The sequence below is a fragment of the Daucus carota genome, chromosome 7, assembly GCF_001625215.2.
Source record: "Daucus carota subsp. sativus chromosome 7, DH1 v3.0, whole genome shotgun sequence".
Classification (NCBI taxonomy): domain Eukaryota; kingdom Viridiplantae; phylum Streptophyta; class Magnoliopsida; order Apiales; family Apiaceae; genus Daucus; species Daucus carota.
Window position 1 is genome coordinate 37,607,034 of NC_030387.2, and position 70,195 is coordinate 37,677,228.

General features: G+C 34.0%; 7 protein-coding genes and 1 long non-coding RNA gene across 24 annotated transcripts; 5 read left to right on the top strand and 3 right to left on the bottom strand.

Annotated features, from left to right (window-relative positions):
- The first annotated feature begins 12,058 nt into the window (after positions 1–12,058).
- LOC108196588 (U-box domain-containing protein 5) lies at positions 12,059–17,059 on the top strand. 2 transcript variants are annotated; one of them, XM_064081367.1, is made up of 7 exons: positions 12,059–12,407; positions 12,485–12,540; positions 13,092–13,179; positions 13,440–13,625; positions 13,970–14,077; positions 14,382–15,535; positions 15,918–17,059. In XM_064081367.1, the coding sequence occupies exons 3-7, from the start codon at positions 13,114–13,116 to the stop codon at positions 16,654–16,656; spliced, it is 2,253 nt and encodes a 750-aa protein (XP_063937437.1). In that variant the 5' UTR covers positions 12,059–12,407; positions 12,485–12,540; positions 13,092–13,113; the 3' UTR covers positions 16,657–17,059. The 2 variants fall into 2 exon arrangements, with proteins under 2 accessions (XP_063937437.1, XP_017219419.2); XM_017363930.2 differs by lacking the exon at positions 12,485–12,540.
- Positions 17,060–18,339: 1,280 nt separating this feature from the next.
- LOC108194111 (anaphase-promoting complex subunit 10) lies at positions 18,340–22,921 on the top strand. The gene is made up of 6 exons (XM_017361010.2): positions 18,340–18,672; positions 19,011–19,071; positions 19,169–19,261; positions 19,428–19,498; positions 22,491–22,595; positions 22,687–22,921. Exons 1-6 carry the CDS (start codon positions 18,494–18,496, stop codon positions 22,754–22,756), a joined length of 579 nt encoding a protein of 192 aa, XP_017216499.1. The 5' UTR covers positions 18,340–18,493; the 3' UTR covers positions 22,757–22,921.
- A 1,914-nt stretch (positions 22,922–24,835) lies between these two features.
- LOC108196661 (tubby-like F-box protein 5) lies at positions 24,836–29,234 on the top strand. Of its 3 annotated transcripts, none has more exons than XM_017364056.2 (5): positions 24,836–25,040; positions 25,303–25,733; positions 26,816–26,903; positions 28,119–28,248; positions 28,325–29,234. In XM_017364056.2, exons 2-5 carry the CDS (start codon positions 25,395–25,397, stop codon positions 28,980–28,982), a joined length of 1,215 nt encoding a protein of 404 aa, XP_017219545.1. In that variant the 5' UTR covers positions 24,836–25,040; positions 25,303–25,394; the 3' UTR covers positions 28,983–29,234. The 3 variants fall into 3 exon arrangements, with proteins under 3 accessions (XP_017219545.1, XP_017219546.1, XP_017219547.1); XM_017364057.2 differs by having other exon boundaries at positions 24,866–25,040; positions 25,285–25,733; XM_017364058.2 differs by having other exon boundaries at positions 24,870–25,040; positions 25,273–25,733.
- A 14-nt stretch (positions 29,235–29,248) lies between these two features.
- On the bottom strand, positions 29,249–30,947 carry LOC108196663 (syntaxin-112). The gene is made up of 3 exons (XM_017364059.2): positions 30,874–30,947; positions 30,552–30,609; positions 29,249–30,429 (listed from the first exon to the last, which is right to left on the bottom strand). The coding sequence occupies exon 3, from the start codon at positions 30,399–30,401 to the stop codon at positions 29,499–29,501; it is 903 nt and encodes a 300-aa protein (XP_017219548.1). The 5' UTR covers positions 30,402–30,429; positions 30,552–30,609; positions 30,874–30,947; the 3' UTR covers positions 29,249–29,498.
- A 2,316-nt stretch (positions 30,948–33,263) lies between these two features.
- Positions 33,264–36,125, bottom strand: LOC108193568 (uncharacterized). Its single transcript, XM_017360280.2, has 4 exons — positions 35,432–36,125; positions 35,061–35,163; positions 33,834–34,042; positions 33,264–33,719 (listed from the first exon to the last, which is right to left on the bottom strand). Exons 1-4 carry the CDS (start codon positions 36,031–36,033, stop codon positions 33,455–33,457), a joined length of 1,179 nt encoding a protein of 392 aa, XP_017215769.1. The 5' UTR covers positions 36,034–36,125; the 3' UTR covers positions 33,264–33,454.
- Positions 36,126–38,104: 1,979 nt separating this feature from the next.
- Positions 38,105–55,459, top strand: LOC108195395 (uncharacterized). Of its 2 annotated transcripts, XM_064080862.1 has the most exons (11): positions 38,105–39,887; positions 40,056–40,166; positions 40,256–40,466; positions 40,546–40,727; positions 40,946–41,082; positions 41,164–41,259; positions 41,390–41,459; positions 41,574–41,648; positions 41,719–41,764; positions 41,962–42,060; positions 55,279–55,459. In XM_064080862.1, the coding sequence occupies exons 1-10, from the start codon at positions 38,421–38,423 to the stop codon at positions 42,012–42,014; spliced, it is 2,448 nt and encodes an 815-aa protein (XP_063936932.1). In that variant the 5' UTR covers positions 38,105–38,420; the 3' UTR covers positions 42,015–42,060; positions 55,279–55,459. The 2 variants fall into 2 exon arrangements, with proteins under 2 accessions (XP_063936932.1, XP_017217842.1); XM_017362353.2 differs by lacking the exon at positions 55,279–55,459 and having other exon boundaries at positions 41,962–42,132.
- Positions 55,460–60,566: 5,107 nt separating this feature from the next.
- LOC108195591 (uncharacterized) lies at positions 60,567–61,421 on the top strand. The gene is made up of 3 exons (XR_010285697.1): positions 60,567–60,836; positions 60,961–61,076; positions 61,234–61,421. It is a non-coding gene; the product is annotated as an uncharacterized LOC108195591 (long non-coding RNA).
- A 494-nt stretch (positions 61,422–61,915) lies between these two features.
- On the bottom strand, positions 61,916–69,489 carry LOC108193215 (uncharacterized). Of its 13 annotated transcripts, none has more exons than XR_010285691.1 (7): positions 69,177–69,489; positions 66,972–67,838; positions 66,003–66,088; positions 63,932–64,072; positions 63,256–63,405; positions 63,015–63,116; positions 61,916–62,175 (listed from the first exon to the last, which is right to left on the bottom strand). XR_010285691.1 is itself a non-coding variant. In XM_064081611.1 (6 exons), exons 1-5 carry the CDS (start codon positions 69,426–69,428, stop codon positions 63,261–63,263), a joined length of 1,491 nt encoding a protein of 496 aa, XP_063937681.1. In that variant the 5' UTR covers positions 69,429–69,489; the 3' UTR covers positions 62,815–63,116. The 13 variants fall into 13 exon arrangements, 6 of the variants coding, with proteins under 6 accessions (XP_063937681.1, XP_063937680.1, XP_063937682.1 ...); XR_010285693.1 differs by having other exon boundaries at positions 63,015–63,129; XR_010285696.1 differs by lacking the exon at positions 61,916–62,175 and adding an exon at positions 62,222–62,431 and having other exon boundaries at positions 63,261–63,405.
- Positions 69,490–70,195: the final 706 nt, after the last annotated feature.

A 70,195-nucleotide genomic window follows, 5' to 3' on the forward strand; every position in this document is an offset into this window, starting at 1 on the left:
AAATAAGATTTTATCATACTTTTTAGTTTGTTCTTTTCTAAATAAAAATTTGATATTTAAATTTTTATTAAAAAATAAATTTTAAAAAAATATTATAAAACTATATTTTATAAGAATTTCGAATAACTGCATATGAGTCTATTTCATTGGGACGGGACTGAAGGAGCTATTTTTTTTTGAAAGCGACGGAGGGAGTTATTAGAAGCACATTATAGAGAGACGTCTGCATATATTGTCCTCGAGTTCTGTGGCAAGATCGGGGGAGGAATCAGTGGGGAGCAGCCTCTGAGATCCCATTTCGCGGTAAAAGATCCGTAGAAATTTTTATGACTATCTATCAGGTCTTAGCTTATAGTCTTATACTCCCTCTGATATAGGTATGGGCATTAATCCCGACCCGCCCGATCCCGACCCGATCCCCGCACCGAATGGTGCGGGGATTTGGGGATTTTTTCGGGTACGGGCCGGGGGACGGGGATGACTTTGAAAAAAAATCGGGGATCGGGTCGGGGATCGGTTTTTCACATTCCCCCGGCCCGATCCACGAACCCCGACCCGATTTCCCCCGATTGTCGACCCGATCCCCGACCCGATTATTATATTATATATTATATATTATATATTATATATTATATAAATATATACATATATATTATAATCATTTATTAACATGTTTATATTCCTCTTTAGGTCAACTTCAGTCATGGATTTTCACATGTTTATAATCATTTATTAACATGTTTATATACCTCTTTAATATAATTAAATTTATTGAAATAAATTTTAATATTTATTTCTATTAATATAAGTCTTAAAACTAAAAAGGTCATAATTAAATCATTGAAGATCTGTTTATTAAAATGATTAGGTATTAATTAGACATATTAGAAACTAATCGTAATTATGAATTTAAGTATTTAAATAGAAATTTTAACTTAAATTAAAAATCCCCGAATCACCGCGGGTATCCCCGAATCCCGATCGGGCCGGGGATGGGGATGGAAAAATAATCCCCGATGGGGATCGGTCCGGGGATGGGGATTGAGTTTGGATTCGGGATCGAGGCCGGGTATAGCAATCCCCGACCTGAAGGGTAGGGCTGTAAACTGATACGGACTATCCGGTGTCTCGGCTCATATCCGGCTCGAATAAATGATACATGTCTCATATCCGTTTTGAAAACGATCCAAATCTGGCGGAAAAATTAAGCCCGTATAATATATGATCCCGGATACGAGCACACCTATACCCGCTCAGATTCGGTCTCATATAATTTTTCATAATATGATCCTACCCGAATAACCGAATATGATCCACGGTTCATATTCGATTTAAACTCATATACATATTTTATTTTAACACCATCATATTTGCAAATAAAGTCATCATTTTATAAAATTGTAATATCTTATTTAAGTTTATATCTTCATAAAATATGATTTATCAAATGCGATCATGCTTATTATCTTCATATATATATTTAATAAATGATATATACCAATATATAACTATAGGTTTTAATTTAAAATTATTATACTTTATAATATTATGTTTACTTAGACTAAATGATAATTATTTGAACAACTGAAATAATAATGATATGATGTTAGTGGATCATATCCGGCTCATATTCGATGGATCATAAACTACCCGGTTAAAAAATTGAAAATACGATACTGGATCATATCCGGTTCAGATCCGAATCTCAAATACCCAAGATCGGTTTATATCCGAATAAAACGATCCCGGACCCAAATCTGGACAAGCTAAAAATAATATGATCCGGTACTTGAGCAGAGCGGTACCCGGGATCACCCGGATCATTTTACAGCCCTACTGAAGGGGCCCGATGCCCATCCCTACTCTGATCTCACCCAATTCTTTACGTAGAGATATAAAGTTGGTGAAGTAAATAAAGTTGGTGAAGTGGTAGATTTAACTGATTTTAAGGTGATCAAAACAAATTTTTCACTTTCAAGGGTCCAATCATCTTATTCATTTTTTTAATCATGTTGAGTAATTCAACATATTCAACATACGCTTCTGGTGGGTGAAATTAGGGTTTATGAACTTGAACAATTTTCTTTTTCTTCTTCCCAGTTTATCATACACAACAATCATCAAGAGCATCGGCATGATCCCGACGTGCCGATTGCAGTGCGGCCATCTATAGTTGTAGAGCTTCGGAGCCGTTTCGCACGTCTGTCTATTCATGTTTTTTTAAAAAACAGCTTCGTCAACAGTCCACAGTCATCCATCCATCCGTATTAGAAAGAGTGGTATAACAAACCCTTTTCTCTGTTATGTACCCGGTGAATCTCGTCAACAAACCCTTCAATCCCTTGGAGTTATACCAGGTGATCTTCTCTTTTCTCTGTCAATTAATTTTGTTCTGACCCGATTAAACAGGTATTACAGGGGTTGATGAAAATCTCAATTTCGTTTTATTGTTCAGACTTCTTTTGGCTCTCCCGTCCTTAAACAAGTATTACAGTTATATGCAATTTGTTATGTTAGTTTCTTGATCAATTTCGATGTTATGTACCTGAATTATATTCATGGGGCCCTTGATATGGTTTGATGTACCCTTTGTGGTTTTGTACCTCTATGGCTATTGGTGAATACCAAATTATATGTTGGTGGATACCAAATTATATTTTTCTTCTCCAAAACCTAGTCCACGATGGTTCACGGCGGTCAACGGTGGTGGTAACTCGATGGTGGTAACTCATGATATCTTTGTATAATATTTAGGCTTAATTTACGTTTTAGCTTTATTAATTTTAATTATTCTTTAATGCATGTTGCTTTCAAGATTGGCCGAAAAATATTTTGGACTTATATTGTGCATGATTTATGCTTCAGTTTTATAAAAATTGATTGTTATTTGATGTATTGGGTAACAAATCGTGGTTTTAATGCTGATTTATCTCAATTTATTCCTCCTTTCTTTTGTTATCCATTTTTAGTTAGTATTTTATATGATTTATCAGGATACATTTGTTTGCCAAAATTTTGTCTTGTATTCAAATAGATATGGTTAGATATGTTTTCAGTTTTTAATTATACTTTCTTATTAAAATTTTAATATTTTTTGATTTTATCTGTTGAGATTTAAATTCTATTATGTATTATTTTATTAAGTATCTAACCAAAGAGATCTCACTATCTCTTTGGTGTAGATTTTTAAAGATTTATTTTAAATTAGTTTTATTTTACTTTCCTTATTCTTTAATATTTATATTATATTTTAATTATGAGTTTGTTGATTCTTTTTCTCTTTTGCTTTAGATAGTTTTATTTTCTGTATGAACTTATTATTTTCTTTTTTGTATTGTATTTTTTCAGGGTACGCAAGTGGAAAAATATTGATAGCGGGACCTCTCATGGGTGTTTTATTAAAGAAGACATCTATTTTTAGTCTGTTTTATAATCGATGTAATTTTTGTAGGGCACTCTTTTTCCCCCTTGAGTTTTTTCCCACAGGGTTTTACTCTTGAGGGGTTTTAACGAGGCCCTTTTTTTGTGGGTTATCTCTTCTGACTTGAAAGGCTATGTTATCTAAGCGTCCGGAGTATTTACATACTTTCGGTTAGATGATATACCTTCTTGAACGAAGGAAACTCTGTCCATCCGGATTTGTAACTTTCGATTTGGTTTAATACAACCGTTTTTATGACAAAAAAAAAAACTCATTTTTAACATATATAAGAGAGATAGTAGTGTGAAAAGAGAGAAAAGGTGGGAATGTGATGGGACCCGTTAACTATTTTAGGGAAGTTTTTTTTTTTCCTAATTGATTACACGCACACGTGGGGAGTCAAACTCCCGACCTCCCGCAGGCCGCAAGGAGGTATTTTAGGAAATTTTTGTAATATTAAGAAATGAATAGGACGTCCAAATAAAGAAACCGTAAAGAATCTAGTGGGACAGAAGAAGTATGAGATATAACAATCTCAGCAACACTAAAATAACGGGGGTGAGTCATCAAAATATACGTGATATATCAGGTTGGTCATCGAAATCAAAATGATCTCGAATCATCATTTAAATCGGTTACAGATATCTGTATATATGAGTTTAAAAAATTAAAATATAATTTATAGAGATTTACACATTATTCTTGAATGTCACCGCAATCAAGTACAATGTTATGATTTATAGTATTTATGAAAAGTTATTTAGATTTTGTCAAATTTATTTTTAATTGAAACAAACAAATTATTATGGATTAAAAATAAATAGTAAATAAATTTGATAAGATCTAAATATATCATCATAAATACCAGACCTTGTACTTAGTTATGATAACATTCAGAAATGATGTGTAAATTTTTATAAATAATATTTTTTTTTCTTAAATTCATATTTACACATACCTGTAACTTATTTAAAGTGACCAATTTGAGACCGTTTTGTATTCGGTGACAATATATCGAGCACACTTTGGTGTCACTTGATTATTAATCCTTTGATCAAACTATAATTAAGAGGCGTACTTTAAAAATCCATTCTAAAATTAATATACATCAACAATAAATTAGGGTTTTTTTTTTTATAAATACCTAAGTCCAAAATTGTTTTTATACTACATCTTTTTTAAATGCAAAAATACTATACTTTTAAAAACATTTGCAAAAATATTGTATGCAACTCGTTGCAACCATATTTGCAACCCCTACGGGGCCAATTAACAATAGTTGCATCTGGTTGCAGACCGTATTTGCAAATATTTTTTAAAGTTAGTAATTTTTACATTTTTTTTCAAAAGATAGTAAAATCATAAAAAAATTAGAAAAAATGGTATTTTTGATAAATTTCCTAAATTAAAAGGTGTGTATTCAATTTAGATTTTAAATAATTTTCTGGCATCTATGAATTTCGAGTGTATTCAGCTCGGATTTATCCCGATTTTTAAAAATGTATCAGAATCTAGTTGGTATTTAATTAGGGTTTTAAATTATGTTACAAAATATGATAATATTCAATCAGGATTTTAAATTATTCTTGAATATTTGATGGTATTCACTTGAGATTATTTTAAAAACCATTAAAGTTTGATAATATTCAAATTCTGATGAATTTTTTTGGATTTTATAAAATGATAAACATGATTGTTTGGTCTATTTTAATTTTCTTAAAACTCCACCAAAATTCATGAAATTTTGGAATGTTTTATCTAAAATATGTATAATATCAAAATATAATATAATTTATTAGAATTTATAAATTTTAGATAATATATTAAAATCTCGGTTAAATAATTCTAAAACATAAAAAAATAATCACCATCCTTATATATCAATTTTATTGATTGATTGACACATACAAAGAAAATTTCCTTATAAATTTAAGGTTAGAAATTTACGGAGGCATAAAAGTCAAGATGGTCCTTTATTCAAAGACTGCGAGGTATGGGTCTTTTCACACTGCGACGTCTATGCGATAAATATTCCGTTGTGTTAAACAGGGACCCAAAATAACACCAGTATTACTTGTTCGTTCGAGTTAAATATTTCAATGACGAGAGACCGTGTCTGCTCTGCCTGGTCTCACCAACTCCTCTGGGTCTTCCCTTCGTCACCTATAAATTTTATAATAAAAATATTTTTTTTTTGAAGAATAAAAATATCATCTTGATCTCTTGCACGCTTTTTTGTGATCATATTGTTGTAACATCAAGTCATCAAGGTCTTGTATCAATGTTATATAAGTAAAATTAATAACTTCATTTTAAAAATGTGTATTATCGAGGATTTTCATTAAATATGTTACTCCCTCCCTCCCAAACATTTTTTTTAGTATTCTCATCTAATTTTTTACATTTCAAAACTTATCAAAAATAGTCGAAGGTCTCACCACTTCTCTATTTTCATCCCTTTTCGCACTACTTTTACTCCATTGTCTTCTTTTTATACATTAAAAATCAATGAGTCTCATCACTTCACAGCATTTCCTTCTCCTTTTCACTACTTTATACATATTTTTCACTACTTTATACATATTTTTCACTACTTTATACATAAAAAATTCTTTATAAAATGAAAAATAATATTATTTTATAAAATAAAAAGAATAAAGTTCATTTCATATTTATGAAATAGTGAGCAATGACCAAATTCATCACGAGAATAAGACTTATTCACTTATAATGGTTTTTGTTATTGTTTACTCAAATAACAAAAAATGTAATATTTACTCGATTGAATATAATGAATTTGATAATGTTATTTACCAGTTTTAAGTACTCAAGAAGAGATCCAATTTGAACACCAATGAATTTTGATGTCATATTAAATACAAAATATATCTGAATTTAGATTGGATTTAAATTTTTACTTAACTATACCCGACTCATTAACATCTTTAAATTCAATCCAAATTTTAATTAACAAGATTTGGTTACCTATGCTTTTTAGTTAAATTGATTTTTCAAAAACCAAACTAGTTAAATGAGATTGTCTCCTTACTTCGGACCGACTCAATACATGTTGACCCCATTTCAAATCAGGTTTAGTCATATGATTAAAGTTAGAAAAATGAAATGAAATTAGAATCATGTTATGGATGATTGTGCAAAAATTTCTCGTTGTATTTCTGTACTTCTAAATAGCATCAATCAATGGTTCATTTTATTTTATATTCCATTCTTTTTCAGATTTAAACATAATAACTTTATACCTAATACTTTTTTTTAATTTTCTTCTAATGTCTCACTTTCTTTAAAATGATTTTTTTTTTCATTTTACCAAATTAAATACAAGATTAAGCATAATATGAGTATTTTTCAGCATGTTATAAGCCTCAAATACAGTGTGAGGCGTGTATCACACTGGAAACTAATTATATGAATAAAACAAATTAAGGAAAATGAGAAGCTTACGTTGATAACGAAAGCAACGATTTAAAATACGAAATGAAGAATTGAAGATGACAACGATGAAAATGTCAAAATAGTTCATACTTGAAGATATTTATTCACTAAAATACCGGGTATATTATATAGAAGATATGGTCATAAATAATACATGACTCTTTCATTATGAATAAATAAATGATTGGCTTATTCGATAAATTAATACTTCATGTATGCTCTCAATTATTCACTACTGTCAACCACTCCTTCAGTACATTATTATGTATATTTCCTAAAAAAAATCCCATAATTTAATAAAAATATATCTAATTGTATGTTTTTTAAATTTCTCTTCCTGAATATTAAATTATAATTATTAAAAAATAATTAAAATATTAATAAATATATTCTTTTAAATCTCTTGAATTACATAGAAAAAATTGAACGAACAAGTGGAGAGGGAGTACACGTCACTCTCTCTCTCATTTAATTTTATACATTTTAACTGTTTAACACGCATTTCAATACTCTTCTAAAATATACTTTTGTAACTTATTTTTAAGATATTTTTTTTGAATAAAAGTTTAACATCCAAATTTATTCATAAAAAAAATTTAAAAAATAAATTACATAAATTTTACTGTAGAGAACATTAAAGTGTGTGTCGCGTCTCGTTCCCAACGTTATCCAGGAGAACGGAGGGAGTATTAATAAGTAAAATTGTTATACCCGTCATCAATATTTAAATATCGGGCGAAGGGAAAAAAATCCAGAAAGTGACAGCTAGATTTAAAGCATACGATAGGCTGCACTGGGCTGAAGATGCTAAAGTAGTGGGCTCTCAACATCAGTCCACGTCTCCAGTCGCACCAATTAATCTTTCTTCTCATCTTCGACGACTGTGGGCTCCACCTGTTGTTTGTTGGGCCAGTTTCGCCTGCCTACGTCTTAATAATAACGTATAGTACATCCTAATAATTTTATTTTTGAGTTGGCAGAATATTATGTGTTTGCCTTCAAATAATTATATTATTATGATGATAAATAAATAGAAATAATTGAGCAACTAACTCTAGAAAAACCCAGTATTTAGCTTGAACCAATTATAACTATGAAATAATGTGCCCTAATAATTAGTTGCTCCAATTTAACATGTGGGATGTTTGAGAAATGAGCATGTATCGTAATATCACTAGTAAATATTATATATATAAAAATATATTGTTTTCTAATAATAATTATTCCAAAATATATTCTAAAATTTGACAAATTTTTGTATTAAATTTATTAAATTTTGATTATTAATAAAACATAACGGAGCTTTAAAAGAATGGAATCAACATAACATGTTTTTATGTAAGTTTATTATTTTTAAATTGTATACAAAACTTTTTTTTGTTGGATTTTACATATTATGATTTTGTATTATCGAGTTTATTTAATTAAATATATTTGATTTGATATGTGAATGTTTTTAATTAAGCGCACTTCAGATATACTTATTTATTGTATATAACTTGCTACCCCGTAACACAAATCGCAGAAATGGATTAATAAATAATTAACGAAAAGTTAACCAAGCTATTACTCCCTCTATCTTATTATGTGTCATGTTTTGATTATCAAAGAGTCAAAATAATTTATTAGACTTTGACGACAAATCATACATATTATCCGACCTAAAAAAATTTAAAACATTATTTTATTTAAAAATATATCTAATCGTTTTCAAAATCCATTTTTCAAACTTTTAAAATAATCAATAATTTTTTTGAATTAATGATCAAAGTTTAATCTGATCATCAAATAATATAATATGAGATGGACCGCAAATTAAATATCGATTACGGTCACTCCAGGACAAAAAAGTTAAATATACTACTACCTCCGTCCCTTCTATTTCTTTACATTTTCCTTTTGGGGTGTCCCATCCAATTCTTTACATTTCAAAACTTATCAAATATGGTCTTATCAAATATGATCAATGAGTCCCATCACTTCTCCATTTTTCTTCCCTTTTCACACTACTTTTACTCCACTATCTCCCTTTTATACATTAAAAATCAATGGGTCCCACCACTTCACCCACTTTTCTTTCTCTTTTCAACTATTTTATTCATATTTTTTAACCTTCATTTTTCTTTCTCTTTTCAACTATTTTATTCATATTTCTTAACGTTCATGCCCAATCCATCCGATAAGAAATGGGAGAGACGGAGGGAGTTGCCAATAGGTGATCTAACAAAGAACCAATCAAACAGCGAGTCAGCTACCATAAACAATTTCCAACTATTACAAAAGTAGCATGCGTACTCCAAGCCAAACGATAAAGCTCTTGGGCAAGTTTTTATTTAATTATCCACTTAATCCCTTCACTAATCAAATCTTTGTCTATTTGGTCATTTGGTTACTCATGCAGTCAATGATAACATATATACCACACGGTTTCTATATACTACTCATTCTATCTCATTTATGTTTGACTTTTTAACACGTATATTGAGGTGTAAAAAAATAATATTTACACTCAATAAAAAATTTCAATTCTTGTCTCAAATAAAAGTTTAGATTCTAAACTTTTATTTGATATAAATTTTATAAAAAATAATTATGTTTAGCTGTGATTTTTTAACATCTTAAAATACGTGTAAAAAGTCAAAAACAATTAAAATGGGACGGAGGGAGCACTATCAGGATTTTTTAATGAAATTCTTTGTATTTATATATCCTATTTAATATTAATTTTATTGTATACGTATCTCTATATCTATTTAAACTTTATTAATATTTTATTAAATAAAAATTATAGTCCCCTCGAAGATTCTGAAAAACATGATAACCCCTTCTTTTCTTAGCAGCTGTAGGGTTTTCAACAGTTTTCCTGTGAAAATCTTCAGATCAATTATTTTCCTTTTTTGATTTTGTCGTTTCAATAATATTCTTCCAAGGTGTAAGGAATTTTGTTTTCCGCCAATTAAATTTTTCTGTGTATTTTCTTGTATATTTGGTATGATTTAATATTACGATAAAGCTGAATTTTTCAAGTTTTAAATTTATACGAGATTCTAGTTAAGTTCGATTGCTCAAACCAAGGTAAAACCAGTACACCCCATTTAAGTTTAATTTGAATGGATAAAAAATAAAATAAAGCAAAGAAGGGCTCATGCACATATATCAACTTCAACAAATTGCTTAATTATTTTTTCACAAATAATTAGTGACATGATTTATTTTTTGCTTGTTTAACTTGATTATTTTGTAGTTATTGTATATTTTTTTATTATTAAGTTAATTTCGCTCAAGAAAACCATCCAATATATATAATCGAATAAATTTTTAAAAGTAATAGTAAAAGTACTCAACAATATATATTAACCATAACAGATTTTAATAACAATTACTTGTGATGGATTTTTATTATTCACATTTTATTAATAATAATGACCTTTTATATATAAATTTTTTTACGAATCAAAATCATATATATTGTTAAATTGTTAGCGTATAAAATGAAAGTCAGTACTAGTATATGTTTGGAAAAGTAGTTGTGGAGGATAGGATGACTGAATCCACTGAAATTAGATGATAATTTTATATGGTGTTCGTTGAGGTTTGGAATACAACATCTGACCAGTTAATGGGGTATTGGCGCGTTGTTTCCTATATTGACTCCATAATCATGACCAAAATGTTTCTATTCGGTATCTCGCAAAGCGACAACAAGCATACACCAACTTCCCTAGGCCCTTTGAATATTACTCATGTTGTTCATTTAATCGTAATATACGAGATCGAATTCGAATTATCAAGTAAAATCAAACTGCATGTATTAGATTTCGGGTAATGACTAATGATTAGGGTTATATATCAAATTGGCCACCCATTACGTCAAAATGTCTCACTTTACCCACTCATCTCATCGGGGACTCGTTTAAGCCACTATAAACCAAATATATATCATTTTACTCACATCCCTATTTATACCTATTTACTTAATCATTTATAAAAAATCAACCGTTTGTTTTTTTACTACAAAACCACCTTGAGTACCTTCATAATTGTCTCTATTATTTATCAAAATAATTTAGAAATTTCTAAGGCAACATACTTAGGGTGATCACATAAATATATATATATTTATTTCAAAATATTTTTTTTAATAAATAGCTATGTTGCTTTATTAATTTCAAAATTATTTTGATAAATACTAGAGACAATTATGAAAGTACTCGAGGTGGTTTTGCAGCAAAAAACAAATGGTTAATTTTTTATAAATGATTAAATAAAAAAGTATGAATAGTATTGTGGGTAAAATGATATATATTTTGTTTACAGGGGCTCAAACGAGTCCCCGATGAGATGAGTGGGTAAAGTGAGACATTTTGACGTAATGGGTGGCCAGTTTGATATAAAACTCCTAATGATTATATACGAACAAATTTTGAGGAGTAATTAATCTTGAATTTTATTATTATCAAGTTGGAAAAGACTTAACACATTGAATCTACGATCAAATATTACGGCAACTCTTGTATGTAAATTTTTTAAGTAATAAGATTTAATAAATTATTGAAATTATAAACTTAACTTGGAAATTAGAATCTAAATTACAACTTGGGATCAAACTTTGTAATATTTTTAGTATTTTAAATAAAAATGTATTGTGAAACAATTGTGTAGATACATGGGGAGCTTATTAATAATTTTTTTTCAAGTGTCTAACTAACTACTCTATCCGTTCTTTTTTAGTTGTCACATTTGGTTTTGTGCTGGTCAAATTGACCGAAGTTTGAGTGAAATTTATTAATATTTTATCAATTAAAAAAATAAAAAAATGTCACCGGAAATATTTTTTAATCCACTTTAAGATGTAATTTTTAGTTTTTTTAAAATGATGAAAGAATGACTTATAATCTTTGATAAAAAATTAATTATTTAACAAACAAAAATAGAAATACGATAACTAAAATGGGGGGAGGGGGGGCGAGTATAATTTTTTTATTCATATGATAAACTTTTATTGATTCTCGCTCCATCGATAGTGATGTAAAATCAAAATCTTCCGACCTCCATGACGACTCTTAATAAAACGATGGATCTTTAGATTAAAGCAGTGCTTAGTAACCACAACTGCCATTCTCTCACACGCGCACACAGAGTTAAAGGCCCCAAACATACTAATCAACTTTTTCTAGCTTTTTTGTATTGTCTCTAGGACAATATATAAAGCAAAGCTATCATTGTCACTTACTTGGCTTCAAGTTTACCTTTCAATCTTCTTCTTCATTCTTCATTTTGCTTTTTGCATTCTAAAGTCCTAGACTTAGGGTGCGCTTGTTGCTCTCTTCTGTCAACTAGCCTCTTCTTATATCTTCTAATATTACTTGTCTTCATATAACCTGTCAACTCAGAGCTAGGAAGATTTTAATGGGGTTTTCAGGAGCTTGATGATTGTTTAGTTGTGCTGGTTCTTCTGACAAGTGGGTTCTGGCCAGTTTTCAATATTATTACAGGGCTCGTATTTTTCCAGCTTTGGTTTGTTGTGTTCAAGGTATTTATTTAGACACATCTTGTTGGACATATATTCTTTTGATAACTGAACAAAATTCATGTGTTGTATTTGACAAGATTCGAATTCTCGATATTCGGTAAGCAGAGCGAGAGATATATCATCTGATCAAGAGGTGATTGGTCATTAGTCTATCTTGTTGATTAGCTAAGGCCTAAGGGACATGTGTGTTTATAATTATGCATTAGTTTGGTAATTTTATTGTAGATGTATTTGTTTTGAGAATTAAATATGTTTATGTGTGTGTGAGAGTGTATATTCATATGGATCACTTCAAAGTAGCAATAATTTGTTTTGATATTTGAAACAGCTGTGAATTTTTGACTATCCAGCTGTGTCTTTTTGGTGAATATGATATATTTGGGTAAATATGAGAGATTTGCTTGTCAGAAAATAGATAAATGCTTAATTACTATGAATAAATAGTGTATAATGTATACACATACTGTACACATGTTCTTGGTACTTTTTTGTTGTTCAGACAAGTACTGTATGTTTTTAAGGCTTGTAATGGGCTTAGATTTTCTTTTTTCCCAGAAGATCTATTTTATGGCAAAAGTTTGTGATTTGAACTTGAAAGTGGCTTTTACTATTAGCTGAAAATAGCCAAGAAAGGAGAATTTAATGATAGAAGTTTTTAATCATTTTCTTCACTTGCATTTGCAGAGTTGGGATTGCTTCGTTTCGGATGGTGAGAGATGTAGCTTATGTTACTGACCAGGCGCTGCCGCCTCCTTCTACTCGTGCTGTGAAGGTAACGTTCAATCTCAAATTTCAAATTAATTTAATTTTATAGAGCGGATGGTCTAAAGCTTGAAACTTGCATACTAAAGGTTGAAAAAGGAGTGTAATTTAGCAAAAAACAAAGAGGGTACGATACGTTATACAGTAAGCAAGTATTCCAAGTTACCTTAATGGCAATACATTTGTATCATTATGATTCCCACATCTCTTGCATCTTTTAAGGCGGATGTAGCAGACACGTAAAAGAAAATCTCTTATATAAAATTGCAGGTTCATTCTCGAATGTGTACTGAGCTGATGAAATTGGTTAGTATTGGCGCAAAATTACTTCCACAAATAGAAGAAGCCCGGCCTGGAGGCTCAGCAGGAATGCAGGCACTTGTCTTGCTAAGTAATACGATCGAGAAAGCAAAGTTAATAATTGAAGACTGCTGTCACTCCAGTAAACTCTATATGGTATGTAAAGAACCGCTCACTCAGTAGTGAAATACTGATTTATAATTATGCAATCTATGCTTTTTATGTTAGCAGTACGAGTATTAAGCCACAAACATTGCATCACATTACATCTTGTTCTTCCGATCTGTAATTATTATTATTTTTTGACTGTTAATCAAGTTAAAAATGAAGGTATTTAACTGAAATTAAGAAGTTTGGTGTATGATGGCAGATTGTTGTTGACAAATTTTAGTAACTCTATCTTTGTACATAAGGGTATATCTTTTAGCTTCATCTGCCCTAATACACATCATTTTATATTCTTGGAACTCTAAGAAGGCCTGCTTGTTATGATTTTTCAGGCTATTACAGGGGATGCAATACTATCAAGATGCGAAAAAGCAAGGAATTCATATATTCAAAGCTTGAGTCAAATACAATATGTGGTCCCAGTCAAATTATCCTCAGAGGTTAGCCAAAAGACATGCCAAAAGATGTCTTTCATTTCAACTTTAAATCACCATCTTCATTGTCAGGAGTGACTTGTTTTTACTTGTAGTTGATAGGATAAGATGATTTCTATGCATGAATGCGGTCTGTTCACTTCAAAACTAGGCTAAGAAAATCATTAAGAACATGCTGAAAGGTTTAAATTTGAAAACACCTCTGAAACAGATATATTTTATAAAATACATTTAATTTAATTCTTGCCGCTTAATACTTTTCTTTACTGTAGACGTCAAAGAGAGTTACTGACTGTTTTTCCAACTGCAGATTTCACATATAATCTCCGATCTTAGTGGCGTAACATTTGTTTTGGACCCATCAGAAGAAGAGGCTGGTAAGATCCTGAAGTATTCACTCCAACAATTCTCATCTGCAACATATTCAATAGAAGAATCTACAATTCAGTCTGTTCAAAGGGCTGCTTCGAGGCTTCATATTACATCACAAAAGGCTATCATAATAGAAAAAAGATCTATTAGGAAGCTGCTTGATAATGTTGGTGATGGTGCTCCTCCAAAGAGAAGAATCTTAATATTCCTTTTAAATTATCTGAAGAAGTATCAATCCATAACAAGGGAGAACTTGGATAATGCTTCCACAGAGCATGAAAATTCCAATGTGCTTGCTAGCTCTCATGAGCAGTATATTGAGGTTGAATCACACACAACCTGTCCTCCTGCTGAAGCTCAAGTGGACATCCTAAGTAGAGCGACACCACCTGAAGAGTTTAGGTGTCCTTTATCATGTAGAATGATGTATGATCCCGTAGTCATTGATTCCGGGGAAACTTTTGAAAGGATGTTTATACAGAAGTGGTTTAGTGAAGGTCATGATACATGTCCAAAGACTAAAAGGAAGTTGTCTCATCTTTCTTTAACACCAAATGTCAGGATGAAAAGTGTAATTTCAAGGTGGTGTACTGCATATGGAGTGAGCATTCTTGACCCATTAAAGCAGTCTGAAGCAATTCACTTGCAAGATAATTCTCTAAACTCAGTTGCTAGCCTGAGCAATTCCATGTGTAATCTGAGTCTTCCAACTGACTTCAGCAGTGTATCTATGGGATATTCAGATAGCAGCTTGAATTCAGAATCGTCATTTGAAAATATGCCAGAGAGAGGCGACTCTGTATTTCTGAAAAGAAGTGGTGATTCTAAAACGACAACAAGAAATGCCAGGAATCATACCAGAGACAGAGAGCATTTACAAAAACTTGACACACTTCCTTGGGAATCTCAATGCAAGATGATTGATGACTACAAGATTCATCTCAAAAATGACAATGAAACTATCCAGTTTGCATCAGAGGAAAATTTTGTAGATCCGCTTGTGAATTTTTTAGAGAAGGCACTTGATCTTAATGACGTGAAAGCTATGAGAGCTGGATGTTTATTGATGTTAGCGTTTGTGACAAAATCCAGGTAATTAACTCTTTTCTTTCGGTACCTGTTACTTTCACATATACCTACGACTGGCATTACAAGCATGTGGTACTACTTCTACAAGATTACAACTACAATTATGTAGGACTGCATCTATTCTCATCATTTTCCCAGTACAGCATGTGACACTCGACACTTTGAAAACTTGTTGCTACCAGACGTTTTACTAAATCTTAGTAAAGGTTGCACTTTTAATTTCTCTTTTCACCATACTATATACTTCTTTCCTATGTGTTCAGCATTAAGTAGGTGGACACTGATCATTAGTCCTGTTACTGATGCCCATCAATTACAATCGAATTTCGTGTACGATATATAAAGCATTTTCTAATTTGATTTAGACATGGTTTGTTTTTCGCAGGAGTGGAGGTCAATACTTAAATGAAAGAGTGTATATTCTGTTGGCTTCAGTTTTCCATTTGGAAGTAGCGATAGAAGCGGTCTGCATAGTTGAGGTTCTGTCTCACTACCAATACTGCAGAACTAAAATTGCAGCATCTGGTGTAATTTCTTCAATCATACGGGTTCTTGAGGCTCAGAACAGAGAATTGAGTGAGGCAGCCATTAGGATCCTGTACAACTTGTCCTTTGACAATGAAATTCAAGCCTACATTGTGGCAACAGATTTTATCCGTAGACTGGTACATTATTTTGAAGACAGCTCCCTTGAAAAATATTGCATAGCTATTTTGAAGAATTTGTGCAACCACGAAGCTGTTAGGGTATCTGTGGCTGAAACTCATGGATGTATAGCTTCCATTGCTAGAATGCTCGAGACAGATAGTCGCGAAAACCAAGAGCATGCAGTCTATGTTCTTCTTTCCCTATGCTCACAACGTGATGTATACTGTCAGTTAGTCATGGATGAAGGTGTAATTCCTGCTTTGGTCAGCATATCTGTCAACGGAAATGACAAAGGAATGGCAAGTGCGATGGAACTCCTCCGCCTATTCCGAGAAAAGACAGATACGGACGATAAGCAAGACTGTCCAGAATCTGATATGAACACATTGAGCGACTCTAGTGACGATATTATAGAGCATAAGCCATCTCCAAAGTCTCGTGGTTTTTTCAAGAAGATAATGTTCAAAAATCGGTGACAGGTTCAGATCAATTTCCTTTGATGCCATTCAAGAGGCACCAAGATGTTGTCATTGTAATCATAACATGGAGTGGTAGAATACGCGAAGCAAGGCTTAATCCGTCCGATAGCTGGCGCCTCGAAAGCCTAATGATACTGATTTAGTTGTTGTGACTGTATATTTCTGGTGGTATTAACTTCTGCAGTTCTGCAGTTATTTATTGTAGCTGTGTGTGTATGCAAGGTCATATTAACTTGTACTTATTCCTTTTGTTTGGAAGTGGCCATCTCCAAACTGATATAACATAAGTGTGTAGTTTTACATCATTGTGTATTTTTGTGTAATTGTATAGCTCAGGAATATGTAGTACTGCCACTGGTCTCATAGCATCTATAAGCAATTTTATTATCAGTTTTGCTGACCTTGTATAAATGTTGTAGTCATAGGCAACAGCTTCATTTATGTATTTATGTTAGTATCAGGCAAATGTTAGAGCTCCTAATTCTTTTTAGGGTGCTACGACCTATTAAAAATCATACAGTTTTCTGGCCGTTGGATGCATATCCAGCGGTTAGGATTAAAACAAAATTTTAGTATGTCAAGCGCTTTTTTAGCGCTGGACGGGGAAATCCTGACGGGAAAATGGGTTTCGTCCAACACTTTTTTAGTGTTGGATATACTAAAATTTTGTTTTAAGGCTGCCGGATATGCATCCAACAACCAATATGATTTTTAACAGGTCCTGGCATACTTTTTATGTTATCAAGTGTGTAGGTGCTACCTTGCTAATTATAGGCAAAATAATTCACTAAATAGAAGTTTTTTTTTAAACACTTTATTTAGATATATTTATCTGTCTCTCTGATACATTTTTTGAATTTTTCTTCCAAAATTCTCTTGAATACACACCTTAATCAATCTATATCTCCTGCTTTTTGTAAGATAATATTATCAGTTTTACTCTTGAAGTTAATCCTAGCCTAAAATTATTGAAGGTATATAAAATTATGAAGTCGGAACAAAATCAAGTTTGATTACAAGCTGTGATTGTTCATTTATAAATTCATTAGTTTAAATCTAGTATCTAATAGTGAATCTAATATAATTTTAATGATATTTTTCATAATTTTTATGTAGTAATAATTATTAATTTCCAATTATAATTAGCTCAATTTAATTTTAAAATTTTACAAAACTCCGAATTTTGTAGGATCACGAGAGCAAGAGCATCTCCAGCGGTATCCTAACTAGGTTCCCTAAATATATAATAAACAATTCAAATTCTAAAAAATAAGGATCCTATATTGATTGAGAACTCCAACAACAATCCCTATTTGTGTTCCCTATTATTATTATTATAGTATTAAATTTAAATTCTTTTAACAAAAAAATAATAAGAAAAATATGGGAAAGAGTGTCCAAAAAATGGAAGTTGAATATTTAATTATTAAAAAACAAATGAGGAATGAGTTAGGGGTTACCTATTTATGAGGAATGAAAATGGATCCTGTTTAGGGAGTGAGTAGGCATTCTGCTGGAGTGAATTTTTATCCATATTCCTTAAATTTTTAACTTAGGATATGGTATAGGTAATCTGCCGGAGATACTCTAATAATTTTAGATGTATAAATAAAAAAAATCTTCTTATCTTTTAGAAAAGTGAATAAAATATAAAATTGATATTTTTTCGCAAAACCTAACACAGTAACACGAATCACTGTAATGCGCGAACACCACTTCTCCACTTTCAAATGACTAGCAAAGTGGCACCGATTAATAATTATAGACGCGGCAAACTCATCGGTTTCAATTGAAAATTTGAAAACAAATTAGGGTTTAGCAGACTGAATCGAAGATGGCGACGGAATCATCGGAGGGAGATGAAGAATCAAAAATAGTAGTAGGCAATCAACAGCTCGTAGTGGAAGAGAGTCTCAGAGAGATGGCTAAGCAAGCTGCTTGGAGTGTTAGCTCTTGTAAGCCTGGCAATGGTGTCCTCTCTCTCCGCGACGACAATCTCGAATCCTTCTGGCAGTATGTCTACTCTCTCTCTCTCTCTCTCTCTCTCTCTCTCTCTCTCTCTCTCTCTCTCTCTCTCTCTCTCTCTCTCTCTCTCTCTCTCTCTCTCTCCCTCTCTCCCCCTCCTTTGCAATTCAATATAACTAGTTTTTTTTATTTATTATTGCTAAACGAATATAACTAATTATTCGTATCTAAATCAGGTATACTACCTCAATGTGTTAGGATTTGGGAAGATGACTTACCGGGATCTTATATTAAATTCTAACAATGAATTATTCAATCTATGTATATATGTGCGGAAATATATTGATTACATATGCGTGATTTTGTGTTTACTTGTTTAATTTCAGATCCGATGGTGCTCAGCCTCATTTAGTTAATATTCAGTTTCAGAAGAAAGTTAAATTACAGGTCATATTATTATTACTAACGTGACTACTATGTTTACTTTTCTGTTTTTAGTTATATATGTATGTGTTTGAGTTATCGATTTGCTCTTAATTTTCAGTTAGTTGTTCTATATGTTGATTACAAGCTTGATGAGAGCTACACTCCAAGTAAGATTGCAATCCGTGCTGGTGACGGCTTTCATAACTTAAAGGTCACCTCCTTATTGCTTCTTAAATAATTTAATCATTTGCTCTTATAGATCATTTTTATCATTTTTTAATTTATATGTTTTGGTAGTGAAATGTAATTTAGTCCTTTAAAGTGTTTTTATGTGGAGGGAGGTAACATGCTTTTGTGATTTCAATTTCTTATTTCAGGAGATTAAATCTGTGGAACTTGTCAAGCCAACAGGTTGGGTGTACATTTCATTGTCTGGAAATGATCCAAGGTGAGCATTGTCTGTTCATTCTCTGTTTTCGCTTTGTGCTTTAAATGTATCCAGTTTCAATATTTTCTACAAGTATATATCATTGTTGCCACTACCTAATAATGCATTGTGTGTATACCATATGAATTAATTGCCGCTTTAATAACATACTTGATAATGTAAAGTTTTGCACTGTAACATACTATTGAAATTAAGCAGCACATCTTGACTATAGTAAAGGAAGTTCAGTTGGTTATGGAGAATGTCATGGTAAAGTCATCATTAAAACAAATGGAGCCCAAGATTGTAGGATACATGTGAGTCAACTGGTACATGTATGATATAAAGCTCTGAAATTGTTCACATTTTCCTTTAACTTAACAATGAGAATTCACTTCAGAGCCAATGGGGTCGGGGTCTGAGCAGTAGGCCTATGCTTCAAAATTGAAATCAAGCTATAGTGCTAGCATATTAACTTCTCTCTTCATTGCATCTCCAGCACATAAGTGATCACTGATTTTTCTATTTTTTTTTAGCATACTGGTAAGTTGTAGGGATTACCATTTTTATCAATTTCAGAATAAGTACATGCTGGTTTCAGCGAGCAGTTTTATAATTTTGAATACTGGAGCACTAATTCAAGACCAGACTTGTTGCATTGTAAATATTAGTATAGTGGAGTATATTATAAAATTTTCCCCATTTTAAAGCGAGAGGTAGTTAAGGAGTAGTATCATAGATGAAAACTACAGATGACTAATGCTAGAATTTAGACATATTAGCAAATTTTATAAATAGATAACTGCTTTCTATAGATATTTCTGCAGAACTGAAGTTTGGTACCACCCAGTTCAAGAATCGTACTGACATCCTCTAAACTATTATACACAGTTTCACTGATTCACCTAAATGTTCTGTTTATACAGCACAATCCCCATAGATTCTGATCTTTATAGTTTAGATCTCCCACCATACAGTTTTATACCCATAAATTTCTGAACTATACGAACAGCCCTTAAACTTCTAAAGAATTCCACTAAGTTCCCTATATTCTTTGTTCATACAGAACAGACTTATAGGTTCTGATTCTTGCAGTTTAGACCTAGCAGCAAAAAAATAAATCCATAATGAATGTTAGTGAGGTTTATGATAGATTAATAGTGTACTTTGAGATGCAATGAGTTATGAGCACATGATGTTGAACCTTACAAATCTTTATTATACTATTAAAGCCAAAACATTAAAAGTTTGGTCTTTCGGTGTTTGGGTCCATGGGCCTGCTTAATTTATATCATATTTTTAATGGATCTTTTAATTATAGTTAAAACATATTTAACATTTTAAACATTTTCATCCAAATATATCTTTTCCAGGCCAATTTTTAATTAGCGTTTTGACGGACTTAACTACTAAGAACTTATTCAACATGTTAAACATATATTTAACACACCCAATAAATATATATTAACCCAAACATGTTTATTAATTATTTTAAAATCTATTTTAATTGAAAAACATATATTATTTTAAATAATTTTATTTTCACAATCAATTTAAATTATTAAAATATATGATAAAATAACAAATATTATAAGTCATCCGAGCATGACACTGGTTATAATCTAGTTACTAATTTAATGGCGCAATGAAAAATGTACTGTAACTTTCGGTACATGATATTACCACATTATATGCTATTGTGTTTCTCATTTCATTTGATGATAATTGATAACAGTATATCTACTTATGACCCTTGGTGCATGAAATACTACTTCTATAGTTTCATTTAGTAGTTGTTGCACAACTTCTTAGGCTGTAATACCCCAAAATGAATTTTCTTACACCATCGAGTTTTTTTTTGATATTGCAGTATTGCTGGAACACTAATCGGTTATATGTTGATGGTATTATTGTTGATTAACTTGGGAGATAAGAAAAGTGATACTGTACGAAAAACAACTTATGAGACATCTTGAATTTTTTATACTGATCTTGATGCTTAACCATCATGATCCTCTACAAAAGTGACTTGGGAGTAAAATAGTGATATCAAACAATTTTACTGGATTAGAACCATTTTCATAATGTGATACGATCATAGGATAGGCGTGTTTCTATAATTGTCTTGATAAAATGTAGTGGGTAAAAATATCTTAACAATTATATCATCTTTGTGGCTAATTATGCTTTGTTTGTATATGAATATTTTCAGCCCTTGTAAATTATGTTCAGTATGTATAATTGGTCTTTGACAGACCATGTATGCTAATTTGCCCGTTTTAAATTATAGTAACAGTTTTGTTACATTTATAGCCGTAATTTTGATTTCACTAGTACCCGTATATGCCCTCTGCATGTTTTATATTTCGTAATCGTCAACATATACATTAAGTTAAATTTTTCCCCCCTCACCTTTATGAAAATGTGAAGGATCAATGCAAAATTAGGACAAGAACGTCTATTAAATTATTACTAGGAAAATTTGGATATGCCATATAGTGTCTGCTGCTGTTAATGGATTTTAGAGTATAAACCTAAGTGTAACTGGGAGTACCATGAACTCAAGTACATTCTCTGTTACATCTACATGGCTTTCTCATATACTTTTGAAGTTTACTCTTTATTATCTTATTGTTTAACTTAACTTTCTTTTCCCTGTTCTTTTTCAAAATACCTGGGAACTTTTTCATGATTATTATTGACATGTATTTGATCAATGAAAGTAAGAAAAGAAGATTTGTTCGTTCTCATGAACTTTAATTACTCTAATATTTTGAAAGCATTAACCATGAAGCTCCTGTATCATAATATTCTGAATTGCCTGAAATATTAATTTAGAGGAATGAGCTTAAAGTTGCTTTCTGGTTTCCTCAGGATTAGTGTATATAGTTTCAGCATATAACTATGCAGTAATTTTTTTAGTTTTTGGATTTCTGTGATCGCATCGGCACGTGTCAGAAAAATCAGTCACCCGCAGCTAACATGTGCTCTTGTGTATGATTTTACTTCTTAGGGAAGCATTTGTGAACACTTTTATGCTGCAAATTGCAGTGTTGTCAAATCATCTTAATGGGAGAGACACCCATGTGCGCCAGATAAAAGTTTATGGACCACGACCGTATGTCTTCGAGTCCATGTATTAATTATAAAGCTTGACTATATGTAGTAAGCTAGTTTTACATGAAATTTTAATCTATGCTATGTTTCAGGAACCCTATTCCACATCAACCATTTCAATTCACGTCCAGGGAGTTCATCACATACTCAACTGTACGCTGAAGAAACCCTTGAATTGTGCATGTGAACGAGTTAAACTAGAATCGCTTTGAATGCATCAAACTGGATATACATCTTGTTTTGTTTTGGTTCATTATCTATTTGAATTGGACCTGTTATGTAATTATTGATTATGATTGCAATGGTTTATGAAGACTGTCTTTTGTCTCTCTTAACTCATTAAAGGTTATGGGCTTTATGACATGTTGATGATCCTATCAAATGGGTCTTTGTAAAGTTTGAGAACGTATTAAATATGCAAGGCAAGTACTAACTAGTATTGATATACTATTTCAACATCTTTAAATGTTTAGAATTATTTTTTGTTTTAACGCCTCTACTCAAATGTATAGAAGCAAAGTTTTTGTACATATGACCCACGGAAGTTCTTGCTCTTCCAGCCAGCTAAGTTTGGTTTTCGGAATCTGTAATGTGCAATAAGCAATCTTATCCCCTTTGACTTACTCCCCTTGCATTCTGTATCGATTCACTCTGCATCTTAGAGAATGATAATTAAAAAGTATAGGCTGCATTTTGTATATCCAAACTTTTGGTTGGGCTGGAATGAGATTGTACCTTGCTATATAGTGACTCTCATTGATAACTTGAAAGAGATCAAATCTCAAACAAATATGATGGTTTGGTTGAGTTGGGTGGCATGGCTTGTCAATATTAAGAGCGAAATAGCTGTCAAACAGACTTCCTGTTTATTTTTGTGGTAGTGAATGCCCAACCTTATATCCCTGTCTAATACTTAGTTTTACAATTATTCTTGCACAAACATTGGGGGAACCAATATTATCCAAGCATATGGGTTTCGTGTTGTTTTACTATATTTTACGGAATTATTCTATAGTTGATTCGGAATTTTTCGTGCTATGATTATATTCCGTTGTCTTGTATGATTATTATTATTATTGCCAATTAAACTGATTTTTTCAGTAAAGACATTATGTTTTACTCCACATTACTGTAGTAATCAAGCTTTAACATTATTACCAGGACAACGAGGGAGCTTGGACAATGCATCTTACTTGGTAATAAACGTTCAGATCTGTTGTCCGTTTCCTTGTGTCTCAGAAAACCATATAGTCCCCTTCATGATGCACTAAGCACAAACATAATCAATTTTTTTACTGCAAACTAAAATTAATCTCTGGTATTGAGCACGATTGGATAGCCCAGTGATGGGTTTATTCTCTGTTGTTCCGGGACACCCGGGTTCGACTCTGGCTAATTATTAGAACATATACTAATTTGTAAGGCATATAAACCTGCATTGTCGAGGAAAAAATTTATCTCTGGTATTCAAAATAAAACTAAGTAAAAAAATAATGTTATGAAATACATTGTTATATCATTTTTTTAAAAGATACGTGGGATTCATTTTATTTAATTCTATTGTAACTAATAATCATGTAACACATGATATTTTTGAGAAATAGTTTATTATAATTCTTTCGTACTCCAGCGTTTTTCATTGTCTAGGATTTCGAAAAATTATCTATAAATTCTAAGTTCTAACAGCAACTTTAGTTAATAATTATATCAAATATTTGGTTTCAAAAAGAATAAATCGTATATGAAATAATTTATAAATATTTTCTTTATTACAAATTAGACGAATTAGTTGATTTTAGATACACAATTTAATATGCTTTGTTCATATAGTTTCTTAATTTTTTAATAAATAAAAATTTCATATTTAAATTTTTATAAAACTCGATCATATAATTATACGACCAATTGATCTTAAATTACGTATCAAAACAGTGTCAAAATCAAAAATTGATCTAATTTAGAATGATTTAGGGAAAGAAAAAAAGAATAGTCGACAAACAAAAAACAGAATCACAATAACAAGGACCAGATCGAGGCATCATGCAATTTACAGCAAAATCATTAATATATAGATTCGATTTAGATTTAGTCGGGTTGCAGTCAATGCCACACAAGCCAATACAATATCTGGCGCCGGAAATAACGCTAGCTTTTCTCTATTTCAATTTCTCGTAAAATAAAAAAAAAACCAAAAAAAGAATATTATTAATAAATAATCCTATCAGAAAATAATATTAATTGATAATTTTGTGGCGACACGGCCAGTACTGTAAAAACATAAATAAAAAGGTTGCAGTTGAGATGAGATAGATACAGGCTTGTCATAACATCACATTCACACCCCCCGGCATTTCTCTTGCTCTCCTCCGGCGCCACCATCACTATGCGACGTCGTTTTGGTCTTCCTTCCGCCTCTACCTGATCTAATACTCTTGCTTTCCCAAAGGTACAATCTTTTTGTGTTTCTCATTTCTCAGTTTTCACTTTTTATGTGTTTTAATCTGTTGTTTCTTGCATATATGCTTAAAAATCTGATCTTGGGCTTGTTTTTGAATTCAAATTGAGTTTAAAGTAGACCCTTTTGAGCTCAACTATTTTGGTGGAGTTGTTGATTTTTTTTTTTTTTGGATTTTTTAGTATTCTTCAGAATGATTAATTAGTCTGATTTTGGATCTTAGTGTTGATTTCAGCTGTAATTGTTGTGTCAGATCTGAGAAGCTTGATTGGAGGGGGAAAGGAGGTGTTTTCGAGGTTTAAAGTGGTTGTATTGAATGAAATAGGGTAGTTGTAGTGTAATGAGATGTCGTTAAAAAACATTGTTAGGGAGTTGAAAGATGGGATTGGTAATGTGTCGAGGAGAAGAGTTGAGGGGAAGCATTGGCGGAACCGCACGCGATCACATATTGCACCTGATGTGGCAGTGAGTGAACCGGTTGAGCAAGGGAAGTGGGCTAATTTGCCGCCTGAATTGCTGTTGGATATAGTCCGGAGGGTTGAGGAGAGTGAGACGACGTGGCCTGCAAGATCTGTTGTTGTTTATTGTGGTTCAGTGTGCAAGTCTTGGAGGGATATTACTAAGGAGATTGTTAAGACTCCGGAAGTATGCGGAAGACTCACTTTTCCTATTTCGTTGAAGCAGGTAAATATCATTTTCTTTGATTTTTAATTATTTATATGGGTTATGCTTTCTTTTTTGATAATCTCACTCAGTGAAGGATTGGTGAGCATCAGCTTACACTTATATTATGTAGTACATATGTGTATGTGTGCCGATGAAATGTAATAAAACTTGCTATACAGATAAGAGAAATAGATAGGCGATGATGATTGCATCTCCATTTCGGCGTGAAAAATGAGAGATGAGCAAACAAGAGAGAATTATTGAGTGTGTTTATTCAAGGACAAAGATATTGTGTAAGCCACGTTAACGGTTTCCTTACTTTTCCAATTTTCCCGGATTTTTGTTGAAATGTTCTCTCCTCAATTGTAGTGGCGCCATCTTTTTGTCTTGTACAGCAGGTTTGCCCTTTAAAAACTAATAAAGGATAAGTGTCTTTTTATATATTTAGTAAGATTATATGTGACTAATTATGTAAATTTTAGATGGATTTTTTTTTTTTTTTTGCAATTTAAACTGCGTGTAATCATTATTTGTTTATTTATAAATATATACAAGATATATGTGATCAATACAATTTTTAGTTATGCGTACAGACCCCACCCACCCACCCAAAAGAAAAGGCGCAATTTGAGATCAAAAGCACGTAAAAAGGCAGAGATGAGTTAAATGGCCTTTCAGGCGCAAAGAAACGTTTACTTTTATTGCGGCTTCACTGAAATTAGTAAGCAAAAAGTTGGTTCATGGTGACCCGTGGTGCTGGACTCCCAGTGGTCGTGGGTTCAATCCAGCAATCCCGTTTTTCACTTTATTGGCAAGTGAAGCCATGTTTAATAAACGCATCAAGCTGTTGCGTTCCATTAAAGACACATTCAGTAGTTGTGTTTCTGCAGCTTATAATCTTTTCTAAAAAATAAGTAAAAAGAGGTGAAAATGTGAAGTTTAAATTCGTTTTCACATAACGCATTAAAAAGATGTGTTTTTACGCACTAGAAAGGGCCATTAGAATGAGGTGGCATTTTTCTTTCATATTGTGCTTAAAGGGGCCAACACCCTGGAAAGTTTCTGTCTCTGTCACTGATCAAACTCGTGCTTGACTGCAGCCTGGACCGCGTGATTCTCCAATACAATGCTTCATAAGAAGGGATCGAGCAACTTCAACTTATCTACTATACTTTGGTCTCACCCCATGTAAGTCACCCTCCTGTTACTTGTTTACTTAATGATACAGGACAATATATTGAAACAAAGATAGATAAGATAAAACAAGAATTCAAGCAAAGATTATACGACACCCAAGTATAATTCAATAAATATTATTCCCAAGAAATATTGTATAGTCCAGGCGTTATGCGGGGATTGCATCATTATATATAAAGAATAGAATACCTAATTAAATGGCTGGATAGACCAAGTCTCGTAAACAGTTGGGATTTATTGTAAATAATCTACTTATTTAATAAACTCCTAACTCTACATATAAAACATAAAACATATAGATAAATACATCATATAACATTAAATATACTGCATAGTATCTTCTATGAAAATTCTTCACTTTTGTTCCCCGTTGCTAAAACAGTAATGAATATGTATTGCCCAACTTGTAATCATCATTTAAACAGACACGTGTCTTCCCGCTCATCCATGTTTTGCTTTCTGGAACTATTTCCCTTAAGAATGTAGTGCATGTTTTGGTGAAGATTGGTGGGGTACATGTATTAGTTGGGTAGTTGCTGGCGCTGTGTAAAGCTGACATTCCCAGATTATGTACTAGTAAGCTGACTCGAAACCGAATATGGTCTTTGTCGTCCAGGATTATATAATGATATATCAATATTCTATACAAACAACAGTTGATGTTTTAATTATAATATTATTATTTATTAGACTGAAAAAGCTCCATAATCTACAACTGTGCACGTTCCTGAGCCATCGCAACACAATGATTATGACATTTCTTCTAATACGATGCTGCTTACTATATTTTCACTTTGGATAACGATTTATATTCCTTATCAGACATAAATTTTAAGTAAAGTGGTTGTAGATGTGGCGTATCCTATGCAGCCGGAGGGGAAAATCGCTCTAGTTTATACTCAGTTATTGTTGACATTTATATACAGTTTTGGTTGTCTTTATAACTTGCATGCTAGTTTCAACTTTGCATTTTGCTATAACATGTATAAAAATGATGATTATACCTGTTAAGCCTCTTTTATTATCTCCTCTCAAGTCTGGAAGCATCTCATCTTTCATGACTTATGCTACACACATAAAACACAGAGCATGTTTCCTTCGGTCACTGCATATTTATAGTATTACTTCTTTGAAGAACTTATTTTGATGCATCTAGAACAATAATATATTATGGTAGGCATTTTACTAACAGTCATGATATGGCAGCGGAAAACAAGCGTGCTAAGCTGCTCCTGGCAGCCAAAAAGATCAGAAGAGCAACAAGCACCGATTTTGTGATTTCTCTACTTGCGGATGATTTTTCCAAAGACAGCAATGCATATCTTGGCAAACTGAGGTAATTTTTAAATAAGAGGGTCTTGGAACAATTTATTAATTTTCCCGTGTCTTATTATGGTCATTGTTGATATTAGGTCTAATTTTCTGGGCACAAAGTTCGTAATATATGACAGCCAGCCTCCAAATGACATGGTAGTTCAATCTAACAGTAGCCAAAGGTTCCATAGTAGACAAGTATCTCCAAGATTACCTCCACATAAGTACAGCATAGCCACAATTACCTATGAGCTTAATGTCCTTCGCACAAGAGGGCCAAGGCGAATGCAATGCATCATGGATACAATTCCCATCTCCTCAGTTCAGGAGGGAGGCACTGCTCCGACACCAACATCATTTCCAAACTCAGATAAAAACAGATCTTTTGTTGCTAAAGGAAAAGAGCCAGTTAAAGGTTGCAACGCCTCAGTCCTTTCCAGTTCTCCTGCAACAACGCCATCCTGTGAGGAGCCCATGGTTCTTAAGAACAAGGCTCCTAGATGGCATGAACAGTTACAATGCTGGTGCCTTAATTTTAAGGGTCGTGTCACAGTAGCATCAGTTAAGAATTTTCAGCTTGTTGCAGCTGTTGATGAATCACATAACGTGTCGGCTGCAGAGCAAGAGAAAGTAATATTGCAGTTTGGAAAAATTGGAAAAGACATTTTTACTATGGATTATCGGTATCCACTCTCTGCCTTCCAAGCCTTTGCACTCTGCTTAAGCAGCTTTGACACCAAACCAGCATGTGAATGACCGGCGTTGCTTTGATGGGAAATCATATGCTCAGCCTGTGTCTATCGAGTCTCTTAAGAGCGTCTGTTTAAACGTTTTCGCAATCTGTTTACAATTGAGAATCTCTCATGCTTGACTTGTTTATCCTCCAGCAGCCAGCTCTGCTTAGAAATTCACAAATGCCATGTATCATGCCAAAGTCTTTTCTGTCATTTTATATTAGATATGTACAATAACCCTTGCAGTAATATATGTTCATCTAATTGAGTTGTAGTAACTGTTTTTGAATGTATGTCCATTGAAGTTGAATTGCATTAACTTTTTATTCATATGAACTGAATTATTACACTGTGATAGCCCTGAAGAATTCTAAAATCTAAAAACTTTGAAATAATATTGTCAAGCCTAGTAACACAATGTCAAACCAGCAGATTATACAAGCAAGTTCAATCAAACCCCAGAAGGAAACTAAAAACCCTAAAATCGCAGAAGTGAGTCTTCTTTCTTTCTTTTCTACTCCTTGATTCTGAATTGCTTTCAAGAAGATAGCATGGCAATGATGCAAACCAGCAGTATGAGAACCACCACGATCCACAGACAATAAACCCACTTGTTACGCTTCTTCTTCATCTGTTTAGCGTAGAACAGACTGTTGGTTCCACCCCCAATATAGCTTCCAGCAATGGCCACATTATGCTCAATATCATCAATCTTTTCGCCTTGAGCTTCAACCAAAACAGCCATATCGAGGAACACCTGATGAAGCTTATTCAAACTCCTCTGAATATCCAGTACAGCTTCGTGCCTCTCCTTGTTCTCCATATACACGCCTGTTTCCCCGGCAAACATCTGAACATTCCCACTCCCTGAAACCATCTTTTCTATAACGTCCTCAGACGGCGCTTCTCCAGTGGTATTATAGTACTTCCTCTTCAGATCTTCCTTATAATCCAACATAATTTTCTCCCTCAGTGCTTGAAAATCAAGCATTATATCTCTCAGCTTGATCCGCAGCCCATTCGTGACCATACCCCTAGTTCTATCAACTGCACTGCCTTCTTTAAAGGCTACTGAGATTTTGCGATTTGCAGCATTAGATTTGTCAAGTGATTCAAGTCTGAGCTTTACTATTTTGGCTACCTGAAGAACGGATACAATATCAGAGTCCATACGATCCCTGATCCCGCGAAGAAGCTTAGCACTGTGAGTAGATTTCGCCTCTTGGTTGAGGTTCTGAAGATCAAGAAGCAAATTACTAATCTCTTCCATTGCTTTCTTGATTGCCTCAACTTCTTGAAAAAAGGCTGATAAATTGTCTTCATCCTTAGGACTAAGTTGCCCTTTCTCTACGTCTTTCGGGGATTGAAGACCATCATCCATCTGGGCTTGTTTCTTTAATTCCACATAACTTAAGAACGATTTTGACATTAAATCATTCATCCTTGCAACAAAGATTGCAAAAACCAAACTACAAAAACAATCAGAAACATCATTTAGTTAGTCATGCTTATTCTTGTAATTTAATGTGTGTTTGTGTGCACATATTATGCATAATGACAGAAGGGAGATCAAGAAAGAGAAGCAACTTACCCTTTTTTATGGATACGAAGGATGATCAGAATCTGGTTGAACTTTACAACCCTGAAATCTGAAACAGAGACAGAGACAGAAACAGAACAAGTGTGTTAAATAGCCATATATTACAAACCATGAACGTGTTTTCAAGAATTGTGTGTGTGAGAGAGAGATGGAGAGAGAGAGAGAAAGAGGGAGGGAGGGAGAGGGAGAGAGAGAGGGGGAGAGAGAGAGAGAGAGAGAGAGAGAGAGAGAGAGAGAGAAGGGTCACGAGTAAATTGAAAAACAAACAAGAAAACATATTAGTAAAAAGAGATTAAGCAAGATTGAATGGTACCTTGAAATAAGAATTCAGGTATTCTTGAACTCTCCTCTCGCTGAAGAAGAAGAATGTTGAAAACCAAGAGAAGAGAGCCTTTAAAAGAAAAACACAGACTCTTGAAATCTTGATCGGAATTTGAAATTACGAGAGGAGGGTTATCAGATGATGCATGTATATAAAGCGTATGAGTGTGTGAATATTTTTGAAGTTTCAGTTTGTTTCTTGGCAGTAGCCGTTACTGTGCAACAAATTACCGCTCAAGTCGGTTTACAAGCCTTTGCTTCTGATTAAATCATCATTAAATTCATCATAAAACGGCCACTTATGATCTGAAGACTGTTACATACATGGTTAAATTTATTAATTCGAAAAAATATCAGTAAACTTTTTTGAATATTTGTTGCGACTGCTTATATGAAATTTATACGAATATTTCATATTTGTAGCTGTTCAACAATATACTTTTTTACTTGTTTTCACATTATGATATTTTAATTTCCAACACGCAAAAATTTGTGATGTCGCCGAAATGAAATTCATGCAATAACTATATGAAGTTTGCACTGTATTTTCACTGTACCGTTGGTTTTATAATTTCAATATTGTTAAATTTAATTATTACCAACTACTGCTCGAAATTGCATATCATAAAACCTAATTCACATAATAGGGGTTTTAGTCGAAAAAAATGACATAATCAAGTAAATTTTTATATATTTGTTTAAAAAAATCATTTATTAAATTTAAGTCATATTAAAAACCTTTTTCAAAATGAGCAATTCAAGTTACTTATGTTTGCTGTCTATAATTATGTACCGAAGAAGTAATTGATGATGAGATGGTAGTGTGGAGGTCAAAATATGATAAATTACAAAATATATCTTTCAGGTTTACATGAGAAAAATTTAGGAAGAATGATATTCATTGTTAGAATGAGATATCTATTTTTAAAATACGTTTCGTACTATCCTAATTATGATGATGATTAATATCTTTCTAGAAAATAAATAATAACAATAATAATCATGTGATATTTATTTTAAAGATGTGCAACTGAGAGTGCCCATTTTAGACTAAGGGGAGGGTATGGGAACAGGGTCAATAGGAATGAAAATGGTATGATAACCCAAAGAGGGAGAAGAGTATGATTTAACCACTTAAAAAGATTGGGGTCCCATTCCATGTCACTAAATAACTAATCCAAACACTTGTTATGGAATTAAGGTTCCGATTCCCGTTAACCGGGCTTATTAATTATGAATCAAACACCCCTATATGTATCGGAATAACTAATCCAAACACTTGTTATGGAATTAAGATTCTGATTCCCGTTAACCGGGCTTATTAACTATGAATCAAACACCTCTATATGTATCTGATCAAGGGCACGTATACGAGGATGCGTATATTGAGGATGACTGTTTTGGACATACATATCAGTATTTTAAGCCAGTCGCAAAATGATATTTACATCAAATAATAATTATGTCATTATGATGATAGGATTGAACACAGGGAAATTGTTGATTGCTATTTCTCGTTTCTTTATAAAGTAGTATGAAATAATGGGAAAGAAAAAGAAAAGTGGGTATAGTGATGGAACCCATTAATTTTTAATATATAAAAGAGTGATAGTGGAGTAAAAAGTAGTGTGAAAAGGAAAGAAAAGTGAGAAAGTGGTGAGACCCATTAACTAATTTGGGAAAGTTTTGAAATGTATAGAATTGAGTGGGACATCCCAGAAAGAAAAGTGTATAGAATTAAATGGGACGGAGGGAGTACAGCATTCAGAAGCAACAGCAATCTAAACATGACATGCACATGTATAATGACAGTTACAAATGTTACGTACCAGCTTCAGACAGACATCAGTAGAAATTTAACGTTTCTATCTACCATAATCTCCACAAATTTGTAAAAGAATAACCTTCTGGTTTTCGGGTCCCTGTTTAAAATATATACTAATCTAAGAAGTCTTCGAAATTTAAGTCTGTTCAGCATCTTGGAATGTAGCTCGTCTCCGTCAAATGGATAAGAACGTGGATTATCAAATTCAACCTGAGAAGAAATAATACCACCAGTCTTTATAATTTGACAATTTAACAATACAGTAGTGTACCTATACATTTGCTATTTGTTTTTTGTTGTAGATAAAATTTTGTATATAAATTTATATTGGGAAAAGTGATATATATGCACCTTGACCTACATACAGAAGCGTCAAAACAACGGGAGTATGAAAATTAAAATTAAGATGATATATATTAATCTACAACTTCATAGATACGAATATAGCAAGAAAAATCACTTTAAGCTACTAACCTGTTATAAGCAGCAGCCTCGCCATGAAATAAGTAACTGATGTGTGAAAAATGCTGTGCCTGTGTTGGCCCAACTAACCAATATTCGCCAAGAAAAACATTTATAATAACACTTTTTAGCTTTAAATAAGAATGAAAGGTGAACAAAGAACTATTAAGTTCCAAATGGCACAATCAGAGTGCAGACAGCGATTGAGGGTATTACGGGTGTTAGATGGCAGGAGATAAGGAACCTGAATATATATATACTGAAGAAGGCTTGCATATAACAAGTTTTATAATTGTTTAACGGTGGCCAAACACTCCTCCAAGAAACTCTGCAACTGAGAGTAATACGTAGTAGGGTAAGTCCTATAGTGATCTACGTGAGGGGATGATTTAAAGTTAAAAGAGTGCACTGTTCTCCCCATGTCCTTCTGTTTCTTGATAAATAACTCTACGGACTGATACGGTATAACTTTGTCGTCAGAACTATATAGGTAAAGTTGCGGACAAGGAGGCTGGTTATTTGAGAGGACAGATATAATCTTCGTCAACTTCCTGAACAGCATAAGAACTATGTTACTTGTAATAAACTTCACAGTCGATTAGTATTAAGATTGCACCATCTAAATGTTGGAATAGTTGAATACCAAATAAAGGGAAAAGTCTTACTGATTTAAATCAGGCGTGTTCAGAAGAAAGGAGAAAAACTTTTCCAGTACTAATAGGATGGCAACTTCGGCAAAAAAGGGTTTCTTTGGTCCCAACTTTGCCACATTTGTTTCTCTTTGTACTGCATTCTTTTCTCCAGCCTCAACTGATGGGTATGCTGCAGAACTACGTTTTTTTAGCAATGCAGCACCGAATCCAGCTGCCCAGACCTACCAAAAGTCAAGTCGAACTGATCATCATACCACACTTTAGCTCATCATTGTTCATTGGTGAAATGACAATGTTTTTGAGAGTATATGACAAACCAAAAGTTAAACTGGTCTTAAAAATCAGCACAAAAAATGAATAAAATACTACCACTTGAAACTTCCAATCAATAACTGACCTATTGTAAAACGTAATAATAGCAATGTTGCAATATATACTGATATACAAGGTAAGGTACTGAGATAGGAATATCCAAATTGCTTAATAGTTGGGCACCATAACAAGGTACGGGACTACTAAAAATGAATTACTAATACAAAATCCTACATCCCCCAGGAAGACCACACTTATCATGGTGAAATACATTGCCTACTTGACAAAAAGAAAATAGAAATAAGCTGCCTACCCTTGCGAGCTTGCAGTCCACAATGTGCACAGTGGCAATTAGATATTCTTTTCCCATACATTATTTAGTTGTGATATGTAATATGCGAAAAGAGTATCTAAAGCACACAATGTATCATTTATTTATACATTGTTAAATTATATCACTTCTATCACAAATACTAATGGGAAGAAAAATTGTAAAGTAGTTCAGATTCAAAGTCATTATGCTTAATGTGCACTAAACTTAATGAAGCAAGATCAAGTATTTCCTTGATTCTGACTGAAGGCCTGTCATAACAACTCTTCTCCGGATCCTAATGAATAAGGACAACTCTGACCAAGGGCCTTCTATAACAACTCTTCCGTAGATTCAAATGAATTAAGATGATAAATCTTTACAACTCTGACCATGGGCCTAGCAAAACAACTCCGACCATGGTTCCAAGGGATGAAGAGGTCTGATTATTTACCATTGTCCATTAAGCAGCAAGTTTTACTTACTATTGCAGCAGTCTCTGGCCTTCCTGCTGACTAATCACTTATGATCTGCTACCTATTTGATGGGGGTCATATACAATGCAAAGCGTAGCAGACAAAGACAACCTAGAAATATTGTAAAAGATAGTCACTGACCTTAGGATCTATATTAGGATCACCCCCCGAATCAATAACACACCCTTTAATCTTGTCCAGTATATCGGGTCTACCTTGAAGATCATCAAGAATTGCACCGTATCTATAAATAACAAAACTATCCATTAATGGTGCCAGACCACATATATAATCATTGTCAGAACTAAAACTCTCTGAAAACAACACTTATTACATGATACTCAATTTCCGCAAACTAGTTACTATCCCTGTTTTGAATAATAACATCTAACCATATACGAACAAACAACATAAGTGATCACGTCATAACATAATTGCCACAGAACTAAGATTGAAAATTAACACATTGTAGCACAGTATAATAACACGAAATAAAAGTGTATTTAACCTACGCAAGCCAGCCAGTATTACTGAAAGTGTGAAACATCAAGAACCGTTCCCTCCCATCATTTTCTTTCTCCGATAACCAATCCGATATCTCGACAACTAAACCAGAAATCCTCTGCCAGAAAGCCCTCCCAAGATCAACAGAAAGCATGTCTTTAACCGGAGCAACAAACGTAACAGCTTGAATCCCTCTTGATTCATACAATTCAGCATACCTCCTCATATGCTTTCGTTTCGAACCGAGCCAACCTAGCAACACAACAGTAAAAATTGGATCTTTACAATTAGTCCCACTAGCATTGTCTTTAAGGCCTTTGTTGAAGGTGAAGTTTTGATGGGGTGTGTTATTTTGGAAGGGGGAAGTGATTCGGGCAAATGGGTCGGGTCGAGAAATGGGGTTTGAGTGTGGGTGTGAGAGGGAGTGAAAAAAGTTGAGGGCTTTAGAAAGATTTGGGTGTGGGAATGGGGGGTGGATTAGAGTGGGATTAGAGGAATAGGGTTTGATTTTGATGGTGTGGGGATGAATTGGTAGAGATTTGAGGGCAATAGGATTGAGAAAAATGGAATTGGGGATGTGGGGATTCAAGATTTTGAGCTTTGTTTTCATTTTGGGAGAATGGAAATGGAGGAGATGAATGATGATGCTTGTGGGAGAGTGTTTGATTTTGTTTGCGTATTTGAATATGATGATGGGTGTAATACTTTGGCGTCTTTATTCTCTTTTTCTCTTTAGTAGAGTTTCTTTTTCTTTTCTTTTCTTTGGTTCAGTTATTTTTATATAAACACAACTTTTAATGATTTGATTTGGATTAATCGACTTGGATTTGGATCCGAAACTGGTGCAGGTAGACAAATTTCAACGAAATTGAGCGTAATTATTGACGAGTGTATGTTTGATGATTGGTATCAAAGTTAAACGTCTGCTCGTAAAGAAAATTCTTTCGAGATTAACTGATTATTGTAATGTCGGAGGACTACTCTTTCGGTAAAATATCTGCAGTACCTTATGATAAATAAATTTTAGCAAATAGAAACATTATTATTTGCTGATGCAACATATTAAAATCATGCAAAATATACAAGGTTAATGCTATTGACTCGTTAGGATTTAGTTGAAGTGAGAAGGCAGTTGTGTAATATGATGCATTGGTCTGCAGATGGATGAGCTTGTGGACTTCTTAAAGAAGATAGTAAAGGAACCAAGCGTTGTAGCTAGAAACAGGTAAGCTCCTGGTAATCATCATCGATTCCTTTCTTTGCACAAAGTAGTGGTTCCATCTACTACTGTATTGATGTTCGGTAGCAATAGCATTCCCGATTCTCATTCTCACCCACAATCCACACGCCCTCTTAGATTATACGTATCCCGGGTCAGGAAATTTGTTCGTTTGATTCTTAAACATGACTAAAATATAAGTATGCACCATCCTGATTCCTGACCAAAGATTTAGACTAATATATGCCTAGGGGTGTCCTTCACTCCATATGGCTAAAGGTTAAAGTTTTCAATCTTGGAGGACTGCTTTATTGAAAGCAAAAGCATTGCTAAAATTCAGAAAGAAAGAAAATAAGGGACTTCGTTAAAATAAATTGTGGGAGTTTCATTGCTGAACTCTGCAGCAGAGAACAGTTTGAAATCCTAATGAAGAGAGTATTGAGCCTAAAGATTCTCACAAAATATCATCTGGAGCCGCTAAAATTTAGATTTCAGCACGTAGTTCTTGGATTTTTGTTCAGGGAAGGCAAGCAAGCAACCAGCTCGTATCGTATCTGTTTAGTATTCATATATCTAAATTTTACAGATCTTTTTAAATTTAACCATAAAATATCCATACTCAATATTAAATTCCAGAATTTACAAGTAATGACTATTTTCAGTCTGAGTCCTTAAGTTCAGATAGATTAGCACATTGTAATTAAAAACAAAAAAAACTTCAAGGTACTCCAGAGTTCAGATGCTCTTGTTTAAAAAGAAGGTGATTCAGATACAGCTAAATTCTATAAACAATAAAACCCATCATTGTTGTTAGGGTATTTATTACAAGGGTCCGGATCCTGACAATCAATTTCTGCAGCAATCTATCCGCTGTTTTTTATCGCTGAAAGACACATTACTTATTGTTTATGTGAATGCAGCGGACCATGTCACCTATCCGCACTTTAGACCCTCATTCCAAGATTTCAAGTGCGAAAAGCTTGTTGTCAAAAGTCGATTATCGGGACCATTTTCTTACGATACACAGTTTATTCCACCTATTGCCGATTGCTGAGCTAACCATTAGCTGCAATTCTCCTCTATTTTTCTTTTTAACAATAATATAAATAATCTTACACTCACATGACAAGAGACAAATCCAGTAAAGGTGCTTAAGGCTAAATGGCTAATAGTACGAGTACTATACTAATCAGACTTCAAAAACAAAACATATATCATCAATTCTTCCAAAGTCTTTTAACTTTGATAATACTACAGGAGCTGCGAATCTGCCATCACTTCTTGTAAATAATTATTTTTTCTCGGCTTTCTTTGGCGCGGACCAGAGGAAATATTTTTAAAAAATGATCACACACGTCCAATCTTTGAAATACTTTTGTCTGATCACCGCCACGACAAAATAATAGGCATGTAAATAACTCTTATAAACTTATCAAGAAGGGACAAACAAAGGAGTTTCCAATGAATAATGCCTTGGAAATAACTTGAAATTTGCTGTGTAAGACAGCATTGTTTTTATTATTACTGTAAGTTGGCTGGTGAAGATTCTTCAATTTGCTAGCAATGAACTCATAGTCTTCTCCGATGCCTCTGCTTCGCGTTCATCGCCTCGTCACATTTAAGTTGTGTCTCTGTATTTCTAATCTTGGCGTCAGATAATATTGTTTGCGAACGGTTTGTTTTATTCTGCAGCCAGTATTAGCCTGTTCCAATATACTGTGCTTGATTGTTCTTTTTTATCTGAACTGAGATTTATTCAGTTGGAAGACTAAGAACGAATGGAGAATCCGAAAAGATTAAGCAGAACAAACTCAAAGGCAGCGCGGAGTGGTTATGAGCCCTCTGACACGGAGACTGAATGGCAGGAGGAGACCCCTGGGGATGATCATGACAAGGTGAATGGGGATGAAGATTTTCAGGTTTCGAATGGTGCTGATCAAGCAAGGAATTTTAGTTCTCTGAGACTCGGGAGGCTTACTGCGAAGTTTGAACAGGAGGTTTCTTCTCCTGCTAAGTCTTCGAAAGCAAGCCAGGGGCTAAGAAGGCACAGCAAATCTCCTTACAAGCAGAGAGATGAGGGTAATGCGCTTCCTCTTCCTCCTGCTCGTAGGACTATTAGTCCTATGTTGTCCAGACCTGGTTCTGAACTTCGTAAGAATGTGAGTCCCTTTGCAAGAACTGAAGTTCGTAACAATGTGAGTCCCTTTGCAAGAACTGAAGTTCGTAGAACTGCAAGCCCCTTTGCAAAAACTGACATTCGTAAGAATGTTAGCCCCTTTGCAAAAACTGAGATTCGTAACAATAGTCCCTTTGCAAAAACTGAGCACAGGAGGCATCTTTCTCCTTTTAAGCTTCTGAGAGAGAATCAGGGCTTTAGGACTGATTCAATGGGAAGTTTAAATAGAACGCAAGCCCACAGAGAGGCTAATGACCACAATGGCAGGGGAACTGATAAGGGTAACTACAGCCATAGATCAGCCTCTGCTCCGAGACCGCGAGAGAAAGATCAGCATATCAAATACAATCATGCAGAGCAGAAGAAACATGGCAGGACACCCTCCCCGTTAGCAAGAAATCCATCGCTAAAAGAAAAGGAGGCGAGCAATAAAAATACTCCCTCTGTCGGTGAAATTAATGAAATTCTGGCAAATGTACAGATCTCGAAAGGCCTGGTTGGTAATGCTCCAATTTTGGATAGCACAGACTCCATTTCGCCAGGTGATATATTCTTCTCTCGTGAATATGGAGCTGTGACAATGCAAAAGGTGATCTTCCCGAAGAATGGTGGCTTTGAAGACGGCCTCAGCCCGAAACATCAGAGGCCTGCAGAAAAGATGCATAGTCCTCGTCAACGTAACAACACAAATGGAAGCTCTAATCTGAACTTTCAGAGGAACTCATCTAGCAATGGTTTAACACGGACTAGTTCCTCCTCAGTTACGAGTTCTGGTGTAAGCAGACAGAGTAGTAATATGAGCGATACTAGTGAAAGGACGAATGGTACTGCAATGAAATTTGCAGTTAACAGGAAAAAGAAACAGACAGACACATGGTTTCCTTGTATTTCAGGATCTTGTCGGTCAAAGAAACCACCACAAGGAAAGAGAGCCTTTGATGAAGCCTCGTTTATTGAAAAGGCTTTTGTTGTCGAAAGCCTAAGACAGTTCTGGGCTGATAAGCACCAGCCTGCATCTTTAAACGGATTCACCTGTCGCAAGCATGAAGCTCAGCTTCTCAAGAAACTTGTAAGTATCACTTTCCTTACTCTGCCAGGTTGAAAGGCAGAGCTTAAAAGACTTGTGCTGTTTAAAACTTATGCATCTTGATTCATTCTCAAGAATTTTATCAAGTAGGGTTATTTCATATTTGCAAATGGTAAAGTTTTACATCTGTTTCATATTACTTACTTGTAGGTAGATCAGGATATCTGTCCACATATTCTTCTCAAGGGTCCACCAGGCTCCGGAAAGAAAGCACTGACAATGGCCTATCTGCGCGAGATCTATGGAGATCCTGCCAGTAATGTATACAAATTCTCTGATACCAACAGCAACCATCTTCTTCTATTCACAATCTTGATACTATTTTAATCTTTACATCTCTATTTTCGCAGATAACACACGAGAGAAGATATTTCCAGGTTCAGGAAGCAAGGTCAATGCAAGTTTCTGTTCCTGTAACCTCCAGTGCTCATCATGTGGAGCTCAATGTGCACAAGGAACCTAATGCTAAATATGCATTAATGGCCTTGATCAAACAAATAAGTAGCAACCACTCAGTCACCCCTGAGATCAGCACTGTTAATTTTAAGGCAGATTATACAGGTTCATTTCAGCATATTCTTTTTTCTTACACGAAGCGACAAATGCTGAAACTTACATAGATTTTTGTTGATGGTGACAGTCATGGTTCTTTATGATGTTGACAAAGCTGCGGAGAACATTCAGCACCTGATAAAATGGATCATGGATTGTTATACTGATGTTTGTAAACTGGTTCTCTGTTGTGAAGATGATTTTGACATACTTGACTCTGTGAAAACCCGCTGCAAAATCATCAAGGTTGATGCTCCAGTAACTCATGAAGTAAGTTAGCATCCAACTGTCGACTTTATCATATCTCTTTGTTCTATATATAACGTCTCACGTCGATTAGATAAAAATATTCGAGGTCTTTACAAGGACATGCAAATAAATAAGCAATACTAAATAGCTAGTTCTTTTGGACTGACCAGTGATGGGTTGTCGGGTCTGGTATGGATATACGTATCTGATACATCGCCTAATATTTTGGCTGTTGGCAGATCATGGAAGTTCTTCTTCAGATAGCATTGAAGGAAGGCTTTGAAATATCAATGAGCTTTGCGGCTAAGATTTCTACAAAAGCTAAACAGAACTTGAGGAGAGCAATAATGGCCCTTGAAGCATGCAAGGCACATAAGTAAGACCTTGGGACAAGAGGCTCTTTGTTTATTTGATTTACAAAAGTAGTTCTCACTTGACTTGCCTTAAATTTCTGCAGCTATCCTTTCGCTGAAGATCAGCCAATTCCTATGGGATGGGAGGAGGTCGTAGTGGACCTTGCCGCAGAAATTTTGGCTGATCCAACTCCTAATAGGTAACGTATTGTCGCTATTATGTTGGGACCGGGAATCTGTATTTCAAATATCAGTTTATCGTGTATTATTAATTAATTGAGATTTTATTATAATTGAGATTATTAATAATTATATTTTCAATACGGTCAGATTGTTAAATGTACGCGGAAAGCTTCAGAGATTATTGGTGGATTTTGTTCACCCAAAATTAATTTTACAGGTACATGTACATAACGAATTAAATATATCGAGTATATCCTGTTTCGAGCAGGGTCCGGGAGGGTATTATATTATGTTAACCATTGTTATGTTTAATTATTTTCCTCCCACGCAGAAACTTATTGAAGAGTTCCTCAAGGTAGTTGGAGCTAAATTGAAACGAGAACTATATTATTGGCATGGTTATTATGTAAGTTATCATCCCTGTCTTTGTCCTGATGTCTTGATGACAACGAGAGACTAATCAGTTTCATCTACAGGACAAGAGACTACCAATAGGAACCACTGCAGTGCTAAAATTAGAAGGTATGATCCTGTCATTTTTTAGTTTTAGCACTTCGGTATTCATTGGCTGAACTAGGAACCAGTTTACTAGCGGGTCGCTAAAATATAACAATGCTATAATTTATTGTAGTCCTCCGGTAATCGGGGATGGTTTAAAAGGTTTCCAGGAACCTATATGTTCATTATTACACTGATAGCTAATTCACTCACTGATGCAGAATTTGTGGCCAAGTTCATGAGCATACACAGGAAGAGTTCTTCTAACAATTAGCACTCACGAGTCAGATTCGGACTGAAGTATATCTGTTTAGGCGGTGCTGCTTGTAACATCTGGGATTATTCGTGTAATTATTTGAATGATTAATGAATATTATATGAATTTCTGTGAATTAATTGGTTCCTGTTCTATTAATTTAGTTAAGTATTTTTGATTAAATTTGAGGAATATCAATTTTTATATGTTCAGTACAAAATATAGTTTATTTAGATATGTTCATATCGATTTATGTATTGTTGTATGATTTTATATTTGATTTACGAATTTAATTATGTATATTTTAATTAATTATTAATTATTTTGATTCTTCGAAAACCGTCAACCTGTAACGGTACCGAGATTTTACTTCCCGAAAATTTCAACAAAATTCACCTTTAGCCTAATTTGAACATTCCGGACACTTTTCATATTTTGACTTTTTCGATCCGGAGTACGGTTTATTCCGGAGCCGGTCCGGCGGAATTTTTCGGTATTAGATAATTATCTAGTTGTCTCGATAAACGTGAAATACAATATTTTATACTTATCCTTATCTTGTCATAATGACGGTGGGACCCGCATATTAATGACGGATTAAAAAGCCCCGTTTTGATGATTATCTCGAAAACCGGTACCGATTGGACCCGTTTTATTAGTATAAAGCTATTAAACATTGTATTTTCGTGTCATATATGATCCAAAGGGGTATTAATTTTTCATAACTATAAATAGCCCTAAACGCACTTTAATTCAGCGGGGAAATCATAATCTCAGTTAAACACGGGTTTATCGAGAGAGTGTTCTTCGTGTTCTTGAGATTCAAACGAGGATTTGGAAGCGTTATCGGACTCGGATTTTGGCGTTTAAGCACTCAAATCGAAGGTTTTGGAGAGTAGAAGCATAATCTAGCATCAAAATTAGTGCAGAAACATCAGGTAGGTTCGAATTTGAGGATTTAAATTCGTATTAAATAAGCTTAAAATAGGGCTTTTTGATTTTGAAGTTGTTGATGTGTTTTGATGATTGTATGTTGTAGAAAATTAAATTGTGAGCGTTTTCATATGTCATATGCTTGATTTGGAGTTCGATAACATGAATAAATTAGGGTTTAATTGTTCGAGTTAGGGTTTATATAAGTATGAATGTTTTTAATTGATTTTTGGGGCTTTCTTATTCACTGAATTTGGGTGTAATCTGAGAGTATAAACAGGTTGAGCGTGTGATGGGGAGTGGATTTCAGGTCTGTTTGTGTGTGTGGGAGCTCGGGAACGAGCAGAATGGAGGAGAGGGAGTTCGTCGGCGGCGAACTCTTCTCCGTCCATTTACAGTTGATTCCGGCTATGTCCGGTTGTTAAAATCATATGAATGAGTTGCTGGAAGCTAGAGCTTTGGTTCTGGAGTGTATGGTGGTGATCCGAGCACGGGGGATGAACCCCGACGCCGTCTCCGGCGGTGGGGCGGTAGCGGCGGTAAAAATTACCGTTTGACCCCCCACGTTTCGGAGATGGTGGGTTTTAGTCCCCCAGGTTTTCAAAGTTTCGTTCATGACACCAAGGTTTTAAAACTTGACACTTTACACCCTGCGACAAAGTTTTAAAACTTTACAAATAAAACCTTTTCCTTTATTTCTCAAAAATATATTTTAATTAATTATTTTAATTTCAAAAATAGTTTTTAATTATTTATTAATTCAAAAATAAATCTGATTTAATTTATTAATTAATTTTAATTAGTAATTAATTATAATAATTAGTCAATTAATTTAATTATTAATTGATTAATTGTTTTAATTAATTATTAATTGATTTTAATTGATTTATTAATTAGATTTAATTATTTTAAATAATTTTAAATGATTTTAAAATTCCGAAAAATAGTTTCGAGCTTTAAAATATTATTCTAAAATATGATTGAAGCTCGTTAATTGATTTCAAATGATTTCGGATGTGTTTTCGAGTATCCAGAAATGGATTATTTATTTATAAATGGTTCTTTGACCCGTTTTAATTCCGAAAAATGTTTAAAAATTCATAATAAATACCAGAAAAATCCGTTTGACTTCAAACTTCTTTTGAAAAATATATTGTATTAAATATTTTATGTGATATGTGCTATGTGCTATCTAATTGACATGTTATGTGTCTACGTGATTGATATAAAATTGTTTTTGACATATCTTTTGATCCGTAAATCGGATTTGGGTGAAACGAAGGGTAGATAGAAGCCCGTTTCGAATGTAAGATGATGAGAATAGTATGAGATCACCTATTGATAATTAGTTGTGATGATTAGCAGAGAAGCGAGGCGTAATAAAAGGGGGAAAGCAAGTGGATATAGAATAGTATAACGAGCAGGAGCGATTGAAATTTGAAATCGTCAGTATAAGGCAAGTTTCCTTGATACTTTCCTTCAATTATATAGATATGATCCCTGATGTGATTGCTTTGTGAGCGTTCTAATTCACTTCTGACACCTATCGAGCCATATTATGAATTGTTTGACTCATTGATTCTTGAACCATCAACCAGATTCCTTAACTACCACTTGAACTATTCATTCATTGAGACTTGAACCATTAATTTGATTCTTTGATAACTATTTTGAAACCTTATTCAATTGTAAACCTTCAAACCTTGGGATTTTTGAATAAATACCATATAAACCCCATTTCAATGTTTTGGCACACCCGTGATATCCCAACCAATTGACGGGAAGTCAATTCTATCTGAAATACCATACACCCTACAATTTTTATTCCTTTTCAGTATCCCAATTTCTTTGAATTTGAAAACACCCTTTGACATGTGAATCCTTTCATTAAACTAGAAACCTTATTTCATACAAACCACGACTATTGTGATACCTGAAATCCAGATATGCTATATCTGATCCATTGACTCGTGGAATTATTCCTGATTCTTATTTTGGAATAATTTGAAGATACTCCTGAATTGTATTCTGTTTCTGCTTCTAAATTTCATCATGTTATTAGTAATTCTGTTTATTGAATCATGTTGCTACTTATTCTGATTTATAATAGAATTGGATAGTTTTCTTAAATGGACCAAATGAATGGTCAGACCAGATGAGTGGTCACTTTAGGCCAATGTGTGCCTTGGATCCAGTAAACGAGCATGGCGGGGCCTGCTCGGGGTTAGTGTCTGACTGATCAGCAGCCTAACCTTTGGTTTTTAAAAATAAAATTTAATATCCAATTCTAATTGAAGTTCTAAAAAGAAACTTTGATATTGAGATTGATTCTCTTAAATACTGACTTCCATCATCTTTTGATAAATGTTTAAATGGATATTGTTATACTTGCTGAGCTTGTCAGCTCACTCTTGCGAAACTCTATGTTCTTTCCAGTGAAAGCAGAGAAGGTTGGTAGCGATGACCCTCAGGCTAGTGGTAAGGCCAGGATTCCAGGCTAAGAAATGGATAGAGCTATCGGCAGCACTTGGTGTTTATATATGTATTAGTTTGAGTTTCCAGATACGAATATTGTGTAAGCTTGTAAGAATTGAATTTATAATTTGGGATTTGGGTTTGTAATAATTAAAGTTGTGTTGTGGCTTGTTTTATACTTTAACCTGTTGCGATCCATGGACAGTTAAGGGTCACTGTATATATTATATTATTAATTACAGGTTATATTATGGTGTGGACCCCAAACTTCTGACCCGGGTTTGGAGGGCGCCACAGGTTGGTATCAGAGCGACAGGTTTTAAGTCAATGAAACAAGCCTAGATTGTTAGGTTGGGTAGAAGTTTAGGATTAGAAATGAGTGATAGGTAGATAGAACGTTGAGAGGTTGAGGAATATTCGTAATAGATCTAGGATTGATGTTGGTAGTGGATGCAGATTCTCATACGTATTTGTTTATGTTGATTCTCAGACTATCAGACATGTCAGGCCCCAGTACCCCGGTTCATTCTGATCATTCAGAGTCGACAGTTGAGGGACTTCCACCCCGTCCAGGAGTTGTACCCGTATCTTCACCCAGGGCACTTACACCCCCACCTGTAGCTGGACCTTCACGTCCACCTGGATACCCTCGTAGTGGACAGACCCCTATTGCATCTATACCCCTTAGGATGGTACCCCCACCTGCTCCCATGGTACGACCTCCTATTCATGGACCCCCACCAGAGCATGAGTCTTCTGGATTTTCAGGTGTTGGACCCTCTTATCCGTGTTCCCCTCTTTCGGTACCCTATCACTACTATCAGGCACTCTTGATGGAGAGAGATGAGTTGTTGAGCCAGATTGGAGAGCTGACACAGGCGATGAGGGATTTAGATCCTAATAGGGGAGAGCGACAGTTGAGAAAGGATATATTTGTTTTCCGGAGGATTGCAGCAGCGAGACTACACGGAGCTACTTCAGAGTTTGGTACCCCTAGGGATATTGTAGTTTGGGCTCATTGGGTCTTGGAGCAGCTGGAGATTATCGGAGGACCAGACTTTCCATAGGTCTGGAGTATATCATGTGTTGGAGATGGTCAGTATTGTAGTGTGTATGATGCAGTATGTAGTGAGTAGTATGGATCCGGTCAGCAGATTTTGTCATGTATATAAACTAGCGGAGCTGACTAGATGATATGTATGTTGTTGTGGTTGTCGGCAGATTTTGACATGTATATATAGACTAGCCGAGCGGACTAGAGGATAGCCTTGCTGTTGCTGTTGTTGTACTTTACTTTTGATAAAGCGCTTGACGCTTGTATCTCCAGCACTGACTTATATATATATCAGCATCTTTTACTTTACAGTCTTGTCCTTTATTTTATCGCACTTGCTTTACTTTACTTTACTTTTGGTACCGATCATAAACTCTTGTGATAATATTGCAACCTTTCTTTTATTGCTTTACATTCTGTAAAGAAGCATGCAATTTATTTAGTTAAACAATCTCAAAAATGTTTTCAAAAATGTATAAATCTGTTTTCTTAAAAACCTTTTATAAAAAGAGAATTTGATTTAAAACGACTAAGTAAATTGTTTCTTCTTTACAGAATGCCTCCAACAAGACATACTCGTGCCAACAGTGATCCTGAAGGCACCAACAGCATCAATGATAACAATGATAACCAGAATGTCAATATAGGCTCAGTAGATCCTGCTGTGGCCCAACTCATTCAAATTTTGGCTCAACAAACTGCTCATCTTACCCGACAACAGCAACATCAAGAGAATCCTAGGGTAACTTTTAAAACTTTTCAGGCAGTCAATCCTCCAGAGTTTAAGGGCTCAGCAGATCCTATTGCAGCCCAGACATGGCTAAAAGAAATGGAAAAGTGTTTTGCATTAGTTCCAGCAAGTGAGGATCAGAAAACAAAGTTTGCTAGTCATTACTTAAAGAATGAAGCAACGTATTGGTGGGAATCTGTGAAGAATATGGAAGGTACAGTTGAGATTACTTGGGAGAGGTTTAAGGAATTGTTTTTAGAAAAGTATTTTCCTAGGTTTCTTCAAGATCAAATGGAGTTGAATTTTTTAGAGTTGAAACAAGGAAATATGTCTGTGGTGGAATATGAGAATAAGTTTGCGGAATTGGCTAGGTTTGTGCCAACTTATGTAGAGACAGATAGGCAGAAAGCAAAAAGGTTCCAACAAGGTCTGAAGCCTTGGATTAGGAGCAAGTTAGCTATTTTGCAATTAGAGACGTATGCGGCAGTGGTTGAGAAGGCAATGATTGCGGAGGCTGAGAATGAGTTGTTTCAGAAGTCTAAGGAGGATAAGAAGAGAAAGCCAGACAATAGAGGAGGATCCTCTCATCAAGGGAGGTTCCAGAAGAAAGGGAAGTTTCAAGCAGGAGGAAATCCTAATTTTAAGAGAATAGGCAGTGGTGGACAAGGAGGACGTTTTCTTACGGGAAGTCAGGCCAATCAGCAAAGGTCTTCAATACCAGAATGTCAAACGTGTGGCAAGAGACATGGAGGAGTATGTAACAAACTGAATGTGGTATGTTTTAAATGCAACCAGAAAGGACACTACTTTAGGGAATGTCAGAACCAGCCAGTAATAAAGGATCAGACCAATAGAGGCTCAACAAGTAAGACTCCAGCCATAGGATATACCTGTTTTAAATGTGGAAAGCCAGGACATATGGCTAAGGACTGCAAGACACCAGCCCCTGCTAGCAATGCACTTAGAATCATGGGAACTGTTCCAGAAGTGAATGAATCTCCTAGGGCAAGAGTCTTTGATATGTCAGTGAAAGATGCTATTCAGGATGCCGATGTGGTGACAGGTACGCTTAATGTAAATTCTATAAATGCCAAGGTGTTAATTGATTCGGGAGCCACTAGATCATTTATTTCTCAAGCTTTTGTTGATAAGTTGAATTGTCCGGTTGAATTGTTGAATGAGGTTATGAATGTAGAACTAGCTAATCAGGATCGTATCTCTGTTGATCGAGTTTGCCCTGATTGTGAAATTGAGATTTTAGGGAATAAGTTTTGTGCCGACTTGATACCTTTCAAGTTGGGGGAGTTTGATGTAATCCTAGGGATGGATTGGTTGTCTAAACATAGTGCACAGATAGATTGTAAAAATAAGAAAGTAAGATTAATAACATCAGACGACGAGGTAATAACGTTTAGAGGACAAAAGCAAGTAAAGAAGTTTTTAACCATGATCCAAGCAAAGAGGATGTTACGACAAGGATGTGAAGCCTATATTGCTTATGTAATTGATAAAAGTCAAGAATCAGTAAAACTTGAAAATATTCCTGTAGTGAATGAATTTCCAGATGTGTTTCCGGATGAGTTACCAGGACTTCCCCCAGATAGAGAGATAGAATTTGCAATTGACTTAGCACCTGGAATGGAGCCAATATCCAAAGCCCCGTATAGGATGGCACCAGTAGAGATGAAAGAATTGGCAAAACAATTACAAGAGTTATTGGAGAAAGGAGTGATTAGACCTAGTGTATCCCCATGGGGAGCACCAGTGTTGTTTGTGAAGAAGAAAGATGGAAGTATGAGGTTATGTATAGATTACAGAGAGCTTAATAAGCTTACTATCAAGAATAAATATCCTTTACCTCGTATTGACGACTTGTTTGACCAGTTGAAAGAAGCAGAGTATTTCTCTAAGATTGACCTTAGGTCGGGATACCATCAGCTCAAAATCAAATCTGAGGATATACCTAAGACAGCTTTTAGAACAAGGTACGGTCATTATGAATTTTTAGTGATGGCTTTTGGATTAACAAATGCACCAGCAGCTTTTATGGATTTAATGAATAGAGTCTTTAAGAAGTATTTAGACAAGTTTGTGATTGTTTTTATAGATGATATTCTGATATATTCTAAGACAGCTGAGGAGCATGCAGAACATTTAAGAACAGCCTTAGAGATATTAAGAAAGGAGAAGTTGTATGCAAAGTTTTCTAAATGTGAATTTTGGTTACAAGAAGTTCAATTTTTAGGACACATAGTAAGTCGTGAAGGAATCAAGGTAGATCCAGCAAAGATTGAAGCTATAATGAATTGGGAAAGACCAAAGACCCCTACAGAGATCAGGAGTTTCTTGGGATTAGCAGGTTATTATAGAAGATTTGTACAGGATTTTTCAAGAATTGCAACCCCACTGACTAAGTTAACTAGAAAGAATGAGAAGTTCATATGGAATGAGAAGTGTGAGGAAAGTTTTCAGGAGTTGAAGAAGAGATTAGTGTCAGCACCAGTATTGTCTCTTCCAGATGATCAAGGAAATTTTGTGATTTATAGTGATGCTTCTTATAAAGGATTAGGATGTGTATTGATGCAGCATGATAAAGTTATTGCGTATGCGTCAAGACAACTTAAACCTCATGAACAGAAGTACCCCACTCATGACCTGGAGTTAGCAGCTATTGTATTTGCATTAAAAATATGGAGACATTATTTGTACGGAGAAAAATGTGAGATTTATACAGATCATAAAAGTTTAAAGTACATCTTTACCCAGAAGGAATTGAACATGAGACAAAGGAGATGGCTAGAGTTGATTAAGGATTATGATTGTACGATTAAGTATCACCCAGGAAAAGCCAATGTTGTAGCAGATGCTTTAAGTAGAAAGGAAAGATTAAACGTGTTGACTGTGCCAGAGGAATTATATAAGGAGTTTCAAAAATTGGAAATTGAGGTAAGAATTTATGAACCATCAAAGATAGCGATGTATAACCTTCCAACCAGAGCTGTTAGAAAAGATTAAGAAGTGTCAGGAAGAGGTAATGGATCAGGATGTAAACAAGTTAGTGGGAGAAGAGTTGTGTACACAGAAAGATGATCAAGGTATTCTTAGATTTTCTTCCAGGATATGGATTCCACCGGTGACAGAGTTAAAGAATGATATATTGCAGGAAGCACACAATTCTAGGTATTCCATTCATCCAGGCAGCACTAAGATGTATAGAGATTTAAAGGAGAATTATTGGTGGCCAGATATGAAAAGAGAAATTGCAGAATGGGTAAGTAAATGTTATACGTGTCAAAGAGTGAAAGCAGAACACCAAAGACCAAGTGGATTATTGCAACCTTTAGAGATTCCAGAATGGAAGTGGGAACATATTGCTATGGATTTTATTGTAGGATTACCAAAGACTAAAGCAAACCATGATGCCATTTGGGTTATAGTAGATAGACTAACCAAGTCAGCGCATTTTCTTCCGATCAATGAGAGATTCTCTTTGGATAAACTAGTTCATATGTACTTGAAAGAGATTGTAGTTCGTCATGGAGTCCCGGTATCCATTGTATCAGATAGAGATCCAAGATTTAATTCGAGATTTTGGAAAAGTTTTCAGGAATGCTTGGGCACTAAATTGAATATGAGTACGGCATATCATCCACAAACAGACGGCCAAAGTGAGAGAACTATTCAGACGATCGAGGACATGCTACGTGTTTGTGCAATCGATTTCAAAGGCAATTGGGACGAGCATCTACCTTTAGTGGAATTTGCATACAATAATAGTTATCACGCAAGTATTGGGATGCCACCTTATGAAGCTCTTTACGGACGCAAATGTCGATCACCAGTATATTGGGATGAAGTCGGAGAACGCAAGATACTTGGACCGGAATTAGTACAACAAACAAAGGAAGTAGTTGAAATTATTCAGAAACGACTAATGGCAGCACAGAGTCGTCAACGAAGTTATGCAGATCAATTCCGGAAGAACGTAGAATTTGAAGACGGAGAAGCAGCGTTACTGAAGGTGTCACCATGGAAAGGACTATCCAGATTCGGAAAGAAAGGCAAGTTAAGTCCCCGATATATCGGGCCATTTGAAATCTTGAGACGTGTAGGCAAAGTAGCGTACGAATTGGCGTTACCCCCGCACATGGAGCACATTCATAACGTCTTTCATGTATCGATGCTTAAGAAGTATAATCCAGATTCGAAACATGTGATAGAGTATGAGCCGATAGAACTCGAGGCAGATTTATCATATGTAGAAAGGCCAGTGGAAATCCTAGATAGAAGAGAGAAGGTGTTAAGAAACAAAGTAGTTAATTTAGTAAGAGTGTTGTGGAGAAACCCGAAGGTTGAAGAGTCAACCTGGGAATTAGAAAGTGATATGCGTGAAAAGTACCCTCATTTGTTTACCTGAGTGATTCTGAGGACAGAATCCTTTTAAGGGGGGAAGGATGTAACATCTGGGATTATTCGTGTAATTATTTGAATGATTAATGAATATTATATGAATTTCTGTGAATTAATTGGTTCCTGTTCTATTAATTTAGTTAAGTATTTTTGATTAAATTTGAGGAATATCAATTTTTATATGTTCAGTACAAAATATAGTTTATTTAGATATGTTCATATCGATTTATGTATTGTTGTATGATTTTATATTTGATTTACGAATTTAATTATGTATATTTTAATTAATTATTAATTATTTTGATTCTTCGAAAACCGTCAACCTGTAACGGTACCAAGATTTTACTTCCCGAAAATTTCAACAAAATTCACCTTTAGCCTAATTTGAACATTCCGGACACTTTTCATATTTTGACTTTTTCGATCCGGAGTACGGTTTATTCCGGAGCCGGTCCGGCGGAATTTTTCGGTATTAGATAATTATCTAGTTGTCTCGATAAACGTGAAATACAATATTTTATACTTATCCTTATCTTGTCATAATGACGGTGGGACCCGCATATTAATGACGGATTAAAAAGCCCCGTTTTGATGATTATCTCGAAAACCGGTACCGATTGGACCCGTTTTATTAGTATAAAGCTATTAAACATTGTATTTTCGTGTCATATATGATCCAAAGGGGTATTAATTTTTCATAACTATAAATAGCCCTAAACGCACTTTAATTCAGCGGGGAAATCATAATCTCAGTTAAACACGGGTTTATCGAGAGAGTGTTCTTCGTGTTCTTGAGATTCAAACGAGGATTTGGAAGCGTTATCGGACTCGGATTTTGGCGTTTAAGCACTCAAATCGAAGGTTTTGGAGAGTAGAAGCATAATCTAGCATCAAAATTAGTGCAGAAACATCAGGTAGGTTCGAATTTGAGGATTTAAATTCGTATTAAATAAGCTTAAAATAGGGCTTTTTGATTTTGAAGTTGTTGATGTGTTTTGATGATTGTATGTTGTAGAAAATTAAATTGTGAGCGTTTTCATATGTCATATGCTTGATTTGGAGTTCGATAACATGAATAAATTAGGGTTTAATTGTTCGAGTTAGGGTTTATATAAGTATGAATGTTTTTAATTGATTTTTGGGGCTTTCTTATTCACTGAATTTGGGTGTAATCTGAGAGTATAAACAGGTTGAGCGTGTGATGGGGAGTGGATTTCAGGTCTGTTTGTGTGTGTGGGAGCTCGGGAACGAGCAGAACGGAGGAGAGGGAGTTCGTCGGCGGCGAACTCTTCTCCGTCCATTTACAGTTGATTCCGGCTATGTCCGGTTGTTAAAATCATATGAATGAGTTGCTGGAAGCTAGAGCTTTGGTTCTGGAGTGTATGGTGGTGATCCGAGCACGGGGGATGAACCCCGACGCCGTCTCCGGCGGTGGGGCGGTAGCGGCGGTAAAAATTACCGTTTGACCCCCCACGTTTCGGAGATGGTGGGTTTTAGTCCCCCAGGTTTTCAAAGTTTCGTTCATGACACCAAGGTTTTAAAACTTGACACTTTACACCCTGCGACAAAGTTTTAAAACTTTACAAATAAAACCTTTTCCTTTATTTCTCAAAAATATATTTTAATTAATTATTTTAATTTCAAAAATAGTTTTTAATTATTTATTAATTCAAAAATAAATCTGATTTAATTTATTAATTAATTTTAATTAGTAATTAATTATAATAATTAGTCAATTAATTTAATTATTAATTGATTAATTGTTTTAATTAATTATTAATTGATTTTAATTGATTTATTAATTAGATTTAATTATTTTAAATAATTTTAAATGATTTTAAAATTCCGAAAAATAGTTTCGAGCTTTAAAATATTATTCTAAAATATGATTGAAGCTCGTTAATTGATTTCAAATGATTTCGGATGTGTTTTCGAGTATCCAGAAATGGATTATTTATTTATAAATGGTTCTTTGACCCGTTTTAATTCCGAAAAATGTTTAAAAATTCATAATAAATACCAGAAAAATCCGTTTGACTTCAAACTTCTTTTGAAAAATATATTGTATTAAATATTTTATGTGATATGTGCTATGTGCTATCTAATTGACATGTTATGTGTCTACGTGATTGATATAAAATTGTTTTTGACATATCTTTTGATCCGTAAATCGGATTTGGGTGAAACGAAGGGTAGATAGAAGCCCGTTTCGAATGTAAGATGATGAGAATAGTATGAGATCACCTATTGATAATTAGTTGTGATGATTAGCAGAGAAGCGAGGCGTAATAAAAGGGGGAAAGCAAGTGGATATAGAATAGTATAACGAGCAGGAGCGATTGAAATTTGAAATCGTCAGTATAAGGCAAGTTTCCTTGATACTTTCCTTCAATTATATAGATATGATCCCTGATGTGATTGCTTTGTGAGCGTTCTAATTCACTTCTGACACCTATCGAGCCATATTATGAACTGTTTGACTCATTGATTCTTGAACCATCAACCAGATTCCTTAACTACCACTTGAACTATTCATTCATTGAGACTTGAACCATTAATTTGATTCTTTGATAACTATTTTGAAACCTTATTCAATTGTAAACCTTCAAACCTTGGGATTTTTGAATAAATACCATATAAACCCCATTTCAATGTTTTGGCACACCCGTGATATCCCAACCAATTGACGGGAAGTCAATTCTATCTGAAATACCATACACCCTACAATTTTTATTCCTTTTCAGTATCCCAATTTCTTTGAATTTGAAAACACCCTTTGACATGTGAATCCTTTCATTAAACTAGAAACCTTATTTCATACAAACCACGACTATTGTGATACCTGAAATCCAGATATGCTATATCTGATCCATTGACTCGTGGAATTATTCCTGATTCTTATTTTGGAATAATTTGAAGATACTCCTGAATTGTATTCTGTTTCTGCTTCTAAATTTCATCATGTTATTAGTAATTCTGTTTATTGAATCATGTTGCTACTTATTCTGATTTATAATAGAATTGGATAGTTTTCTTAAATGGACCAAATGAATGGTCAGACCAGATGAGTGGTCACTTTAGGCCAATGTGTGCCTTGGATCCAGTAAACGAGCATGGCGGGGCCTGCTCGGGGTTAGTGTCTGACTGATCAGCAGCCTAACCTTTGGTTTTTAAAAATAAAATTTAATATCCAATTCTAATTGAAGTTCTAAAAAGAAACTTTGATATTGAGATTGATTCTCTTAAATACTGACTTCCATCATCTTTTGATAAATGTTTAAATGGATATTGTTATACTTGCTGAGCTTGTCAGCTCACTCTTGCGAAACTCTATGTTCTTTCCAGTGAAAGCAGAGAAGGTTGGTAGCGATGACCCTCAGGCTAGTGGTAAGGCCAGGATTCCAGGCTAAGAAATGGATAGAGCTATCGGCAGCACTTGGTGTTTATATATGTATTAGTTTGAGTTTCCAGATACGAATATTGTGTAAGCTTGTAAGAATTGAATTTATAATTTGGGATTTGGGTTTGTAATAATTAAAGTTGTGTTGTGGCTTGTTTTATACTTTAACCTGTTGCGATCCATGGACAGTTAAGGGTCACTGTATATATTATATTATTAATTACAGGTTATATTATGGTGTGGACCCCAAACTTCTGACCCGGGTTTGGAGGGCGCCACACTGCTTGTTCATATGACCTTGTTTTCCCGGAAATTGTATTTCGATGTTAATACTTATTTGTTAATATAATTTACATGCTGCAATTAAAGGTTTGCTTCCAGCATGTAATTTGTGTAAGTTTTGTTCCCGCATAAATTTTGGAAGAGCTCAAACAATGCATATACAATGGGTGTGGTTGCATATTTACTGATGAATTCTCATATATCTTGGTTATCAATAACATTATGCCATCTTTCTTGTGACAAAAAATAATAATAGTAATAGTAACATTATGCCATCTTCGTTTAATAATTTAGCCGTCAAATTCTTACAAATACTTCTATTTTTAAATAACTGACTTTTGACATACAATTATAAAATCAACGCCAAGTTATTAAAATTATTATCATCATAATATATTAATTATAAGAACACAAGATGGTAAGTAAAAACGAAGGTACACAAACACACCAATTGCATATCATATTCACACCAATTGCATATTATATTGAAGCATCAAGCATGACATTATACATTAGTTAATCTTCTACATTATGCATATCAATTTATGTATTAAAATGATTATTTTACAAAACAGTAATATTATAGCAATAATATCAACTAAAGTTGTTATGTGTTTAACCTTCATCATCTACTATTGCTATTTTGATATACACACAAATGAAGATATCTACAATGGAGATTGTATAAAAAAATATATAGAAAAAAATTGCCGCTTTAACATCGATTATGCATAATAGCCACTAAGATTGTGTTAACTTAGTGAGAATGAAATGAGAAAAGAATAATTTGTAAATTATAAACAACATATATAGAGTAAAAGAGTATGGAGGAAAGTGTAGTCAATAGTGTGCGAAAATGAGAGAAATTTTCTATGATAAAGATTGTATGAAAAATGATAAGAAAGGAGAAAGGAACATTTTATCCAAAACACATAGATTAGAATTTTAGTTTAAAGTGTTTGAGAAATAATGAAGAAGAGAATGAAAATTTTAAATATGTAATCCAACCTTCTCAGTAAAAGTTTCTATCTATTCTCTCCTCTTCCATTTATCTAAGACAAAGGCTTATTTATCTAAAGAGCGACATTTTTTTTGTCAAATTTTCTCATCTTCCATTTCATCTGAGTGAACATAACTAATTTTTTTCTAGATTTATCTTTATAATTCTATCATTTCATTTTTATTGTCCACAGAAATTCAATTTTTTTTAAAATAAGTTAATTAAATATACAATGAAACAAAAGTAGTTATAATTTTGTAAACAAAATAAATACAAAACAGACAAAAAAACAGAAAATATGATTTTGTCAAAGTGATTCTGTCAATTTAACTTGCACTCGCACCATATATACACCCGGTGACCCCATTCTGTGTGGCTGCCGGTGACTTCACGCTTTAATAATTCAAGTTATGTACCCATTGCATGATCCTAACCCCGTACCTTACTTTATTTCGACTTCAACAACAAAAGAAACTTCCTCACACAATCCTGATGATTTATAATGATATGTGAATGCAACGGTAATATCACGTAATAATTTTTAATTGTAAAATAAATTAACATGGATTTCTTTTTAAAATTAAATATAAGAGTCTTTGTGCTGGATGTGTAGGGTTCAAAATTTGACATTGGTAAAATTCTGAGTTTTGGGGTGTGGATTGAAAACTAAATAATTTGATTTTGAAATATGAATTTCATACGGATTTTAAGGATGATCCCAAATCATTTTAAATAATCTTAGAATCAGCAAGAATAAGCACCAGGCAAAGATTGATTTATAGAGATATTTTATTAGAAACCTATGCATATCATAGCAATAAGTCTAGCTTTTGATTGTTATTTTTAGTTGAATTAGTTTAAGATGTAGATTTCTTGGTAATTCAATAATATATTCATAAGAAATTGCTTGTACTTATGAATCTATGTTTGGGGATATAAATTGTGGTTTAATTTCTACTTTCTTTTTACCTGTTAAATCAAGTGTGCTGGTACACAAACTCAAACTCAGAGAAGTAACTAAATGAATTTTACTCAAAAATAATTTTGAAAGAAGAAGAAACAAAAATACGAAAAGCAATTGTGAAAAAAGTAGAATCAGTTTGACGAGTGAATGACCAAATTCTGAGGTAATAGTATTTGGCAGCTTTAAGAGCGGAACTGCTTTAGCATCAAGTGACATCGACTTCATTATAGTCATAGTCAAAGATATATTGGTTGTAGCTGATTTTTTATAAACTTCAGGCATTTCTTTATTAATATATACATATTTGTAATCTGCATTTTTAGTTAATTACAATATGTCTGAATTCAAAGTTTGTGATCTTTTATTTATAATTATTTTTTAGAACATTATATCTCTTTTTTGAAGTTATAATAATTCAACCACAACCTGTATAATATGAATTTCTTACCTATAAGTGTAATTAGTTCTTCGGAAAGATCACTATCACCGGAAGTCAATCTATTAACCAATTTTTTTCGGATGTATCGAGTAATCGCTCGACTACATTATTGAATAGAGTCATAGTTGTAGTTCAATTTTTCAATATCTTTGAAAGGCTTATCTCTCATGTGGTATAATAATATCGCGCCATGATAAAAAAATCATGGTCTACTTTGAAAAATATTTTCAAATCTAGATTCTAGACTAATAGAAAAGAAAGAAAAACGATAACATTCTTGTAAAAATATACCAAAGGTCGAATGAAAGTCTTTAGAAATATTTAAATGAGTTCGAGCTAAAGCAATACAAAGCCCAGATATTACAGAAATTTTTGGCACCGAATTACTTAGCTGTACGAGAGTCAGACACAGGAGTAAACCCAATTTATTAGTAGACTCAAAAGAGCCTCTTTACACAGCTATTGACATATTTGATCATGGACTTCATATTCGGCTGATGCGTATGCGTCGCAATCGCATAAGTAGGATCGAATTACTTAGCTGTACGAGAGTCAGACAGGAGTAAACCCAATTTATTAGTAGACTCAATTTATTAGTAGACTCAAAAGAGCCTCTTTACACAGCTATTGACCTATTTGATCAAGTTGGACTTCGCATTCGGCTGATGCGTCGCAGTCGCATAAGTAGGATGCATATAGTTTGTTTAATTTATGTGAAGCTAAAAAGTCATGCATTTGTAAAAAAAAAAAAAAAAAAGTCATGCAGATACACGCATTTTGTCATGCAAATATTGATGTACGCATCCGCAATATGCGTATAAAAATTATTTTAAGCATTTTTCACGTGTTTAGGTATTTTGGACATCCTTGACTCCTTGTAGTGAAAAGTGATAAAATGTGCTTTCACCCTCGATCTCCGCTAAACTTTTCATTTTAGTTAAAATGTAATTATCTTTATACGCACACCTATTAATATTAATTAAAAAATATTTTCCATCATTAATATTGTTCCTTAAAATTAAAATATCACGTATTTCAAAATATCAGTAACTTATACATGTGTGTGTATATTTTTTAAAATTATTAGCAAATCATATCATTAAAATGTAAATATATTATTTTATGAAACCTATTAAAATTTAAAATCTTAAAATTTAACCAAATAAATTTCATATCTTAAAATTTTCACTTCGAGTTAAATTAAAAAAATTATATAATATTAAACTATCCATGCATGCAGAAGTTTTATGCTAGTACTGCCGGTGACGATTAGATCTTTTAGGAAATAAAACATAGCCGCTAGAAATATATATATATATATAGGCTCATGATCAAATAGAAACCAATTTTAAAATAAAAACTAGAAACCAATACAAGTTAGTGATATTCTCAGTACAATTTAGTGATTATCTCTTTAGGATTTAGTGATATGTGCTGCAGAAATTAGTGAAAACTCAATCTCCAGATATTAACCAGCTTAGAATCTCCAGATCTGTTCATGTTTTCGATTCAGATGGTGGTGATAGTGGTGGAGATGGTGGAGGTGAAGGTGGAGATGGAGGAAAGATGATTGTAGCGGAGGTTTGGGCGGCTTGAAGCAGGGGGTTGGAGCGTTGCCGGAATAGTGGCGGCTCCGTCTTTGAAGTTGAGTCGAGGTGGAGAAAGAAGTATGAACGGATCTGAAGGAGGTTGAAGCGGCGATTAAGATGGGCCTGGTGAAGATGGAGGTGTGGAGGTTGTGTTGTTAAAGAAATAATGGAGGTGGAGATGGAGATGGAGGTGGTGGTTATGGAGGGGGTGGGCGGCATAGAGGTGGTAGTGGTTATGAAGGAGGCGACGACGGAGGTGGTGGTAGTGGAGATGGGGTTGGTGAAGATGGAGGTGGGTTTGGTGAAGATGGAGGTGGAGATGGGGTTGTTTAAAAATTTAGTGGTATTTGTTTTAGGATTTAGTGATATTTCAGTTTGGTTTTTAGTTTCTAGGATAAGGAGGTTTCTATTGGAGTAAAACTCTATATATATAATATCAAAAAATTAGTTAAATAACAAATATTAAGACATACTATTCTTGCAACTTGTGTTCAACATATATCCTATAATTTTAAACCTGTTTTAAATTACTCAATATTTTGCCCTTTTTTTTTTTACAATTTCACACATACTGTAACAAATTATCTAACATGTTATTTTGATTATAAAAGTATTCAAGTCCGAAAGTTTTTTTTGAGTAAGTATCAATTCAATAATGAAAAGCCATACGGCATCTACAAAAATGTCGCGTCGAACAAACCATAAAACAGAAACAATAGCTGATTAACCCATTCATGTCGGAGATACAATCACGCCATTTGTTGAAGATGATATATTTACATGTACCCGCTTCACCATATCCAGTTGGAACTAATCCGGTTTGAGCTATCGACCATAATTGCGATCCCATAAAAACTCTTATCACCAAATCAAACACCATACTCTCACAAACAAAGGAGAGAAATACCAAAACTCTCACACAGGAGAGAAATACCAAAACTCTCACTAAGGAGAGACTACAACGAAACTGAAATTGCAAATTAAATTAAAATTACAAAATAAAAGCAAACTTTAGATCCAGAAAACAAACCACAAAAACAAGAGAAACCGGACCCCTCTAAACCGTATAGCCATCCATTTGATCGGAGAAGACAAAAATCCGGATACTCCGATGGTTTTGATCTAAAGATTTTTATTGAAAAATGAAAAGAAGACAAGAGATTGGGGCTTTCCACCGGAGAAAACCGATGGTAGCCCCGGAAATTATAGTGGAGAAAGAAGCAAGGGAGGCGGCTCTGGAGAGAATTTTAGGTTTAGGTTTTTAAGCGTTATTCAAGTCCGAAAGTTAATCGGAGTGTTTTAATGATTTATATTGCAACTTAAAAAAGATCCCAACTCCGACAAAGAATATGTTTCGCAAGTACAACATAGAATTCCGGGACATGGGCCTCTTTGTCATTGGATAACATTAATGCCCATACGTTTTCTATATAAACTCAAGTACGATCCAAACAACAACACTAGGTTTTTAGCTTTCGAGTTAAACAGCGTAATAATAATAAGAAAAGAAGCAACAAAAAGGAAGATGGGTTTCTGGAGATGTGCGGTGAGCCATGTTATTCAGGTACACAATCATTTTTACTTGTTTCGTTTTGTACGTGTAATATATTTTATAGTGTGTTTGATTGTTAGTTTTTTCCTCTTCAAAGTTTTTCAATTAAGTAATTGTTTTTTTTGTTTAATTTTAGGTTTTTAACACGAATCCCCGATCCTTTACTGTAGCCTCGTGGATTCTCCCCACGTTAGTGGTCACAAAAACTATACTCCAACGCAGAAATAATATTGCTGATGAAGACTTAGACAAGTAATTTTCTTCTTCTATCTAATTTTATCCACTTTTATCTGTAAATATATGTTTGCTTGTTTTAGTGTCACATTCATATGTGTTTTTGTGCGTGTGTTTTTATATGGTTGTTGTTTAAAATCTAATTTCTAATCGTTTTCTTGGTCTCTTATTTTAGATATTGGGAAAGATACTTGAAGTTGAAAGATATTACTGTTGGTGGCGAGACGGTGTCAAGACCGAAAGAATTTAAGAAGAATCAGTAGTTTATCAATTTTTATCTCAGCAACTCTTGCTGTGGGTGTATTTTAATTTGTTTGATGTCATAATTATACGTAATTGTGTTCGAATTTTTTAGTTCTGGAAGTTAACGTTTCTGTTAGGATAAAATATTGCAGTGCCATGAAAGAATTTAACGTTTTTGTTAGAATCAGGGCAATTAAAATAACGTTGTACAGGGTTGAATTCCTCAAGAAAATTGGTTAAACATGAAGCACAGGATATTTAGACACCATAGTTATAGACCGAGAAAAATGAACAGAATAGGAAGTTAACAAAAATTACTTAAAATTATTACGAAAATTTAAATATACCTCAGAAGTTGTTAGTCGATAAAGAAGCACATATTTATATAAAAAATTCATCGGACCATAATCAAAAAAACAATGACAAAAACAAAATAAAAGATAGTAGTAATCTCTTCAAACAAATATAGAACTAACACTCAGACACCTATAAATTGCATATCAACACTGATATATAAAGTAATGATTCGACTCTGATAAGTGATAAGGTTGCTCAATAATTTAGCCGTCAAATTCGTATAAATACTCCTATTTTTAAATAATTGACTTTTGACATACAATCATAAGAGCAATATCATATTAACAAAATTATGATCATCGCAATATATAAGTTATCACAACATATGAGTTTTTAATACCAGTAATTAAAAACGAAGGTACCCAGACACACCAATGGCATATCTATATAGAAGAATCAAATAGGAACTTATATGTTAGTAAATCTTCTCAACATATTCTTGTAGGTTGCGTCAGCAGGTTTCTTATTCATATTTACCTTCAGGTTTCTTCTCAGCAGGTTTCTGGATTATATTTACCTTCAAAAATATAATCCAGAAAAGGAAAAACAGCCAATACCTCAGCTTCAATAATCACCACAAAATTTATTATATAATTTACCATCAAATGGAACGGATAAGCATCCAAATGGTGCAACAATTTTACTATTTCTACCTCATGTGAGTAAATGGATGCTATATTAATAAACAAATGGAGCTAGCAAGATTTCCAGCAGAACTGATAATTGAAACCGATAGAGCGGAAGCCGGAAGCTGCTGATGAAAGGCCAGTACACTGTAAAGACGGATATCACCATGCATTGGTTGGCCGGATGTATTGCAAGTGGGAGGATTTTCCAAAGTATGCAGGAGAATTTGATGCATGAGCTTATTTGTATAATCTCTTCTCAAGTGAAACATTTTCCTTTTAGTTTTGTTACTCTATCAGACAGCCGTATTAGTATATACAAATTACAGATTCGGAACTAGGACTGAATACAGCTACTATGGCCTCTAAAATTTAAGGGATTTAATTACAGCAATATGCCTGAGCTACAATACATATTAACAAACATAAATTTCATTTTTATTTAACAGGGAAGTAAGATTAGCCTTCATAAAAATAACATCTTCTTTATCCATAAGAATAGAACATGCATAATAGAAGATTTAAACACCTTAAAAAGTAAACTTGAGTTTTCCAATCAATATAGATTTATGGTATATTATGATTTATGCCCGATGCATTATTGTTTCTAAAGTATAATCTTTAACAATCTACATGTGATAACGAGGGTAGCAATCCCTTCATAATGTGTGGTCAGAAAAAACATACAACATACAACCTCGGATATATCATGACAGTACAACAAATGTACCTCAACACAGCACAAGGTGACAACGCCCGCACATTCTACTTCAAGGCCTCCAGATTGCTGTTGCCTCCCTCAACTCCTTGTTTTATATAGAAGGTTAGCTATCTGCATCAATTCCCTGGAAATAAATGGTATAGCATAGGCCATAGACTCCATCTCTGGAGTAGTTGCCTTACCCCGGAAAAAAAAAACTAAAATACTTTTTCTTAAACAATGATGGCTAAACCGTAAGTTAATGATTTACCTGACCTACACAAGTTTCTTCCACCAACTACAAATTCTAGACATGTTATCTGCAGAGATGTATTGTGTTGTTTGCTTTTGTTTCTTTTTATTTTCAATGTCCAGAGTTCTATAGGCAAGAGCAAGCAGGTACATAGCTGGATGAAGTCTTCTGCAATTGGTAAAGAAAACAGTTAACTATTTATTTTTGATACAGCGCTGACAGCCTCAAATTGATGCATTTTATAACAAAAAGCAATTGCTATAATTTACAGAGAGCCCTGCAGTTTCCATCAAAGCCATTTATAACTTGTAATACAAAAACAAAATAGTATACTATTTCGAAGTTGGGCAATGCCACCTAATTACCTACGATCCTAAGCTAAGGCAGAAGAGCTACTTCTTCGGTTTCCCCTATTAAATACAGAGAATCACCACGAGGCGACTGCTGTTATAATTATTTATATGAGATGGAAGGTTTTGTGACCCTATGAAGGTTTTCTGCTATATTGTACAAGATCACTGCGATATTTACTATCAATGTGATATTAAGTTTAAAAAAACAGATTAAGATTAAGTACTGAAATTGAGATAAAGGAGCTATTATCTTTGCATTGTCCAAGTACTTGAGCAGACAAGCTTCAGAAAAAACAGATAAAGGTTATTAAAGAGCTGAAAATTCTAGAATCAGGACTTACTTGTCAAAATGTTCACTTGTATCCAGTCCATCCCAATATCTTTGAGACAGTACATTCCGCCCTTTTTTATCTCTACCAAACGTCTCCACGTACCAACCACCAATGTCATGCATCCCACATCGAGGCTCAAACAACCAAAATCTAAATATAAAGTGAAAGTAAATTAATATTAACAATGATGACAATCACTCAACAGTAGTAACTGCAACAAATTAATTGTGAACATGAATGTAATGCAAAGATGGGTCTACCAATTTAGTTGGATATACCTCAGCTCCATTTGAACGGTCAATTGGAGATGCATGTCTATTTATGGATTTCAGGTTTAGATGTTGAATAATCTCACTCGTTCGGTCAATTGGAGATACATGCCTATTTATGAATTTCAAGTTTAGATGTTGAATAATCTCACTCGTTCGGTCAATTGGAGATACATGTCTATTTATGGATTTCAATTTAGATGTTGAAATTGCTATAGAGTTAGAGATGCATGATTCTGGAAGGGAAGGAGAAAAAGGAAGTAGATAGACACATTATTAACTGATGAATGAATATACCAAGAAAGCAGGGAAAAAAGGTTTGGAGTGGCAAGACAACTCTCATGCCTACATCTATAATTTCATCCAATTTCGAGCAATAACAACATAAAATCCCCCTATGAAGTTGTCTAAACAAATCAAATCCTAAGCTATTACTGAATCTGTCCCTCACTGGAACATATTTATACCTGTATATATTTTCAAGGATCGATGCTAGAAATGAGTAAGGACTTCAAAATGATATGAAAACAGGAGTCTTGAATAAAGTACTTGACCCACTAATATCAACTGGGGTATAACAAGGCACGCCTGAGATGCCGTACTGAAGTTTACCTATTTGATAACACCTAAGTTATACTATTTCAAAAAGTTGCAGGTTTGGAAACTCACCGACTCTACAAATATTGCATAACTTCATACCATGTAATTCATGCCATATTTAAAGATGTAGTTCGTTTTGGCAACCTACTCTACCAAGTCGCTGCCTTGCAATATATTCCCCAACTTGGTTACCTCTTTCATTTAAACTATAGAAAAACATGTAACCCCCCCCCCCCCCCCCCCAGTCCAAAAAAAAAAAAAGAAAAGAAAGAAAACTACTGAAGATCCTTAGCCTTTTGAAGCTACCTTACATATAGCTTTTGCATCTTTCGAACATATCACTCACCATATCCCATACAGTCCTAGTTGGCTGCTGCCCCATTGAACATTTTGATTCTGACAGTCCATAACCATGGATCTAATAACATGACTATTCCAATCCCGAATCTAATATTTATTTCCTACAAAATAGTGTCTCATTCAAAAACAGTGCACATAGCTTCACAATTAGAAGAAACAACAGCCTATGATGCATCCAAGTCCCCTTTCTTCATAAGAACAGTTCTTCTATTATATATACCAATCCCATTTCTTTACTCTTTAATAAGAATAGAACTAATAAGATAAGAATGCTGATTGAACCGCCCTATTTGGCGGCTAAGGACCTTATCTTTTTCCCGTTTTCACAACTTCTCCAAGTATATATATCTATGTTGATATTGTTGTTGTTTGGTTATTATGAGATACAATAATTACAGAACGTGCTCCGCATCAATTCATGTTTCCATTTGAGATATCATCTGCAACCTAAAGTAGGTAGTATCAGTTTCTGAAGAATGGCAGGAAGATGTTTTGAAGCATAAGCTATAAATTGCATGCCAGCGCTAACCCTGAAAATTCCATCTGACACCACGGAACCGTAGAGCTGGTAGTAGTTACACGTCTTTCTTATGTGTCGGGATAAATTTATGTGCGTGCACAATAAGGGACAACAGAGAAGCTGTACTATAGATTGCATGTTTCCGTTTAAGACCTCTTAAAATATTTTAGGCTCACAGCTCATAAATATCTATCTTACATGACAATAGTTAAAGATGTATTCTGCTTTCAATATTTTCTTGCCTTCAGGGGGAAAAAACATAGACACAGATAACATTTGAATTTACAATCAGAATGGCCATCTCCAGCCAGTATAGTTGTGCGCATCTTACCTGCTGGGTGGTAGCTGAGCTCTCCTGCATCTGCACTCACAAACAGAAGCTTCATCTCCTATGTGATACCAGTGCAAGTGCTTTACCTGTGAGAAAATTCAATCTACATGTATAAGTTCTATTATGCCATTTATGTATCCATCTGGATGACTGGATCTAGAATTAAGCAAATTAAAACAAGCTAATAGATAAACTATCATTTTAACAACAAAAAACTTCACTCACCTATATCGACATTGATGTACTAAAAAGCAGACAGAGTCAAAGACTTGTAAGAGAAAATTAGAGTTGGATTGTAGTAAACAGTAAAATCACATATGGGTATGCAGAATAAGATCATTTGATTTCTATTTGTACTCCTTAAAACAAGAGCCTTATTGAATATATTACATCAAAATCTATCATGAATGAAGTTTAAAAGCAAGATCACCGTTTTTTTTCCCTATTCTTCTGGACAAAGAAATTATATTACTGCAAATATGCAAGTTTTAGTTTGCAGACAATGATACAGCAAAATGCATGACCGATTTTTGGAGAACATATTCCAATCAGTAATGTCGAGTTTCAGGTGAATGTAGCACATTGAGTGTTAGGTCAGTGTGAACTGTGCAATTGCAAGCATCTATCTCCACAGCTATCAGGAAAGGAACTACAAACAATTTGTGAACCGGTGATACCTACAGTATAGCAAGCATGATCAAATGAACAAGGTCCATCACTATACACAATATAGGGTTTTAGAAATCTGAAGGAGGTCATCACCATGCAATACGGGATATCTACGCAATGCTAAAAAGCGTTTTCATATTATGAGCATGACATATGTTACAGATGAGCAAGCCTTCCTTTTATTATTCCACTATGCACACACCAAAGCATTGATAAATTAAAAAAACAAAATATCGATCACATCTATGCATCAAATGAGTATAAAATCTTACACAAACAAATGAAAAGAACTAAACTCACCAGCAATGTTCTATGCTTCATGATTATATGGGTCTTTGTCCCCAAGTTATTGCGGACATAGCAGGACCCTTCATCAGAGCTTGTTCCAAGTCCAACTATAGTTCCCAACGGAGTCCTTGACCCACTTGAAACACCTTCTGAATCTCTAGGAAACTCAAGAGACAAAGGTATTGATGCTGGGTCAGGATTAAGATATATATGTATGTGATCTTCAGAGTCTTCATTTTGCATTGGCGGTACTCTTGTACCTACAGCAATAACTCGTCCCGATATATGCAATTCTAGATCTTTATATGCATCGGATGTAGGCTGATCAGAGCTTGTGGTGTGCATCTGACAGAAACTTGAATCGGATAAACCATATTTCTTTTGGGTTCTTGCATTCTCTGTGGATTCGCATACCCTTAGATCAGTAGAAGAAAAGGTGGAAAGCTTAACATTGCAGGTGTGTGATATTTCAGGAATCCTTTTGGCAATACGTACCATTCCAAAAAGATCTCTCCCTGACACTATATGGAGCACCTCCGGAGTCTCACTGGCAGATCGTTCCTCAGCTTCAAAACTGTCAGGAAGGAGGTCCATGGACTCGATTTCAGGACCATAATATGCCACATGTAAGGCAGAATAGAAATCTCTTTCCAATACGTCAAGATAACCTGATCCAACTACCACCCTTTTCTCCGATAAAATGTCACTAATAGCATATCTATACCATCTTAGCCACTCAACAACTTCCATCTGCTTCATTGTCGAATGGGATTCATATTTGTACAGTACCGAGCCTTGTCTCGACTGTCTCTGAACAAGTGATCTTTGAGATAACAGATACCTGTCATAATGGGCTCTCTTCTCACTGTCCGATAATATCTGCTTTGTTTCAGATGATATTAGTCAAAGAAATATATTATCAAGTATACATGAACAAGCATGGTTTAAAAAAATCAGCACATGCACTACTTTTTCCTGCTTTCACTATCTAAAAACGAATGGTAATCGTTAAGTGGCCAGTTCTTCTAAAACCTCAAGGTGGAAAGGCTGTTTATTAGGATTATTATATTCCAGCACTCCTCACTTGAAAACCCATTTTTGGGTCGAAGAGTAGATCACGGGCGCCCCATCTTTTGGGGCATAACCTTGCATGGTATCATGTAAGTTGATAACATGTTGAGGGACCGGTTTTCTAGAACCTCAAAGTGTTAAGGAAAAGCTTTTTCACCACAATAATTATATTCTAATAGTAATCAATCACAGTTAAGCAAATAAAGAAGTTGTTTAGAGTCCAAAATGTTGATGTTTTCTTTTGTTGCATCACTGAGCTAAGATATTTATCAGTAGCAATTACAATTACAAGGACTGAAGAGCGAAATCCTGGTATGCTTGTCATAAAAATCCAAGTTTAAGGCCCCATTTGGTATCGTTGTTGTAAACAGCATAGCGGTTTTTTGCTGAAAAGCATGAAAAAACTATTTGATAAATCTAAAAAACAGCTTTTATGAACTACTTTTGGCTAAAAATGTGCTTTTAGGGAAAGCAAGTTGTATTCCAGCTTTTGCAAGCTGACAGATATATCACTACCTAACCCTCATCAAAAACATTTTATAACTAAAATTATGCAAATATCAAAAACTATCAAAATTATCTCATTTCTGCAACAGTACTTTTTCTAACACATCAGTGTTGAACAGCACTCCCAAATAGACCTTAAACCCTCAAATATACCCAGTTCTATTGCATCAGTGTTTGTTCCCTCGAAATTTTTGGGAAGGGAATAAACAATAACAATATGACACGTCACTTTTTGAAAAATTTTGGGATATCTTTTCACACATTTCTCTTCAATTATTTAGAACCCCGAGCCGCCATCCGTTATTTGTGAGTAGCGCTACATGCACAAAATTTTGTACAAAATGACATGGCAATTGAGGGGATATTTTACTTCACATTACTTATGTGAATATAGGGATTCATTCCAATCAAAACTTAACCCATACAAATTTTAATACTCAATTTTATGCATGAAACATTTTTCCTTATTTATCCTGTAAATCACAGACAAAGGCTTAAATTCTATAATTTTTTGTGAATACAAATATAAACATTAAATTTTAATAAAATTAAGAAAAAATAATGAAATTATATATCTTATGTGTGACGTGGACAAAGAATTAGTTTGCCGACAAAAGAGCGAAGATGAAAGAGTAGTACCTGATAAGCGGCGAGAATTTGAACAAATCGCTGGGAAACAGAGGGATCATTGGGGGCCAAGTCGGGGTGAGTTTGTTTAGCGAGTTTTCGAAAAGACGATTTGATTTCTGAAAAGGAGCTCGACTCTGAGACACCTAAGAGACTGTAAGCGTTTACAAACTCCTCTGCTGGACAGCTCAACCACCGCTTCAGAAGTGATCGTGATGGAATCAAATAATTATGGCGACACAAGTATCCGCTGAGAACCACCATAGTTATCCCCAGTGACGGAGCCAGGAAGATTTTTTAGGGGGGGCCGGAATGTAAATGTCATTTAAATTAAAAAAATATTATATATCAGATTTTATAGCAGCATTAGTGAAAAAAATCCATTTATTTTAGATTTTTATAAAAAACTTAATCATTTCATTAAGAAAATTTAATTATTTAACTACCAAGCCGCCGAGGATGGAGATTTTAAAAAACGAGTTGTGAACATGAAGACTTGTAGACGCGACAGAAAAAGCAAAATGATATTGTCTAACATCATAATCTATATTATTAAAATTTATAACAAATGATATAATTTTATTTTATAAGTTAAATAAATATAAATAATATAGTATTATATGTAATGCTACATTTGCAAAATTGGATACAAAATGATATGATAATTAATGGAATTATTTTAATTGGTGTTATTTATACATATAAACATTCATTACAGTCAAAACTTAACACATATCACTGATTTGGTGCATAATTTTGTAAATGAAATATTTTTCTAATACTATATAAGCAAAAAAAATAAAAAATCTAGGAGGTGCCCGGGTCCCCTCCCCTCCGTCTCTGGTTATCCCTCAAGAGGAACAGAGCTATTTAATGGAAATTCAAGTGAAACTGATGTTGTAATACTAGAATTGAAATACAGTATTATTGGACCCTTTACTCTTTTTTGTTTTTTTTTAAATAAAGATGTTAATCTAATAATAATAAACCATATTGCATCTGCAATCAAGAGTCAAACAAACAGTAAATTG

Excerpts from the sequence above, each read along its gene's own strand:
- LOC108196663 (XM_017364059.2), bottom strand. The coding sequence starts at position 30,401 with ATGAATGATTTAATGTCAAAATCGTTCTTAAGTTATGTGGAATTAAAG.
- LOC108196661 (XM_017364056.2), top strand. The coding sequence starts at position 25,395 with ATGTCGTTAAAAAACATTGTTAGGGAGTTGAAAGATGGGATTGGTAAT. Across the intron at positions 25,734-26,815 it reads TTCCTATTTCGTTGAAGCAG|CCTGGACCGCGTGATTCTCC; the intron begins GTAAATATCATT and ends GCTTGACTGCAG. Across the intron at positions 28,249-28,324 it reads GCATATCTTGGCAAACTGAG|GTCTAATTTTCTGGGCACAA; the intron begins GTAATTTTTAAA and ends TGTTGATATTAG.
- LOC108195395 (XM_064080862.1), top strand. The coding sequence starts at position 38,421 with ATGGAGAATCCGAAAAGATTAAGCAGAACAAACTCAAAGGCAGCGCGG. Across the intron at positions 39,888-40,055 it reads CTCAGCTTCTCAAGAAACTT|GTAGATCAGGATATCTGTCC; the intron begins GTAAGTATCACT and ends ACTTACTTGTAG. Across the intron at positions 41,260-41,389 it reads GCTGATCCAACTCCTAATAG|ATTGTTAAATGTACGCGGAA; the intron begins GTAACGTATTGT and ends CAATACGGTCAG.
- LOC108193568 (XM_017360280.2), bottom strand. The coding sequence starts at position 36,033 with ATGAAAACAAAGCTCAAAATCTTGAATCCCCACATCCCCAATTCCATT. Across the intron at positions 35,164-35,431 it reads AGTAATACTGGCTGGCTTGC|ATACGGTGCAATTCTTGATG; the intron begins GTAGGTTAAATA and ends TGTTATTTATAG. Across the intron at positions 34,043-35,060 it reads ATCCTAATATAGATCCTAAG|GTCTGGGCAGCTGGATTCGG; the intron begins GTCAGTGACTAT and ends GACTTTTGGTAG.
- LOC108194111 (XM_017361010.2), top strand. The coding sequence starts at position 18,494 with ATGGCGACGGAATCATCGGAGGGAGATGAAGAATCAAAAATAGTAGTA. Across the intron at positions 19,072-19,168 it reads AGAAGAAAGTTAAATTACAG|TTAGTTGTTCTATATGTTGA; the intron begins GTCATATTATTA and ends CTTAATTTTCAG. Across the intron at positions 22,596-22,686 it reads AAAGTTTATGGACCACGACC|GAACCCTATTCCACATCAAC; the intron begins GTATGTCTTCGA and ends GCTATGTTTCAG.
- LOC108196588 (XM_064081367.1), top strand. The coding sequence starts at position 13,114 with ATGGTGAGAGATGTAGCTTATGTTACTGACCAGGCGCTGCCGCCTCCT. Across the intron at positions 13,626-13,969 it reads ACTCCAGTAAACTCTATATG|GCTATTACAGGGGATGCAAT; the intron begins GTATGTAAAGAA and ends ATGATTTTTCAG. Across the intron at positions 14,078-14,381 it reads CAGTCAAATTATCCTCAGAG|ATTTCACATATAATCTCCGA; the intron begins GTTAGCCAAAAG and ends TTCCAACTGCAG.
- LOC108193215 (XM_064081611.1), bottom strand. The coding sequence starts at position 69,428 with ATGGTGGTTCTCAGCGGATACTTGTGTCGCCATAATTATTTGATTCCA. Across the intron at positions 66,089-66,971 it reads TGAAGCATAGAACATTGCTG|GTAAAGCACTTGCACTGGTA; the intron begins GTGAGTTTAGTT and ends ATTTTCTCACAG. Across the intron at positions 64,073-66,002 it reads GCTCAGCTACCACCCAGCAG|ATTTTGGTTGTTTGAGCCTC; the intron begins GTAAGATGCGCA and ends CTTTATATTTAG.